This window comes from Pseudochaenichthys georgianus, unplaced genomic scaffold, assembly GCF_902827115.2.
Source record: "Pseudochaenichthys georgianus unplaced genomic scaffold, fPseGeo1.2 scaffold_979_arrow_ctg1, whole genome shotgun sequence".
NCBI lineage: Eukaryota > Metazoa > Chordata > Actinopteri > Perciformes > Channichthyidae > Pseudochaenichthys > Pseudochaenichthys georgianus.
This window is the reverse complement of record NW_027263501.1, coordinates 1-53467: the sequence shown is the minus strand read 5'-3', so window position 1 is coordinate 53467 and position 53467 is coordinate 1. Positions and strand designations below refer to the sequence as shown.

General features: G+C 43.1%; 1 protein-coding gene across 1 annotated transcript; it reads right to left on the bottom strand.

Annotated features, from left to right (window-relative positions):
• Positions 1 to 20081: 20081 nt before the first annotated feature.
• Positions 20082 to 41501, bottom strand: LOC117444884 (zinc finger and BTB domain-containing protein 46-like; the record flags this gene model as incomplete). The annotated part of the gene is made up of 3 exons (XM_034080266.2): positions 41119 to 41501; positions 20583 to 20806; positions 20082 to 20420 (listed from the first exon to the last, which is right to left on the bottom strand). Coding segments are annotated over exons 2-3 (525 nt in total), but the record flags the coding sequence as incomplete, so codon positions are not given.
• Positions 41502 to 53467: the final 11966 nt, after the last annotated feature.

The window sequence follows — 53467 nt, the reverse complement described above, 5'->3', positions numbered from 1 at the left end:
TGAAAAAAAAAAATTGAAAAAAAAAAAAAAAAAAATAGCGGGAGGGGAAGAGGCTCTCCGTGCGCGGCGCAGGGGGCTATGACAGCGGACGGAGAGCCTCTTCCCCTCCCGCTCCCCCAGCCTCACCTACTGATTTTAATTTCACCATATATCAAGCCCGATCGATTTCACAATGTCAGCGCACCTCTGCTTTCGTTCAGTCCGAGTTGTTTGACACGCTCCCAAAGTCCCCGCCCCCTTTCTTTGCAGCGAGCAACCATAGGGCAGGCATTTCATAAAGGGGCTCCTTATGAAAAGACTAGCAAACGGTGGAAAGACATAACTGACGCTGTGTTGTTTTGTTTTTCCCTTCAGTTATGCTAAAGTCTTTTATTACACTTCAAGTCTACTCTAAAGTTTACATTTTAATTGTTTGGCACTGACTTTTCCTCATTGATGTTTTATGTTTTATTTAGTTATATTTTACCCTCCTTTTCATGTTTATTGATGTTCACTGCTCACTTGTTCATTCAGGGTTTCATTTCTGAAATAAAACCAGCTTGAAATGCTATTTTGGTCTGTTACTCCTTTTTGTTTTAGTTTCTGTTACCTTGTAGGTGCTTGTACTGTTAAGTAACTTGAAAAATAACCATAATAACCAACATGAAAAAATATCGTGATATATATCGTCTATCGTGATACTGCCTGAAAATATCGTGATAACATATTTTTCAATATCGCCCACCCCTAATTGTATATTACAGATCTGCCGTAGTTCTTTATTTATAGAGCCCTGATGAGAAGAACTTTGGAAAAACTGAGAAAATGCCGCCGAAACTGAATACTTGACGTGGATCATAAATATATCAACAATTAAACAACATCTTCAATTTCTCTTCACACAATACGTCTCCTTGCAGTATCAACACTAATTTGGCTGACTTTTACATTTGATCTAATTCACAGATAGGTTATATTTACACCATAACGGTGCACAGCTGATAGAAAAGGACTGTAGTTTTTAAAGATATTACTGATTTTCTTTGAATGTAAGAATGTAAATACTGAGTCTGAAATAGTATAGCAATATGCTGTAAAATTATGTGAAAGCATGAATAAAACGTGTCCGACACTAATAATAGAAAGTTATGATGGCTGTGTGTACCTTGTGTGCACCGCCTAGTGGTTAAAGCACGTTATTGAATTATTGTTTTTATGTGTTATAATATAACACATAAAAACAATAATGTACTCTTAATATTTTTTTCATCAAATATTATTTTAATATTTGAATAAAAATATGAAGAGTACATACTTTCATAGGGGGAAAGTAGAAGGTCTGTGATAGAAATATAGAATATAAAAAATCAAGAAGATACTATAAGTGATCTCTACAATAAAACAGTTTAGTGCAGGATGTACAAAGATATTAATAGGAGGATGTGCAAAACAGAAACACGAATTAACCTTTATTTAAACATTAAATAACAGATTAAGGTCTTCTTTTAAATAAGAAAAAAACTTTGGGGGTATCTATCTACAGATAAATATTAAGCCTGACAATGTACTTAACGTCTAGAATATTGCTTTCCTGCAATGTTAACTATGTTGAAGCACTTATTTTAACTGATATTATACATATGAATTATACTCTTATGTGTAGAATAAGAAATGTGCAGAATATGACAGTTTAATGGTGGAGGTACACACATATTGATAGATGTCTTGTAATGCACTGTTGAGGGACCTGTGATCCAAGTTTTTCATTCATTGCATAACTACACCGTAGTTGTGTATATGATATGTCAATAAACCTTTGAAAATCTTGAAAGGGATGTGCAAAATAGCCATAATATACAGTCTTTAATTAACTATTAGTAGAGAATAACGAGTAATGAATATACTTTATTACTCGTTTCCATTCATGTCAATTGCAGATACATGTTTAGTCTTCTCAAGCACCAACTATCAAATATCTCTCCTGATTGTTGGCACTTGACAATCACCTTACCTGAATTTTGCGAAACACAATAGCCAGCATGTGTAGTTCTGGGGGGGCGTTCGATTCCAGTTTTGGATAGTCTGGCGTGGTTTCGTTCCATTTCACACAGCTGTTTGACGCTCTGCGTAACCTTACGGGGACTGTAGTCCTAAACGATAGCTGGGGATTATGGGTAGTGTAGTGTCTTCGGCCATCCTAAACTCAGAAATGTTGACAATCGCAATGATGCTCGAAATGTCCCTTATAGGCCTACGTCTGTTTCCGGTTATTTTTATTTTGAAATTCAGTTGCTGACGGACGCCAAAAAAGCCCGAGATTATGGAATTAAACCAATAAATAAAAGCAAGGATAAATGTGTGTTATTGGTGAGTAAATAACAGTGTGTTATTTTGAAAAGAATAACGAATTAGAAGGAAAAAAATATTTAAAATACAGATTTCCGTATTCTGAGGCTCTGAGCCCCATTTATTTTCCTCACAGACGGCAACAAAAGTCCGAAATTATACAATTTAAAATAAAAGCAATAATTGTGGCTTGATATTGAGTAAGAACATGTTTTTATGAACCACACAGCTTCCGGTCTCCCACGACCCGACCGGAGAAAAAGACGTGCTGCAGGCAGTAGAAATACATTGCTTTTAAAATCGTGCTGTGCAACACGAAAAAAAGGGGCAAATCGTGTTGGTGAACACGAATCAATAGATTAAAAATCGTGTTGGTGAACACGAAATGCCGTGAGACTGGGTTGAGATACCATGGTGTGGACCCCGCAGATTTGGCCCGCAGCTGCTGCCTCGTGGATATTTAGTTTGTTAGGGCTGCTAAGAAGATGGCCACACTCTGTAGCAGGCTAGTCGGACTAGTCAGTCATTATGGCTCTCCCAGCTTCTCTTGTCTGTATGGGTGGTAATCCCCCCTGTCCCCCCTGGCACTTCCTTCTCAGGATTGTAAGCAATTTCATTTAATACAATTATTGAAGGGAGCTAAAAGTTTCTCAAGTAAGAGAGCCTGAAAACTGTTGTTAAGCATTAGCTCAGGTGCTAACAGTCATATACAAATTCACAGTGTATTACAAATGTAAAACCTGTTTCAAAATTGTCTAAAAAACATTTCTGTTTTGTAAAACAGTTTATTTAGAAGAGGTCAATAAACCTTTATGCTTTCTATGATCATTTATTTTGTCAATATCACACAATACATCATCTCAGCAGTTACGTTCACGCTGTTAGCTTTGATGACCCATGATAAAATTGCTTTTTTATTCTCTTTCAGTTGTCTGCAACAGAAACATATAAAGTGAGTTCTGCTGTATTTAAAATAGGATACACAAATAGCAGGATGTGACAGTCTGCTGTATCTTTCTTGGCAGTGATGTACAGTTTTATTGCATTCTTCAAAAAAGGACAGCAATAAGAACAGATTTATAAAGGTTCTTTTTTTTCAAGTGTTCTGGTGTGGATGGAGATCTCTCTAAAAAGAACATGAAAAAAATACAACGTTCTGTTTTCAAAATTAGCCGCCTTGGTGTGGACGTATGAGTGAACAAGGGAATGAGTGAAGGAAGGTAGGGAGAGAGGGAGCGGGTGAGTGTGTGGGGGATGGAGGATTGCAGGGCTCAAGGTAATCTGGGGAGTTAATGCAGCTTAGAGGGACTGAGAGGAGTGGGAGGTAGAGAGAGAGAGGGAGAGAGAGAGAGAGGGGAAGGGAGAGAGGAAGAGAGGGGGAGTGATGGCGGAGGGAGAGAGCGCATACAAATAATAGGGTCAACAGGGAAAGAGAAATAAATGAAGATGTATCAGAAACAAAAGCCGAAGCAACTGAGGGGGGAGAACGAGAGAAAGAGAGTACAGGGAGTGTAAAAGCTGGCGAGATAACAGAGTGAAGGGGAGAGAGTGTGCGGAGTGAGATAAAGAGTGGGCTAATGAAAGGTAGGGTGAGGCTGAGCGAGTTGGCGGGTAGAAGGGAAGTCGACAGAGAGAGAGAGCGGGGGAGAAGTCTGTATGGGGAAAGAATGCTGGGTGGGGAAGGAAGGCAGACACGCAGGGCTTTGTGTTAAAAGCAAAAGAGAGAGCGATGGAGAGATTGAGAGAGAGAGAAAGTGGTTATGTCTTCGCTTGGGGAGGAACCGGTGAGCGGGCAAGAGCCCAAAAGCTCGGTCCAGCACCGTCCAGGGTCATGTTTGAAGGGTGAGGCGGGAGAGAGCAGTTGAGAGGAGGGATAATGGAAAGCGACAATACTTTGGGTGGGGATGCTGTGCAGAGACTGAGGGTGAACACTCTGACTAACCAGCTCAGAAGCTCAGGGCCACTAACTAGCCATAATAACTTCTTAACTCCTGATAATGAATTTAACAGCCGAACAAATTTGGCGAAGTCAATACGTTTCCATCTTGTTCATCTGGAGAGGATTGCAAAAATGAATAATAGAAAATGTATGACCGTAGGCTACGGACTGTTTGCGCCTTCAGATCTGCCGACTGCACATGTTGAACATACTGTAGGCTATCAGTACAAAGACATCAAATGTAAGATGTACACAACAGTGTGTGCATCTGCTGTCTGTGGCTGTGTTTCTTTTTGAGCTGTATCAGGGACTTAAACAGAGCTCTGCTTTTTAAAAAGCGTTTTTTCTAAAAGACTGCCAGTTCAGTGTATCATGTTAAAGGTGGGGTAGGTAATTTTGGAGAAACCAGCTCGCCTCGAGTGCGCTAGAATTTGAAAATACTCAGCCGAAAAAAATCTGCCACTTCCTTACAGAGCCCCTCCTCCAACACACACAAACGCGCACATGACCAATGAGGGCACGAGATAAGTTTATGCACAGATGGAAGGCTGACAGGCAGGTAGGCCATCCAGTTACTTTAGTTGGCCAGGCTAAAATGATTGGTCGTGCTTTTTACAGCGCTACGGCTTCCAGAGATGACATTTTTATGGATTTTTTGTCAAAGCACTTAAGATATTCATTGCTATCGGGATGTTAAGAGCAAAAAGTGTATCTCGAGCCGGTTTCTCAAACTTACCTACCCCACCTTTAAGGAGTCTACACATATGCGCAGCATCTCTATTTTCCATCTAGGGACTGTGGTTGCATGTTATATCTGCCTCTCTCTCCCTTTATTTCCTGTGTGAAGTTATGCGGTGTGCTATAAAACAAAATGCAAAACAAAATATATAAGTAACAATATAGTGTAACTGTTTTCTCCTGCTCCTTGTTCATTAATAATTTAAAATAAACCTATTAGCATTGTTTCATGCATGTTATGATTTTCTACAAATCTTTACACATTTTCCCAAAATATTAGTGTCACACTAAAATAATAAAATAGATCTGTGCACTAGCAGTCAGAACAATTCACAATGTGTATGTAGTATACTGTTGGTGAAGACGGCACTAGCCCATTCTTTCACCCTGTTTTACGGAAATAACACTATCAGGTTGGATTGTTTGACAAGTTTGCTGCCTGACAAATGCACAAAAAAGACACCACATGAAGACGTACGATCAAACACTCCAGTCGCAACAGGCAAGCCGAGAGCAGATGACCAGCACAAGGGTTTTCTCAAAACACAGTCAATGTCACTGTGCTCCGTCCACAGAGGGACCCTCCACAGAGAGGGGAGCCGGGGGTGTGACGTGTTCCCTGCAGAGCACTAGTGTGTGGGGTCGTGCTGCCCAGTGAACAGAGAGCACAAGAGCTATTGCCCCTCTCCTCTCTCTATGCTCATCTCTCCCATCTTATGATATTAAGACTGTGCCTCTCTGTGCTTGTATCCTTGGCAACCTGCCTCCAACAATGGAGAGAGCTCTGGCCTCAGCATGGGAGGAGGACGGTGCCATAGAGAGGGAAACCAAGGATGAGGGAGATAGAGGGAGATGGAAAACTGGCAGAGAGGCTGTGCAGAAAGGGAGAGTTAGTTAGGGAAGGAGGTCGCAATGTTTGTCTCTCACAGACGGGCAACTGAAGTTACACGGAGGAAGGAAGTGAGACAAATGAGACGTGGATGAGAGGGCACAACCTGTGAAAGCAACATACTTTGTGTTAGTGGATAAGCGGAGATCTGTGTCACTCTTGAGCTGATAAAACTTGGATGGATCTCAAGACCAAGTAAGGTCAGATCTGGACCTTGAATCACACGTTACCTCAGCAGTCGTTGTTTGACGCGGTTCTGAATCCAAAGTTGGAAAATGACTTCCATTTTATGGGTTTAATTTCCATGTCCTGACTTTATTAAAAAAGAAATAGAGACATGCAGTACTAACACTTTTTTGTATTAAAAGGATGACTTTGGAGTGATTTGTCTGTAATAACTCAAATTTACAAGGGAGTTAACACTTTTCTGTAAATTGGAATCATGTGAGATTAGGAATAAAACATTCCCTCAGCATGTTCCCCCATAAACGATGCTAGAGTATAACAAGTAAGAACAGGAGAAATGACACTGTGTGGACGAAGGGAAAAACCAGAGCGAGGGCCGCATGCACATAGAGGACTGTGTTCATCTTCTCTTCCCCCACTGCAGCCGAGCTGAGCCATTGAGATTAATTGCTTATGATCAAATCAGCAGAAGCAGTGCAAATTAAAGAGCGGGCCTCGTTCGTCCCCCACACCCTCCCTCACCTCCACAGCACAAACCCCCTCTCTCCTCCACCGAGCCAGACCCAGTGGACACTGCGTGTGACGAGCCCCGGCGCTTATTCAAAGCTACAAACGTGTCATTTCCTCTTTCCCCCGGAGAGGAATATAAAGCTCGGAAAGGGTTTGAAATGGAGCACGGGGTCAGTCAAATAGGCAGGCGTGTGCACACACATACAGCCCCCACAGCTTCAAATGGGCACAGGAAGTCAGTGTCCTCAGCAAAACTACTGAGATCTCACCCCGCTTCTCAAAACTGCTCCTCTCCCTGCTTCGCTGTCCCTCTCTGGCTCTCTCATTAACAAGCCATTAGAGAGAAGGGCAGCGCAGGACCACATGACCCCTTCCTAACCCCTGTTACACACCCCTGAAAGGGAGGGAGAAAGAGAATGAGGGAGGGAGGGAAGGAAGGAGAGAAAGGGGTAAAAGATATAAAACAGTCAGATAGCAAAAGGGGAGGCAGTGAAAACAGAGGGTGAAAGGCAGAGATGGCGGAAAGGGAAAGAGCATTATGTAAAAGTTCAAACAATGAGCAAATAATGAAAAGCAGTCAAAGATCAAACAAAATAACCCCCACAGGAACAGAAATGTTGATGGTTTTGAAGCAAAAACAATGGATTCATTTGAATGTTTGAATGCAGTTTATTTATAATATATATATAATATGTATCGTAGTGATGGCAGACCAAGACCGTTGTTAAAAATGATAGATTTTGAGCACTACAATAAGGAGACAATAACATATGTTACTGCACTGGCAGGTCTTTGCTTTACTTGCTCTAATGAAACATTTTACGACACACTACGAGATGATTAGACATGCTGTCTGCAACATGCTCAGTGGAAGGGTAGAGAGGACGAATACATGGTAGATAGAGGAGGTATGTATGAGTCAGAGTGGAGGAGAGAGGTAGAGAGGCGGGTGATAAGTATGCAGTGACTTTAGGAGAAGGGGATAATTTGGGAGTGGAGGGGAAGACGGCTAGGCTGCTTCCTTAGTCGGACACAGGAATGCAGAGCGGGCGGATCCCAGTGTGTGTGTGTGTGCTTCTATGTGTGTTTATGCCAGACAGGAATCCCTAACCCCCACAGACTGCGGCTCCACTTATCAAGGCTGAATAGAGGGGGTATGGAGGTGGAGAGGGGTGTAAGTGTCTTGCGCTATCAAATCCACCTCTGACCTCCATCGCTCCCTTTCTCCTATCCTGTACAACACACATCTATGCCCAGAGACACACACTTAGCCTTGAAGCTGGATGACTCTGAGGCCAGAGTAAGTATGGGAAGGCCAAACAGTCCCAACCACAAAAAGAAAGAAAAGCTGCGACAATTACACAACATACACTCTGTCTTTATCTATCTCACGCTTCTAGAACTCTGAAACCTCTTTTACTTTTCTCTTCATCTGTCACCTTGAGGCAGTGAAGTATTCTCTTGTTCACCATCAATTCACACCCTGAAAACAGTTTAGTTTCTTTCCCTCAGGTCACATGTGGTCTCAAACAGGAGAATAAGTGTTGATAAATACGCGGGAGGTTCTACCTGGAACTAACACAATGTCGGCTTATAAGAAACTGACTTACGAGGAAGAGGGGTGGGGGCTGAGGAGAGAGATAAGGAGAGTAGAAAGGAGATCAAATGGATTGCATGGAGTTTGCATGCTGCTGCTGGTGTATGAGGGTAGCGAAGAGGAAAGGGTTGCAAAGAGGTAGGGGGAGGAAGGTGAACAATAAGGAGTACAGGAAGGCAGGTTGATATGGGGCAAAGGGGTTGGCTGAGGTGTGGGGCGCAAAGAGAACAAAGGAGAGCTTGGCCTCTTTCTGTAAAAGTAACATCATGTGTGTAATGACAATAAGCAGAGGATATTGAAAGCCAAAGTACTGATTTCACGCCTATTCATTCAAATGAAGCCTCTTATTGAGTTATTTTTTGTATTTGTCTTTTTGAAAACGTGAAATATCTTCCTTGTGTAAAGCTAAATGTGTATACTTCACCTGCTGCTTTACAAACTTAAAAATAATGGGTTTTTAACAAACTTAAACAAAGAAAAGCATAACAAATTGGCAAAGTCAATACATGTTTTTATCAGCATTGCATTCTTCATTATAAATGTAATTATAATTTCTTTTTCTTTGACTTCATTGTCCTCATATTGGCCTCTCTCTGTACTTTTGGGGCCTATATAAACTTAGCAATAATCATCACTGATAAATGATCCCAATCCAAGTTGATAAGGCAAACTAGTAAGCAGTTATTTACACATCCAGCAAATACAAGCAACTTCAAGAAATGGAAGTTGTGTCGCAGGTAAACAAGGCGAGTGCCAATATTGACTCTATCTGTAGCTGTTTTTGCCTCTACTTACTCCTGAGAAAAATGTCTGGCTTGTTACGTGCTAAATTCTCCACTATGTTCAGCAGCTCATCGCGAAATGTGTCTTCAGCTTAGTGCTGAGATGGAGTGTATTGGGTTTTTATGTTTATTAGGAGACTAACATGAACGTGAACCAAAACATCCAAGACCAGAATAACAAGGTGAAAGACACTAAACATATCAACAGAGCTGAGGGACATTTCTGATTGTCACTATGAGCCACATCTTTTCTTTTTACTCGTTTCATTTTTTAAAGGTTGTGTGAGAAGGTTTGCTATTGTTATAAGCAATGTCTGAACGAATGACATTGACAATTCTTCTCTCATAGTCTGCCCCTTGACTGGCCTCAGTCTGTACAGCAGGGGACCTTCAGTGGAACATCTTGTTTGATAAAGGGAGGTGACACCGAAAATAATATCAATAACACACAACAATATGACATTATTTTTTCATACTGTACCATTCTTTTCTATACAACCTCTGTGAATTGTATGACATACTGCTAATTCCTGTTGTAGAGCTCGATTTTTATTTTTTTCACAAGGTAAAAGTAAAATGAAGGAAATGTCAAACACAACCAGGAAGTTACATTTTTACAAACAAACAGAAGCGTACAGATCCTACTGATGAGAAGGAAGCATGATCACCCACAGCCCTTCCGTCATTTGAAGCCCCTATACTCAATGTGAAACCACACACACGCGCGCACGCACGCACGCACACACACACACACACACACACACACACACACACACACACACACACACACACACACACACACACACACACACACACACACACACACACACACACACACACACACACACACACACACACACACACACACACACACACACACACACACACACACACACACACACACACACACACACACACACGTTGTACATACTGTACGCAGTGGCTGTAGCTCCAGTGAACAAGATGAGTAAAAACAGAAGTGACAGTGTGAATTGACGGGATGGGAAGTATGGTCCAAACGGACAGAGGGAAGGATGGATAGAGGAGAGAAGGAGAGGACAAATAGTTGTGAAGGACAGATAGTTTCTTCATCGCATCTATAACTATCAAACGCACACACACATACACACACACTTGTATGTGCACAGCTCGAGCCATAATTGTCGCCTGCAGTGATTTTGGCCTCTCCCTCCGAGTGTCTCATTGCTGTTGGCCAACTCTTCTGTGTCTTTAACACTTTCTTTTTTCCTTTTTTCAAAAGGATAGGGTGGGGGTGGGGGTGGGGGTGGGGGGGGGGGGGGTTGTCACAAGAGAAAGAATGAGGGATGAAGGAGAAAGAGAGGTCTAAAGGAAGGAGGTGTGGAGGGGTATGATGGCGGAAAAAGGGGAATGAGGGGAAGGAGGGGAAAGGAGAGAATGAATGTGTAAGAGGAAGGGAGACTTTGCCCTCCAGCGGAACACTCCCACGATTGTGTGTACACGTGCGTGTGTGTGTGTGTGTGTGTGTGTGTGTGTGTGTGTGTGTGTGTGTGTGTGTGTGTGTGTGTGTGTGTGTGTGTGTGTGTGTGTGTGTGTGTGTGTGTGTGTGTGTGTGTGCAGGTTTGTGTGTTTGTGTGCGAGCTGCACCTCGGCCAAACCGACACACCCACAGGCTGTAGACCTCTATATCCTGTTCGGGTTGTCCGTTTGTCCAAACATCATGCGCAGGCACCCCCCTCCCTCTCTCCCCTCCTTCTCTACTTCGCTCCCCCTTTCTAACTGGTCTGACGGGGGGAGAGGCCGCAGAGGGAGTGGGTACGGTAAATAGAACAAAGCCACCTTTCTAAAATAAACATACTGGGAAAGAGGAACTTCAGGTTGACTGAGAAAGAGAAAGAAAGACAGCACAGATCCAGTCATGGGCTTACTGTAAAGCACTTTCTTAAGGTTAAACTCGCAAAAAAGGTTCCTGCTTCTGCTTCCTCCTGTCAGTCAGTCTGCCACTGTATATCATATGTCTCCCTCTCTTTCTCTCCCTCTCAAACACACACACAAACACACTACTAGTCTTAATATCCCGGCTGCTTGCGCTCGAATGTTGGGTACAGTGTGACACATAAGCCACAGTGCTCACTGCTGCCAAGCTCATGGCTACAGGGCCCATTACTGGCTATCAGATCACTAGAGGAGAGGAGCGAGGCATCCTTCTCACAACATATCTCCATCTTATATCTCCAAGCGAGGAGTCTTGTCACGGACCTCATCGAAGAGGAGGACTGGTTCATATAAGGCTCCGTTTTTTTTCAGATATAAAAAAATCTGATTGATTTCAAAGTATTTGCACAAGTTTGTTGGCTCAAAATCACCCAAAAGTAGTGTGTACTTGCTGCAAGAGGCTACTTTTTACCATGATTACAAGGATAGAAACTAATAGCTTAGACCAGAAGTTTCAAACTGCGAGAGGGGGGTGCGAAAGGCAAATAAGGTGATTGCCCAATTGCTCTAATTAGCTTCAAAACTCATAACACTTCTCTTCTCGTTCAAATCTGCACACACCAACATGACACACATATTTCTAAATAAAGTGTGACTTACACTTTATGAGGATGTCAATAAATAACAGAGCTGAGTTGTAAAGTGTGTGTGTGTTTTTTGTACAAAGTTAACCACAACCATTAATGTAGCTGTGTATAGACATTATGGAATTTGAAGTGTGTGTTTTGATGTGTGGAGTTTAAGCTCTGGGGTACTGCTCTGAATGTTCAACCACAGAAACTCACTCTCCTCTGCGTTTTGCCAACAGGACATCCTGTCAGGATGCATTCTGGGTAGACCCTTGCGATTAATGCCAATGAGTGTGTGTAAAGATAGAGTTTAACCATCTAAATGTAGGATTTATAGGGATATGCAATGTTATGAATGCATGTGCTGGGTATAGGTTAGTGGGTGAGTGAGGACAGTGTGTGTGTGTGTGTGTGTGTGTGTGTGTGTGTGTGTGTGTGTGTGTGTGTGTGTGTGTGTGTGTGTGTGTGTGTGTGTGTGTGTGTGTGTGTGTGTGTGTGTGTGTGTGTGTGTGTGTGTGTGTGTGTGTGTGTGTGTGTGTGTGCCATTGTTGACTAAAACACATGGGCCCAACCCATGTGAGCGGGATGGCTAATCTTTAACCCTGCACACACGCATCCACCAATGCATGCATTTACCAACACACACACCACCTCTTCTCCGCCCAGCAATCCTTCTCCGGCCTGTTTCAGGGGCAGGAGGTGGAGAGGTGGGGGGTGTTGGCGTTTTGGAAAAAAGCCACAACCAGGAGTGGGGAGGGGGCAGCTTCCTGTCCAAAATGGCTCTCTTAAAGCCAACCAAATTATAAATAGAGCAGGTGTCAGCATTGAGAACTGAGCGAGAGATAGTGCAGCGAGAGAAAAAGACAGACAGCAAAAGTGTGAAAAATTGTGTGAATGTGTGTGTGTGTCTGATGGCGTGTATGAGAAGGGGCTTTTTAGCTGGTGGACTGCCCATAATGTCCAGCAGGATGTGAGGTCATATGACAAAGATGGCTGGTGGGCGTTGAGAAATGATTGGTTACCACGGTGATAATGGAACTTTGATTTTTATTTAGTGGGGAGCGATCGTGAGGCTGACAGCAGGGAGGAAGGAAGGAGATAGAGTGGAAATAACCACATTTTGACTAACGTTCGACCATTCAACACCAACCCCTCTGTGTAAAATACAAAGGACAGATGAGAGGGAAATTAGAGTGTGTATGTAGGTGTTTTAACAGGGCACAAAAAGGGGGAGGAGAGGATGGAGGGAGTGGGGGAAACTGAGGGAGGTGGGGTGAGCAGGCCACAAAAGTCAATAGGGTGGGAGGAAAGGGCTAAAATCATCTGTACAGGCAGAGGACAAAGAAGCAGACCAAACAGGGGGTGGGGGAGTGCGAGCGAGACGCAGAGAGGCCCGGGAGTACAAAGACAGTAAGAGACAGAACTGATAATAGACTGACTCTGGAAAAAGTGAGAAAGACGAACCGGGAGCCACACAAAAAAAAGAAAAGAGAAAGAGATAGACAGAAAGGAGAAAATACAGGGGGGAGAGGCCCCAAGACGATGGGTTATCTGAACCATAGTGTGCCAAGCCCCAATCCATGAAGAAAGGGGTTAAAAATTAAGTCCACACAGCCTAAAATATTAAATCTATTTTGGTTTTTAATGAAGGAGGAGTGAATTAGGTAGGAAATATGAGAGTAGATTATTAAGCCGAGAGCGAGAAGAAGTTGGAAAAAGGTGTGTGTGGGGTGAGGGGGTTGAAATCTGTTCACGGTGTTTTAAATATTAAACCTATTTCAAGTTTAATGAAGTGCAAATACTATGGGGAGAGTCTTAACTGGAATACAGAGAGGAAGGGGGCGAAAGGGGGATCCGATTCATTATTTCAAGTGTTCACCTTTAGACTGCAGAGACTTGGGGAGACAAGAGCAGGGAAGGAGAGAAAAAAAAGGAGAGGAAGTTTATGCGGAAGTGCAAACTAGAGGGCAGTTCTGAGAGCTCCTGTCTGCGGGGCCCCAGGTGAGTCGAGGCTCCGGAGCTCCAGAGGATGAAGGTCTAAACTCAAACAAGCCGAAACATGTAGCACAAGCTGCAGCGCTCCCGAACTTGCAAAAATACGGCGGAAAAAGGTTACACGGAAAAATGATTTCACTTTTTTTTTTGTCTCTGTGGGCATGTGTATGTGTGTCATTGTGCGTAAGCGTGTGTGTATTAGTGGTTGAGGAGGGGAACTCTGGGGCCGCTGCGAGGAGAGGAAGAGAGTCAGATAAAGATGTTAGATATCAAAAAAGATTCTCTATGTAATCAATGTGCAACAGCTAGAGGGAAATGGAAACAACAACCCACGTGTGATTGAACTGTTCATGTCTACATAATCAGATGCTCTAAGCTGTGTGTGTGTGTGTGTGTGTGTGTGTGTGTGTGTGTGTGTGTGTGTGTGTGTGTGTGTGTGTGTGTGTGTGTGTGGTGTGTGTGTGTGTGTGTGTGTGTGTGTGTGTGTGTGTGTGTGTGTGTGTGTGTGTGTGTGTGTGTGTGTGTGTGTGTGTGCATCATAACGGCCATGTACTGAATTGCCAAAATCCCCCAAGCTGCCACTAAAGGTCACCATGTGTGTGTGCGTGTGTTTTTTTAATACCAGCAAAGACAAAACTAAAGTATTTCCAGGGCTGTTATTATGTGGGATAAAGATCAAGTTGGTGTCTGCCCCAAGTATAAAGAAGGAGGAAAGAAATCAATGGTTAACTGTTGTTTTACCAGCTCAGGCTTCTTCTCAATCTAAAAGTGAAGTTATATAGTGGCAGGATATAGTATATTTTATCATGGATGCAACTACCAATATATATATATATATATATATATATATATATATATATATATAACACTTTAAAATGATAAAGTGTAGTATAGCTGTAGTTTGTGTTATTAATTCAGAATATACAGCAGATCAGATAGCATGTTCAATTTGGGATGATTTCTTTCAATTTACTGTTTTGTTAATGACAAGTCAACACCACTAAAGCAAAGAATATTCAATTTACAATCAAACAAACAGAAAAAAGCTGCTCATCCTCAAATGTATGCATCTGAAACTGTTGTTTGACATTTTTGCTTGATACATGATTGATTGATTATCAAAATAATGTTATTTTGTGTTATAAGCTAATTGATTATTTAAGTCAGGGTTTCAGCACTAGATTTAATTACTAGAAAAGAGGCTCACGTGAGGCATACAAAAAGTATATACTAAATCGTTTTTGCAAAAGCTTCATGCTTGATTTTTAAAACACTCAGTCTTTGATTTGCAGATGCTTTTTAATCCAGGTCTGTAAGAAGCAGCGGGGGGCAAACTAAAAATAATTCCAGGTAATTATAGGTTTACCACATAAGCAGGCATGCGAAGTAGAGACTATTTAAAACTCCCCTCATCAAAAATTGTCACATTTAATATATTATTGCGTAGAAAAATATGCACACATGATCAGATCACTGAAATGCAAGTGAAGCTGATTTTCATGTAAGATTTCAAATATTTGTGGCAGCAGACAAGGTGAGCGTTAGAAAGGGGGAGATCAACATTAGCGCGCGTGAGAGAGAAAAGGGAAGTCGAGTGCTTAGTGGCCTCAATAATGACATCAAGTGAACACAGCAGATGTTTGCAAAGGAAGGGGATCTAAAGAAAACAAATCCTAATTCTTGCAGCTGTGTATGTCAACACTGGCAAACTGCATTTTCATACATACGCTTTGAAAGGGCTCCGCACATTACATTACATGGAACACAAGAACATGCTGACTGCAGTAGGGTTTGAACTTGTGACCATCTGATCCCGAGACCAAGGATCTAACCACTGCGCACACGCCTGCGCACAAATGCACTGAGCGTTCACAGCTATACTGTATATTGTCCCTATATTAAAGAGTAATCCAGAGAAATCCTCAGTCAAGCAGCCCTCGTGTTGTATGTAGTATAAGCGTTACTAGTAGCAGAGCATACGCCGATCACAGACGAATGAGAGAGAGAGATAGTTTGTGTCTAAGCACTTCTCATCAATAAATAATGAAGCAATTAAGCTAATTCCAGACTAAAGCCCTTTCTCCTTTAAACCTTCCATATCACTTCATGGAAACCAACAACGTGTCTTCATGGAACCCAAATGTATTTTCCAAAAAACCGACCCTAATCTTATTAGAACGAATAACCCTAAACTGTTGAAATACAGCTTAACAAAAAAGGACTCGTACTGCTAAAAAGGATCAATTCATTAATCAATAACAGAGCTTCTCACAACAGACATCTAGAAATGTCATAGCAGGAAATGCATAGCTGTATTTAATGATTTTATAATGGTAGCATTCTATTCATGTGTATCACATTCAGGGTGCTGATATTGTGCCTACTGTATTACTGTCAAGGTTTACTTGAGGGACAACATCGTTGTTGTGATTAATCAAATCTTTGCTTTTTCCTGCCGTGACAAGTTGAAATAGTCTATTACTTGTTCGACAGAAAATGTAATGACAATTGGAATGGTCAATAAAAGTAATTTATAAAGATTGATGTGGTCTACATTGATATTATTTTATATCATTAATAATAATAACATTAATAAAATTGTATTTGGAGGTGCCTTTCACTGCGCCCAAGGACACCTTACGATTCATACAATACTCTAAAAGGTTACAAACATAATTGACACCTGTATGCTTATATTGTATGCTTCATCAAAACTACGCGCTGTAAGCCTGTCATTTAGAGGAATAATCCACCTATCACAGTGAAGATTTATTTTTAAGTTAATATTATTATATATATAGACATTTTTATTGATTGGGATAAACCCCTTGAGATGCACCATCTCGTTTTCAAGGGGGTCCCGACAACAGCAACAACTTACAGACATACATAAACAAAAAGACAAAATGCAAAACATGACACACAAGACAAACCACATACAGTCTGTTAAGTACAATTCAAGCAATGCATACAATCATTACAATTTGAGACAGTCAAGCAAATCAGTTTCAACAATATCAGTTTCATTAATAACAAGAACAGAGCAGTTGAAAGTGAGATGATAATGCATGTTTAAACATACCCAATGATGCAAAAGATCTAATGGCAGCAGGTAAAGTATTCCAGTCTGTTGGGGCTTTGAACATGAACGCTCTTCTGCCAATCCATTTTTTTGCAGAGGGGACAGAGAAATAAATCTGAACAGAATGTCTAACTTGATGATTTGGTGAGTAGGGTACAAAATACTGCTTTAAATAAGGGGGATAGTTAAGATAAATGCATTTAAATATCAGCTGAAGCCAATGCGTGTGTCTTCTTACATTTAAAGAAGGCCATTCAAGTTGGTTATACATTGTGCAGTGATGTGTACGAAAAGGACAACCAAGAACAAATCTGCATAGTCTGTTGTAGGCTATGTTGAGTGGAGCAAGATCTGATTTATTATTTAATATGTAAGCAAGGGTTTTTCTTATTGGATAGCAAGTTGTTTCTATGTCTTATGTGATACATCTTTAGCGTATACCTTGAACCCGCTTTAATGCTGTCATTGTTGTAATTAAAAACTTTAAATAGAATCGTACATCACTTTATAATTCCTTGGCGTTTCCATATGCCTGTACATCTGTTTCGGATCTTCTAATGCAGGTGACAAAATCCGGACTTAAAGGGACTTAAGACTTAAGTAGACAAACTCTCATAAATCCACAGGGATCCAGGGTATTTTTTACCCTGACTTAAATAACCCACAAACGTCCTCACTTGGAAGGATTTATATTGTAAGAATATATATGTGCATCACATTGACAGGAGTAGAAGAGACTCCCACAACCAAACCATCACAACACCCCCGATCCAACAATGGCCTCACTAAACCTGTTCAGCAATCCCCCAGACCTTCGCTAAACACACAGAAACCACCTCCTGCAAACTGACTCGACACACAATATGAAACCTATCCTGACTGTCATACACTGCCATTCTTAAACTTCGGGTAAGCCCACTGGTAACATGATACTGCTAAATGGCAGACCCAAATAGTTAATAACCTCAAGGTACAAAGACTCTTGATTTGTCACCCATTGTGAGTATGGTCTTGAAACCTAGTTGAAAGGCAGATACATGGTTGTCTTTTGGCTAACACCAGGTGACGCTACACCAGTAGCAACACTAGACTTCCTCTAACCTTTAGGTGATAAAACATTTGTCTGGTAATGGCTGCCTCGTCACCACAGCCAGAATACAACTCTTTCTTTTACCACACCAAGAAACTGTCCAAAAGCCTTAATAGTGCCATTTACTGTGTGTGTGTGTGTGTGGGTGTGTGTGTGTGTGGTGTGTGTGTGTGTGTGTGTGTGTGTGTGGTGTGTGTGTGTGTGTGTGTGTGTGTGTGTGTGTGTTGTGTGTGTGTGTGTGTGTGTGTGTGTGTGTGTGTGTGTGTGTGTGTGTGTGTGTGTGTACTCGCCTCGTAATAATGTGTGACTGAAGGTTACAAAATCTGGGTTTAGGACACTTACAGTTAAGCAGACAAACCCTTTAAAGCCCATACGGATGCTAAGATTTGGCTCTGTTTTTCTTGTCCCTCTCCTCAACCCTCTTATCCACCATTCTCGTTTCCTTTTCCCTCCTTTTGCCCTTTCCAGAAGGTCCTTCCCTAAACCCCAGGGAGAGGGGGAGGAGCCTCGGATGGCGAGGAGGAGCTGGTAATCCGTGCAGTGACCCAGGTCAATTCAATTATCCTGTTTTCTTTCGCTGGCTCGTGTGCCCATTTCACAGCCAACTCCCTTAATGCGCCCAGGATTAGCTTCTCTTACTTTTAATGATCTACCTATCGACGCCTTGGGCCCCGCACAATGTGCACACACACACACACCCACACACACACACACACACACACACACACACACACACACACACACACACACACCAACACTTTCATAGACACGCGACCACAATCACACACATAGTCAAATGTTTTTCAACATTAGTTGTTGGTGTAAAGGAGTTCACTAAACAATTCTGCAAGGCTGAGGAACAAGAGACACTTTCTCAAATAAATGTGTGGTGTGTGTGTTTGTGAATGCATTGTCCTGTTTATGTGGAAGTGTGTATCACATACACTGCAGTAAGAGGAGTTTGTATTTACCGCTCTGCCTTTGACCAAGGCTTCACCTCACACCGCCAAGATTTAAGATAAGCATCTTAGGACTGACACGTTAGGTTGTAGAACCTGGCTAATCTCAACCCAGAGGGGAACATAGGTCATTGTATACCATTAAACTGTAAGGATTGCTAACAAGCATTGCAATATCCTCTCAGGATTCAAAGCCTTGTTCATGTCCTGTAAAGTGTCTTGCGCACTGCTTAACTTTGTTATAACAAAAGTCGACAGAGAAGTTTGATTGCACCTGCTGCCCATCTGGTTGGAAAGTGTTAGAAAGAGAAGCACAAATACGATTTCACTATAGTTACGTTTTTTAAACAACACACTCACTTAATTATCTCGCCCAATCGTATTATCTCACCAGTCATTAACTCATTATTTAATAAGATAACGAGTAGAGGCCAACAAGGAAACTGCATCAACTCTCGGAAACTCTTAAACCTCAAAGTCATCAACTGAGAGCCACAAAGTGTTTTCCAAGACATAAGTGCAGGTCAGCTTTCTTTTGGCCTGCATCCATCCTTCCATTTTTAAGAGCCAGTAACAGTCAATTCCACCTGCTTTGGTGACAGTAAACTAATAACCTAACCAACAAATCCATTATAAGAACATTATTTGGATCTGAAAAAGCATGGTTTACTCTCACATATCATGTGAGTGCGTTTTGTGTATATCAGTTAAAACAGTGTATGGAGCAGGTTGGTGTCAGCCTTACCTGGGATTTCCTGTCCGTATGTAGTTCCCATCCGGCACAGCCCAGCATGGAGGGCAGGGTGCAGACCCAGGCCTACTGTCACCGTTCCCTCTCCCTGTCCCCGCTCTCTGTCCCAGTGTCCTCTCAGCCTGCTGCTTAATATGCCTGACAGTGTCCTTGGTTCTTCCATGTTCTTACCTTGCGCCCTTGACCCTGAAGAGGGGTTGCCAGGACCCCTCTCCAGCTCCTCCCATGCAGCCCCCTACAGCCCCCACGACCCACATCCCCCCTGGCTCTGAGCGGGAGCCCCTCTAGGACGTGTCCCGGGGATTGTGAGGAGGAGGCTGGGGACAGCCTGTTCCTCTTTGCACGGTGACATGAGCCCTGTAGTCGTCCCTGTGGCACAGGCGGGTTGGGAGTCCTGGGCAGGCTTCCTCCTGGCTCTCATGGGCTCACTTAAGGGGGTCCTATTGGTCCTCCTTCGCCATACGTGCTGCCTCCCTCGCTGGCAGCTGCGATGCTGAGAGGTCCCCAGAAGAGTTGGCCGGACTGGTGCGGCGCACGAGCCAAGGGGAGGTGCTGCGACCAGACATGATGGAGGCCAGGGCTTCAGAAGCCATGCCCACGATTCCTCCTCCTCCACCTCCTCCTCCTCCTCCTCCTCCTCCTCCTCCTCCTCCTCCTCCTCCTCCTGCTCCTCCTCCTCCTCCTCCTCCTCCTCCTCCTCCTCCTCCTCCTCCTCCTCCTCCTCCTCCTCCTCCTCCTCCTCCTCCACCTATGCCGGCAGCAGCCACAGCTCCCATCTCAAAGTCGGTCAGTTCATCGGCCATCTCAGAGCGGATGCTGATGTCCAGCGCCGCCTTGATGAAGCTGTGGCAGGCCTGGACGATGTCCGTCATCTGCAGGTAGCTGGCGGCTGACATGACCTCGATCACGTTCTTACTGGTGAGGGCGAGGTGCGCAGAGTACATGAAGTCCAGTATGGCTTTGAAGCCTGTCGCAGTGACAATGTCCAGGTGAGTGACAGTAGTCTGGAGGTGAGGGTCTGCCCCTTTTTTAACCTGAAGGGTGAGAAAGATTATTATTAACAGTCTTGTTTATTTTCATACGGTAAATGCACCTTTGTTATTGCTTTTTAAAACACACAGAATGATCGGAGAGAAAAACAAGGACTAACACATTCCCTCGGACCCGTTCTTCCCCCAGGTGTGGCAGTCCCTTACCTGGCAGTAAAGAGTCTGAAGTAGCGTGAGGAGGCCAGAAGGGACGTTCTTATGGGCCTTGAAAATCTTTCCCTCCACAATGACACAGGCGTCGCAGAGGATGCCATGCTGCCTCTGCTCATTGAGCTCTCTGAGGCGCTGACGGTAGTGAGGGAGATCTCCATGTCCTCCTTTTCTGTTGTTCATCTGTGTCGCTGAACAAAAGCCTCTCCTCAAAACGTCTGCTGGGAAACCAAACAAAGACAGGCAATAGGTTTTACTTCAAGCTGTAATATCAAAACATATAGTATAGTGTGCCATCAATTGTGCAGCATGGACATTTGAGTGTACAGAAGCAGAAAGATATAGTACAGGGGAAATGACTTCAAAGCCACTTTTCTGGCAACATATTCAGGTATTTCTCTGTTAAGTCCATATACATGGATGATGGCTCTAGCTATATTAAAACCCCTTGCTTGGAATGTCGGATTCATTTTCACGTAAGGGGGAACAAATAAGTAAATTTAGCTGAACCTCTCCTTTCAAGGCGCGCCAGGGTAAGGATATCTCAGTAATGACTGGGACATAAAAAACAATGACATCAATAGAGACCACATCTCAAATGCTGTAGTTTGATGTCTAAAAACAGCCCAGTAACAAATAGTCAAAAATCTCTGTGTTAAACCGTGTCTGACAGGTCCATCGGTGTGTGAGTGTGTGTGTGGGTTAGCTCATTAAAATCGTCAGTTAAAAAGCGTGACACTTTCACAAAACAGTTGAGAGGGAGAAAAACACCTCATTTAGTACAAACCACTTTACCATTACATTTATCAATAAACAGCCTCAGTTCCTTGTTTTTTTCTTCTTCATCCTTCTCTCAACTGTGAATATTTAATCATCTGTCTAGTTGAGACGGAAAGTCTCTCTGTTAAACCTCTGTTTCTGATCTTTCACAGTTCAGTCTGGGTTGTGAACACAACGGGTTTTTTCTGAAAACTACACAGAAAAGATCCTTAAATCAAGGACAATTTGTGGACCTGCTCAACGTCAGTGAATGAAGATACAACTTTTCAGTATTCATTGACAGGATTGACAGGATTTTTTTGCAGCTTACAATAAAAGCTCAAGATTAGAATGTTCACCCGAAAAAGATTTGACTAGCTTTTGGTCCCACTTGATCTCTAACATATGGTTGGATTCATATTTCCTGATATGTTCTGCTGTCTTCAGGTTAGATGACTTCTAATGTAATATTGAGCTAACTCAATAGAAGGAATGCAGGTAAAGGCCACATAGAAAGGATAGCAGAAGGAAAAAAAAGCCGACCTTAACATTGTTCCGTGTTGAACCATTCAACTAAGTGGCAGAAAAACAAAGATCAACCTCATAAGTCCTTGCAAACACCAACACTCACAGAGGGTGAAGAAGAACACACAAACACACACAAACACACAGTCAGGCAGTTCATTAGCCAGAGCATTAGCAGCCGCCGCTCCCGCTCTCATCTTGGTGAGGGCTAAATCGTGGGACGCAGAGTGTTACCAAACGCAGCAGCTGATTTGTTTTGGGAACGCCACAGCTGTCAGCTCTCATGGGCCATTCTGAGAGATGACAGCTCGGGTTGGCCAAGGTGACAGCAGCGTTTGCTCGGGGGCCGGGCACACTTCAGGTCATGTTTAGCAAAGCTCTGCTCAACCTGATGGCTTGTAAGATCAGATAAATCCACAGTGTCTCCCACGTCCACTGGGACAAACACACCTCCCATGAACAGCAGTGGACGGGCTGTAGTGATGGATGGAGTGACGGTGACAACTGCTGAAGCCTCTCTTTCTCCAAAAAAAAAGATAACATCCCAAAACTGTCTTCAATTGTATTAATGCACGGCTCTCTCACAACTTTTCACTTTGACTGGCATTTATTTAAGTCAAGGAAATCAAAAATAGTGTGGAGAAAAAAACTTGGCCGAGAATGAAGAATAACAGTGTCCCTCGGAGTTTGGAAAGGCAGTTTTGAAGCAAAAGTTTTCTCCTTCAGCTCACATCTATTGGCAGTCCAACCTTGAGTTATTCTTTTCTTCTGTATTGCTCTCATGGAGGTATTGAGAGTCTTCACCTCTCACCTTTGCAGAGAAACCGAGGGTTTTTAAAGACACAGCGACTCCTCTCTTTGCTCTTCTTCTCTCAGGGCCACTGGCACATTAAATTGAATAGTCCCGCTATACAAGATTGGCTCTGACTGTTTGAATCACAAACACGACAGAAAAAAGTCATTTATTCACTGAGAGAAATACCTCAATACCTTTTCTACCTACCTAGCTAAAGGATATCTGTCTCAGAGATGTTTGCCTTCCCTCCAATATACTGTAATGGAGGGGATTGCAATTAAAAGTGTGTTGCTCACTTCATTGAAAAACAGTGCCCCAATTACTCAAGATAATCCACACTGTCAGTATGTTGGGGGGAGAAAGTAGATCAGCTCTATTGTATTGGGTCTCAAAATCATAAATCAAACCACAAAGATCTGCATAACAAGATCACACTCTAGGAAACTAAGAAAATATATATTTGAAATCCTTTTATACAGTAAAACATTCAGGATTTTGGCAGGTTTAAGGAAATCTAGCAACCAAGTATGTGGGACTAGGAGAATTACGTTCTCAGCAAATGTGCGACTATGAATGTGATGTTGAATGTGGGTCTCTGATTGCAACCAAAACCATGTTAAATGGTGCCTCAAATGCAACAAAAACAATGGTCAGTGAAGGGTAGCACAGCAGCAAAGGACTAGGAGGAAGAGAGGGAGAGGTCTTATCAGATGTATTGCTTCAACAGACTCAGAGACATACTGAGTCAGTAGTTAGGAGAGAGGTGGACCTCTAAACTCTTCGCTTGGCAAATTGGCTTGTTGGCAGTCAAAGACCCCTTTTCCAGATGAACCAATCCCAACCGCTTCTATTACAATAATTATAATAATAATAATACATTTAATTTCAAATCGCTTTTTCAGGTGCTCAAAGACGCTTTACAGTGGTTTGATAAAACATGATAAAATAGAATTAAAAAAAAGAAAATAATAAATATTAAAACAGCACACAACATAATTCACAAATTAAAAAGCCAGTCTGAAGAGGTGTGTTTTGGTCAGTGTTTTGAAAGTGGGGGTACAATAGGCACATAAACACCCAGAAAAGCCACTCCAGTGTTCATTATTTATTTTCTCTGAGGACCTACTCCATCTTACCCCTCAAGCCTTGACCATCAATAAGGCCAAAACTGGATACTTTCCCCCCCCCCCCCCTACTTGGCACGATAGAGGAAGGTAAGATAAAATGAACTTGTCGAACAAACAGGTAAAGAGAGAGAGGCAGAGACATGTGTGTCTCATCCAAAGCATTAGCAGCCTCACCAAGGCTACAGACACTAAGCTTGCTTTCAGGATGTCACAGAGCAGAAAAAAAAAGCTTTATCATCCCTCTATGAAATGTCACCATGAAAAAAAAACAAGGGAAAAGTCATCAGCAGGCAGGTTGACAGTCTGAGAGCACTTATTTTGTGGTCAGAGACGATTGTTTCAGTAAAGCATGCAACCGGAACTCCAAGTCCCTGTCACCCTTCTGAAGCCAAATCAAAAGTGACTGTCCTCCTTAACCCCCCTTCCTTTCCCTCACACAAAATCAAGAGCCCCGATCCCCCCCCATAAAAACACACACACACACACACACACACACACACACACACACACACACACACACACACACACACACACACACACACACACACACACCACACACACACACACACACACACACACACACACACACATATACCCTGCCCCTAAATACACAAGCACATGCAAGAATCAAAAAAACACACATTGACACGCTTAACAGAGCCGTCACGGCCATCACACCCCGGTTTGTCCTGGTCACATCAAGGCAAGTCACTTTAGGCCCCGGCCAGACGACTAAAGAGAAGAGACGTGTGATGGAGTGAGAAGAATGGGGCTTCCTCCTTCTTGTGTTTCTCTTAATTCAGCCTGTCCCATCCGAGCCACTTTCAATGCCTCCTTGACCGCATGGGACCGAGGGGAGACGTGTGCAAGGTCCTTTTGGATCAGAGGCAGAGATACTTTGTTTGCACGAGGGTGTTTTCACATTCAGAGCTTTCACAGCAGGCTCATGCTGTGATTTTTAAGGGTATTGATACATCACACCACATCAGGGTCTTAAAAACACACAAAACATCTTCAAATCAGTGTGATAATATATGAAACAGAGTTTATTAAATAAAACTCGAAGCAAACTTGTCTGCTTTCTTATTATCATTCTTGCAGGCACAAGGTCTGCAGATTTCTTTATGTGTGTTGGCACTATCGAAGCAGTTTCGTTATACCATCAGTTGTACTTATTTAAGATTAAGGGGTTTCCAATTGGTCAGGGAATATTTTTATTTAGTGGCCGGTGTGCTGCTTGTAAAATTGCCACCCTCAGCTAATCACGCTACATTCAATTGTGTACCTCTGCTCAACGAATGTAACAGTTCTGCTCATTATTTGATAAAACGACTTTGGATGGACGAGAATGTCAAACTCGAGTTCACAGAGGCAGTAGTAAAATAAATAAATTCCTATAAATAAATGAAGACAAAAGCAGACTGAGAAAATTGAAAAGATACATTTGATGTGCTGACTGAACTTGTTTTTGTAAATGCAAAAATTACTAAAGCAAACATGTATTTTTGGTCATTTAAAATATAATTGTCAAAAGTGATAGCTCTAGTAAGACAATTGATAATTATCTCATATAATTTATCTCAGCTCCACATCGGTTTTCAGCCTCATTTTTGGGTATATAGGCAGCTAATTCACTGCTTTGAACCTCTCCTACTGCCATCTCATTAGCATTATTTCTATAAGCAGAAGCTATATTCAGCAAACTTCATAAATGACTGTATGCTCTGTCCAGCACCAAATGCAAGGCAGACATGGTCAACCATCTATCAACCATAACATAATGGAGTTTTACGCTCCTAAAGTGTTGGTTTTCATCAAAACAGAGTTTAGAGAGTGGTGTATACAGGTGACTGGAAACGTATATGGTAGATGTTCACATAAGTAACTTCGGCTAACTCATAAACTTCTCCATACTGACACAGTGCAGCAATACATCTCCAATATTATGTTGGATCACACTATCAGTACATATCATTTCTACTTTTAAAGATACTCTATTTGCAGTGAATTCCCTCCTTTTCACATCTCTACTTTTATCTTGGCATTGTCGTTTTAAATCAGCAGGGAGGATGCAGTAAAAACTGGCCTGAGATTGAAAAAATTAATAATTGTGAAGAAGAAGAAGGAGGATATCATGTCAGGATTCAGTCGCCAAGAATTGGCATTTATGTTGTCAACTATCCCAGCCTCAGTTACAAAAAAAGCAACACGTTTCTATTGCAGACTTGCACCAGAACACGACCATATCATGGTGGGCAGTTTCTGAAAAAAAGTTGTCAGGTCTGCACAAAAGGGTTTATGTGTAAAGCTTTAAAAAAACAAAAGTGAATAAATGACTTTAGCCTCAAGAACAAAGATGTGAAAGAGATCTTTTACATGATATGACACAACATTTAAAAATTCTTAAAAAGGTACAGGAAGAAAGCAACATTTTCCAATAAAATGAAAAAAAATGACAGCATGCATAAGGGGAATTAAAATGATATCCGGCTGGACAATGGAGGCACTGTTCTCCGAACACATGACAGTATGATTAAAAACAGCCATTACTTCCCAGAGTAAAAATATATTAGTTCTTCCATTTAAAGAAAATATAAAAGTTGTATTAGACTGCGAAGGTTTACTGCTACTTTCTTTAAATCCACAATAAAATCATGAATGTGTGATTAATGTTACCAATGTTAGCTGAACATTTGCAAATGCGAGACCCATTAAAGGTCATTACGAACACTGGATGAGGTTACACATAGAGGGAGCAAATGAAAAGAGAAAAAGGTAAATAGCCAAAGAATAAAGAACAGTGAAAAACAGAGAGAAAAGAGAAATGCAGAAAACATCAACTGAAGATAGAAAGATGGGGAGACAGGAAGAGAGGGGAGAATGACTCAGGCAGCCAATATTTTTAAACAGCTTTGCTTCCACTCAACTGGGCATCAAGGCCATTATCCCGGGGTTAATCCCCAATCCGACGGAGCTAGGGCAGCCTTCCGGACAAGCCAGGGTGGCAGCCCATCAACAAGGCAGGCACGGACAGAAATAACACACACACGCACACTCGCACGCAGGCATGCAAGCTGCAATTAGAAAAACAAATACATCAAAGCCATTAGCTGTGAATGGCTCATTCTTAGCGGCCTTTATTTTCTGTTGGAAATACGGTTCTGTTCATGTTTGCCTCTCGTTTTTTCTTCTGTAGACCTCCCTGCATGTGTTCCTGTCTTCAGTGTGTCATGTTTCTTTTATCCCACACCTTCCATCTGTCCACCTTTATTCTCTCCACCTTCCCCATCATGCCACATTTTGCACCTCTATTTTGCTCTCCCTTTCTCCGTCCGCTCTCTGTTTCTTTGGCAGGCGCCCAAAACTCAAGGTGGAGGTAGAGATTGACTCATAGAAGGATAGCCATGTCATGTGGAGAGGGACCAAAGAGGATCCAGGAGGCTTAGGGAGACTTAGCGTTACTCCCTCCGTAAATCGCTCTCTTACAAACTCAGTCCCCTCCGACATCCACCGCCCTTAAACAATACCTGGACCCTCCACCTTACACCTGAAGACCTTTTTTTGTGCATGTTCACATTCAGTGTACCTGCCAAAAGATCTGCCTCTTTAAGCCTCCCGTCGGCTTAGGACCCTTAGGACACTTAGGTGCACAATTCCACAGCTCCGGGCTGTCTCCGACACCTGGTCCCATTACCTTTGGCCACGCAGGTGTTAAGCCTGGTGTCGTCTTATGGAAATCCAGGCATAGTAAGGACGGACAGGGATCATCCTAGAGTGACCTGAAACAAAGTGTGACTCTAAGAAGTGACTCTTTAACCTGACTAACTTCACCTTGAGTTACTCAACAAACCTTTAAGCTTTGGCTAGTTGACATTCATATTCAAATCGAGTGAGATAAGTCATATCAGCCCTACCTATCTCTGTTTGTCCTTTTTCTATGTCTCCCTTCTTTACAGTTGTGCATGTGTGTCTGTATGTGAGTGTAGTTTCTGGGCTATCTTTCTCTCTAGGCCCCTAAGCCTGCTATGTCTCCCATGGTAACTCCCTGACTGACGACCCGGGGCTTAGCCTAAATTCTCTCTCTATTAAAAGCTGTGAAATGCAAATAATGAAACATCTCATTACCACTGTTGGAGAACCCAAAATGAAAGGAGGGGGAGATTGGGAGAAGGGGCGGATGAGGAGGACTGTAAAGACAACGGAGATGCAAGAAAAAGAGGGCTGTACAGGAGGAGGGAGAAACAGGAGTGAGAGCCGGAAATAAAGGAGTGGAACAAGGAAAGGATGGGAGAATAAGAAGGATGTGAAAGTCAGAAATAAGGGAGGAGAGGAGAGAAGAGGTGAAGGCACGGGAACAGATAGCTAAACAGTGAGTCTTTTGTTCGATATGTGTTGCCTCTAACACAGAGGGTAGCCAGGATTTTCCACCTATGCAAAACAAGGGTGGATCCCTGAATGAACTGAGGCTGTGGAGAAGTCATTTAAATGTCAAAACAACTTCCAATTTATCTACTAAAACTAAACTTTAAGGTAAAAAGATCATACACTGAACAAAAATATAAATGCAACACTTTTGTTTATGCTCCTATTTTTCATGAGATGAACTCAAAGATCTAAAACATTTTCTATATACACAAAATAATCATTTCTCTCAAATATTGTTCACAAATCTGAAAAAATCTGTGATAGTGAGCACTTCTCCTTTGCCGAGATAATCCATCCCACCTCACAGGTATCAAGATGCTGATTAGACAGCATGATTATTGCACAGGTGTGCCTTAGGCTGGCCACAATAAAAGGCCACTCTGAAACGTGCAGTTTTGCTTTATTGGGGGGGTCTGGGGGGGTCCGAAAAACAGTCAGTATCTGGTGTGACCACCATTTGCCTCACGCAGTGCAAACACATCTCCTTCGCATAGAGTTGATCAGGTTGTTGATTGTGGCCTGTGGAATGTTGGTCCACTCCTCTTCAATGGCTGTGCGAAGTTGCTGGATATTGGCAGGAACTGGAACACGCTGTCCGTATACGCCGATCCAGAGCATCCCAAACATGCTCAATGGGTGACATGTCCGGTGAGTATGCTGGCCATGCAAGAACTGGGATGTTTTCAGCCTCCAGGAATTGTGTACAGATCCTTGCAACATGGGGGCCGTGCATTATCATGCTGCAACATGAGGTGATGGTCGTGGATGAATGGCACAACAATGGGGCCTCAGGATCTCGTCACGGTATCTCTGTGCATTCACAATGCCATCAATAAAATGCACCTGTATTCGTCGTCCATAACATACGCCTGTCCATACCATAACCCCACCACCACCATGGGCCACTCGATTCACAACATTGACATCAGAAAACCGCTCACCCACATGCAGATGAGCTTCCCTGAGACGGTTTCTGACAGTTTGTGCAGAAATTCTTTGGTTATGCAAACCGATTGTTGCAGCAGCTGTCCGAGTGGCTGGTCTCAGACGATCTTGGAGGTGAACATGCTGGATGTGGAGGTCCTGGGCTGGTGTGGTTACACGCGGTCTGCGGTTGTGAGGCCGGTTGGATGTACTGCCAAATTCTCTGAAAACGCCTTTGGAGACGGCTTATGGTAGAGAAATGAACATTCAATTCACGGGCAACAGCTCTGGTGGACATTCCTGCTGTCAGCATGCCAATTGCACGCTCCCTCAAAACTTGCGACATCTGTGGCATTGTGCTGTGTGATAAAACTGAACATTTTAGAGTGGCCTTTTATTGTGGCCAGCCTAAGGCACACCTGTGCAATAATCATGCTGTCTAATCAGCATCTTGATATGCACACCTGTGAGGTGGGATGGATTATCTCGGCAAAGGAGAAGTGCTCACTATCACAGATTTGTTCAGATTTGTGAACAATATTTGAGAGAAATGGTTATTTTGTGTATATAGAAAATGTTTTAGATCTTTGAGTTCATCTCATGAAAAATGGGAGCAAAAACAAAAGTGTTGCATTTATATTTTTGTTCAGTGTAGTTGAACAGGATATTTGTTTGGAGTTGTTTTCTATCAGCTCTATCATTAAATCACCAAACAGACTTAATAAGAAATTGCAATACTGTACTCTAGTCTAGTCAGATAATGATTTAGGTTTAGGTATAATTCAAAGACAGGAAGGGGCTACTTCTTTGAAAAACCTATCAGTGTGGAACAGGGAAGTGAAATAACCTGCAGGGAGTGTCTGTGGTGTTGCAGCTCGGAGCTGGTAGGGGAAAATGGTAGGGGGGGATCCCATATCACAACGACAACTTCAATGTTGGGGTATCTTGGTATAAAACCAAGTTTCATCACTGCATCAGACTTATGATGTTCTCATCTACAACCTCTGACTTCAGGGGAGGGGGAGTTTTGAGGGAGGACATTGTCAGTTTCTGACTTCTGGGAACTTTTTGTGGTTTTTTTGGTCATAAATAAATCATGTATTTTTCTTTTGCTTTCCTCCCCCAGAGTTAGTAGTGAAAAAACTAATCAATACTCTTCGTGTTTTAAACCAAAGCCAATATTATAAAATGTTTAACCTGAGGAAAATATTAACATATCATTTAATTTTCAGAGTCATACTGGGCAATTAAAGATGATCAGTCTGACAAACAGGCTAAAAAGAAGCCTTGAGTTATATCAGTGTAGTTGTTTGAAAGGGAAAGGAAGACATGTGCTAATACTATTTCCAAAACTGTGAACATTAACAGATGACAGACAGAGCAGCCATTTGTAATAGTTGAAAATCTCATCTGAGAACCAAGGGCAATTATTATTCTGCTGCTAGAGGCTCCACTCTTCTAGAAAGGTTTTCCACAACATTTTAAAACCTGGCTGCAGGGATGTTGGCTCGCAGTCAGTGTTCCTGTTCATACCAAAAGTGTTCGATGGGATTTAGTGTGAAGGCCAGTAAAGTTCTCCAAACTTGAAAAAAACATTTCTTTGACATGTTAGAATGGAAAAGGGCTTTCTCAAAATAGGTGGAACATTGGAAGCCTATTTTATCAAAAATATCAAAGCAAGCTGAAGACATCCCATGACTGGAACTAAACAACCAAACCCTTACATATATCAGCCCAGTAATTGGAGTGTAATTGAGTTTTTCAAAAACAATGCTGTGTAACAGAAACGCTATAATTCACATTTTGATGACCTTTAGGTGAGCCTACTTTTGATTTCCACTCTGTGTGATCATGTGACCACTCATTGATAAACTACAAAAATTAATCAACAGAATTTTCTTTTAATTTACCCCTACTGCATCTTACTCACTTTAACCCACAATTGCTTTTTGTCTTCCAGTTTCATTTCTTTTTTTCATTTAATCTCAGTTTAGTTTGAAAGAAACAACCAAATAGCTTTGTGGCTAAAGTGATGATGACAGTATACGTCTATAGAGCAGCTCGCAACTTCCATTTACCACCAACCCTGATCTCTGTCTCTGCCAACGAGCCTTTCAAAGTGTGTATATATATGTGTGTGTGTGTGTGTGTGTGTGTGTGTGTGTGTGTGTGTGTGTGTGTGTGTGTGTGTGTGTGTGTGTGTGTGTGTGTGTGTGTGTGTGTCTGCATCTTGTTGTCCAGACCCTTTCATAGGTCTTAAAACAAAACCTGTCACAGCGAAAAAGGAAGCTGTCACGGCCGAGCTAGACGCGAATGTACATGACTGTAGCTCACAGAACCCAGGCGGCCTGTTCCCGAGCTGTTAGAGCCACCAGCTACAAAGGTCTCACACTATAACACACACACACACACACACACACACACACACACACACACACACACACACACACACACACACACACACACACACACACACACACACACACACATATATTGTATAACAATTGATAATCAGTATAAAGGAAATGAAATAAAGAGCTACCATGAGGAAGAAAATGTCAAGAGTGAACATATGGTACAACACTACCAGCCCTAAAGGAACTTAAAGCTAATTGTTGTTTGTTCAAATGTGTGGTTTTTCAATGTGCAAGTGAATGACTGAATGATGGTGACTCATTGCTGGTGGTCGGTAGCTATCTGTTGCCGAGGCGGGTGTCCAGAGAGTGTGTCTGTGTGTGTAAGAGTTACGTGGTGTGACTGTAGCTCTGTCAAACGGCAAACAGAGGAATCTTTCTCAAATCCACACTGGGCCGCAGCTTACAATGAGCTCACGCAAAGAGGGGAGCAATGAATCTGCGTCTTACGTGTGTACTCACAAGGACAACAGGCACACCCTCCATCCCCTCTGAGCAAATATTAAAAGAGACTTCACTCCCAGCTAATCTCATTCACAAAGACTCCTGAGCACACATAAACAAGAAAAACACATCATTTAACTGTATTAACCTAGTCCATTACATGCAATGTTCCCTTATAACTTACCATCGCTCCACAGCCTCCCGGACAACAACTGAACAGCACATTGATTTACATATAGATAGAGAAGTGTTTATAAAAACACATTTGTATATAATAGCCCGAGGCTGTGTTGTCACTCATCAGGCTGATCAAAAAGCAGCTTCTATACAACACTGATGAATCTTGGAGCGCTTTAGAGAATCTGTCCTTCAACAGTGGGAAAAAAGGAGGTGAGATAAAGGGAGAGAAATCAAGGGGAGAGGAGAGGAGCATCTAAATATAGAGACTCACATTTTGGAGTCAGAAAAGAGACAGTGAAGGGTAAGAAGGAGGGTGGGAGACGGGAGATGCAAGAGGGAAATGAAAAGTGAAGAGAGATGGGGAACAAATAAGAAAGCAATATAAGAAAAGTAGTGATGAAGAAAACAAAAGAAGAATGGAAGACAGATGGGGCGTCAGTGTAGCTCGAGATCGATGGTTGCAGAGCCTCAGCGGGCTCCTCTACTCTACTGTAGCATTGCTAACTGGACTACTGGAGAACATGGAGGACACTTCATTTTGTCTGCGAGACTTAAGAGTTCAATATGCCGCACAGTGTATCATCACAGACGTTCATCAATACGTAGCATCGATACTGAGGGTCTGCCCCTTCAGCGATCTTTTTAACAGTTCCAACACAGACCGGCTTGCGGTCTTGTGCTGAGTAAACTCTAATAGTGATCAGTGAAGACGCAAAATCATTGAAGTTCTTTGTCTTCCTTGTGTGTGCCATGATTGGCTCTTCAGGGAGGAATAGCAGCAAGGAAACTGATGAAAAACAAACAGCAGATTGCAAGTAAAGTTTCAGGAGGAGTTTCCTTTGTTTAAGTGTAATTGATGGAACTCTTCTATGGACTTTTGCATGGTGTGGCTTGAGGCTATACCACGTCCACTGTGATTGACGAAGAACGACCAGACAAATGCCTCACCTGGATCCTCTTTTCTGTCCTGTCCTCTCCTGTCATCCTTTCTACCTCCTTCTTATCTGTCAGTCTATCCACTCAGAGCACGTCTGCTCCAATGTGGTTTGACGTTTGACTGTCACCTGTTGACTAACATGAAAACCAATGGCTCGCAGGCTTTTGCTTCTTTTCCCCAACGACAGACATGGAAAGAACTCTAAATTTAAGTACAGTATCAGACTTAAGGGAAACAAAGAGAGAGAGGTATAGACAATAGGTCCACTGTGCAAACTCCCATGCTCTTGCTCACCATCGCTAAGGACAACACCCACCTTGGAAACCTAGTTTTGAAGAAGTCACACATTCCCACATCGTGAGGCAGTGCCAGTATCAGGTGTCCATCCAAACCACCAACCACTGACAATCAACCGCCACCCCCTTCGTGACACACCAGTGCACACACGAAAACAACGAGAGAAGGGGGGTGGCACAGAAGACAGGAGGAAGAGAGGAAGGGGTGCGGGGGTGAGAAAGAGAGAGTAAAAAAGAAGAGGACAAGAGATAGAGCCAGCCAGAGACAAAGGCAGACAGAATGACAATGGATGAAAAGAGGAAGAGTGGGGGAAAAATTAAATAGACAGGACGAGATGAGGTGAAAAGCACATTGCCAGCTCACCGTGTGCATTCACAGGGCGACAAGAGAACACAAAGACAGTAACAATGAGGATGTGTGCATGCATCGGTGATGTATGTGTGGATGCAACATTGGAAGTCGCTTCAACAAGGCCGTTGGAAAAATTTGCCCCTTACCACTGAAAAGGGGATGTGAACCTACTCACTTCTGTTCACATTTGGATTGGCTTCACCTCTATTGTTAATAAAAGGGAACTGACTTAGGGGAGCTCATGAAGTGTCCAGAAGCAATGATAACCCTCCATTTTAATCACTGATTATAAAGTTACACTTTTTCAGTGCTGAAAAAGGAATACAAATCATCCAAGTTCTTCTCACATTCTAACCTAAAGCAAGAAGTTATCTTAACAACAATTGTTTCCGTTTCAGCAGAAAACTGGAAAACACGTTCAATGGTTGCTAACTGTTGGATTGAGGGGATGTATAAATATGAGCTAGGGTCAGGGGGAAGGATACAAATGAGAAAGAGAACAGGGAGAGGGTAGAAATGAGAAAAGGAGTAGAGGAAGGGTAAAAATGAGAAATGGAGTAGGGGAGGCCACAGGAGGCACCTGGCCCACTTACAGCAGAGGAGGGGGTGGAGGAGGAGGAGAGGAGGAGGAGGAGGATAGTTTGGAGATTAAGGAGTGGGAGGGAAAAGGAAAAGGAGAAGGTGGATGAGGAGGAATAGCAGAGAGAGGAGGAGGAGGAGGAGGAGGAGGAGGAGGAGGAGGAGGAGGAGGAGGAGGAGGAGGAGGAGGACGGAAAAGGTGAGGAGAAAATAAAAGGATGTGAGATGAGGAGGCAAGAAATAAACGAAGAGTTGAAATAATGGGAAGGGGGAGGAGGGCAGAGGGGGAGGTGAGATCAGGAGAGACAGAGAGGAGGTGGGGGCTGGAGAAGAAGAAGAAGAGGTGGCCTTGTGATGCGGAGAATGGAGGTGGTGTGTGCGTACGCTGGATGAATGTGTGCGTGTGTCTTTGTGTGGGTGTCTGAAATTATGACGAAAAACTAACACCTCACCCAAAGTATGAATAACCGACCACAACGGGCCAATGAAGGTTCAATCTTCTTCTCCCAGCACATTGGAACAGCCTGCCTATACCACTAATATCCCACTAATACCACCCACAGTCCTCGCTCCACCTCACATCAATGAATATTTCATGTCCTGATGGCACTTTTAAAGCAAAAACTAATTAGCAAATCCAAGTTGATCTGGCATTAGTCATATCAGGCCAATTAAAAGCCCAGTCCTACTGTACATGTTAATGGCAGCGAAGTGGAATAATTGTATGTTGAGCAGGGGAGAGAATGTTAAACAGGCCTTGTTAGCAGCACTTTAGCACTCTAGCCAGAGTCCATGGCTGGATTACAAAACTCTACAAAGCAGGATAATGTTCGTCAGAAACACACACAGAGGCACACACGCGTTTGAAAGCGCCAAATTAAAACTCTATCCATTAATTAGAGTGTTGCCATCAATTCCATGGAGGTCAGGTCTGATGCTTGTAGCTAAAGAAGATAAATATTTCCAGGGAAAATGATGGTTTTATGCTTTGGTAATAATATTAAACAGGGATCCAAATATTGGCAGAAGCTCACAGGTCAGATGTTAGGCAGTATCGGTGGGAGAAAACCATTTTCTTCTCTACACACTGTTTCTGCGGTCAGCTCCAGTCATCAGAAGGTTATGGAGACAGTCTTTGTGTGGTTTTGAGTACAGAAAGGTGTTGGTTCGTATTTGAGTCTTTCCAACCTTCCCTCTGGTTGTTTTTTTAACGCAGGAGTTTAGATTGAGACAGACAGCCCCGATACACACAGACTAAACTGTGCTGCACACAAAAGGGACAGAATAACAAGGGCTAGAACTCTTGCAGAGTGAATGTCTGTTTCATCAAACCCCCTCCCCATTTTCTCCCCTTAACGTTCTCTCTTTTCCTTCCTCTCTCTCTGCCTCCCTTGTCTCCCTCTCTCACCTGAGCTTTGATATGGAAATCTCTCACCAGCCACAGCCCGAGGCTAGTTGACTGTTTCTAAAGATGTATTTGCTCAAAGCCGCTCAATTTCTCATCAAATACTCACACTGTGTGTATAAAAGACAAACTCTATCACTCGGAAAAAAACAACTAACAACCGCATTCAAATACAAGGCTTTCAGCTGTCGGTTCACTGCAAAGACATTTTTTACCAACCAAAACCTTCATTTCATTATTAGCTTATGAAATGGGTCTACAAATATAGTGATCCTTCTGCAAAGTGTACAGCTGATATGACTAAATATTTGGTAAATACTTTGTGTGTGTATCTTTGTCTCTGTGTGTGTAGATAGTTCTTTCCCCCTTGTTTACCAGTCCTACTCAGCTAGATAATTATACTGCAATACGATGCCCAACCTGCACATCGGAGACATATAAAGTGACACGTGGAAACCATTAAAGAACAAAAGAAAAAGTGTAAGATTTTCAAAAGTAGTTAAATAATTTAGGGTACATTGGAAAGCCTGTTTAAGAAGACAACATATTTTGTCCGTTTCTGGTGAAAGAATGAAAATCATGAAAACAATAACCGGTCCCTTGTCAGTTCATTAGTGGAGTCATATCAGTGGTTTATAATGAGGAAATTAGAATCACTAGGTCACAGCAGGTCAATGTGATCTTTCAAAGAGTTGTGAACAGTGAGAAAACACATTTGTTTAGCTTTCTAACATAACGTTGTATACATTATAAACATTTGACACGTTTCAGTCAGGATATCTTTAAACATAAGGTGAGTTTTAGTTTGGAGGCATTTCAAAATTCAAAGCATTATACATACCACTATAAGAAAGTCACATTAATGCAAATTATACTTTGCAAAAAATATAGTCTGGAGATAATATATACTTTTTCTATCCTTTACATTTTCCTTTCATTTTGAGAAAGCTAATTGAAATGCATTAACCTGACGTGTGAAATTACTGCCATCCTCACTTTAATTGTTGCAATATTTGTTATGACAGCATCTGGAAAAGTGAAAATCCACAGTAAATAAAAGCAACAATTAGGAGTACACATAAAGAGGATTCTATTTCAAGGCTGGACCGACGCTGGACATTGATGCAATTGGTAAATGCTGTTAGAAAATGTTGTAAATTCCAGAAAAGAAATTCATGACGCTGATAGCATTGTGTGATCACGAGGCTCTGGTTGGAGTGAGTTGATATGCTCTGCATTCCTAAATAAAAGAAACACACACCCTGATAAAAACACACAAACTGAAAACCATCTTCTCTTTTCTCAGGAATGTGTGATCCAAAAAGGTGTTTTGCAATATCAACAACTCCTAAGAAAGATTCTGACAACCTGCCGTTTTCACTGAACAAATACCCTCTTTGCATTTATTTTTTAGCAACAATCAAAGTATAAATACGCTTCTGGACTTTCAATTCTTGCTTGTAGATTATACAAATTAGAGGTAAAGCTGAGAATTACCTCCTAATTTAAAATTCATAGACAAAAGAACAAAAGGAAAGAACAAGAGAGCTTATTGCTTTCATTGACATTCTGCTTTGCGTGCAGGTGCATGCCCCCCACACACACACACACACACACACACACACACACACACACACACACACACACACACACACACACACACACACACACACACACACACACACACACACACACACACACACACACACACACACACACACACACACACACACACACACACACACACACACACACACACACACACACACACAGCTATGAAATATTAACACCTACCTGAAAAGACAAGTGGGGTGTTGGAGAGTATTTCTGTGTGGTGAGCGTGTGTGTGTGTGTGTGTGTATTTTGAGGTGGGAATATCTTAAACTCACCTGTTCTATCTGCTGGGGGGAGGATGAGCTTGTCAGATAGGTGGATAGGGAAGACAGCTGTTACACACAAACTCTCCCACACAACCACACACACACCCCCCACAGCATCCGTGTAACCCCACGGGGATTAGGAACACCTGTATTCAGCACTGCACAATGAGCTATAGAGGCAGTTAAGCTAAAAAGCCTTGGGAGTTATTAGGGGATGGGGGAGGGAGCTGCTTTGGATACGGGGGTTAATGTTTGCAAAACTGTCTTGATTCCAAATGAGACGTGAGAATGATAATATTCACAGTGTGACAAATGGAAGACAGAGTTGTCAGAAAACTCAGGAGAGCCTTGGCGTGTCATGTACGATGTGTACACGCGAGTGTAAATGGTTCATTTTGCAGTGTGTTAGCCAAACAGGTGTTCCCATTAACAAGTGAGCTCCGAGGGGGGATCAGGAAGAGAAAACTGGCAGAGAGAGATAGAGACAGAGATGAATGGAGTACAAGGTGGCTAACAGGGAACAAATGAGTGCTTAGGGATCATTTGCCCTCTTTTTGTCTATATCTAGGGAATGCACACCAGATTTAAACTTACTGCTCAGTTTATTGTCAGGTTGTCTATAAAAACATTTACTCTTGTGAGGGGGTAGCACACTATCCTCAGGGTTTGCGTAACTTAAACAGACTAACCTGCTACCACACAGTTCAGGAGTACCACCTACATACCAGCAGGCTTACACACACGCAAACAGTGAAGAGGCAAGTGTCACAAGCTCCAAACCTGACTCCCACCCAAACCAAGCCCCTCGTCTCATATTCTCACCCTCTTTTTACACCCTGACACACCCTCACCATGCACAACAATCCAAGTGAGTGACAACTCCACCACTTTCAACAAACAGCACATCAGCTTTAAACCAAGAAAAACCTAAAAAATATAGATTCAACTCACCTATAATGTTTAATCAACTTTAAAAAGGTCCATTCATGAGAGATAACACAAGAGGGAAAGCGCTTCAAATCCTCCTTTGCAATCCCACAAGCACACGAGCAGCTAATATTTTTTCCATCTTTCGGCCGATCTCGCCTACACTACTCCTCCACTCTTCCTTGTAGCTGCTGTCTTGGTCTGTATTATATTTTCCCCGTGGAACACACAGATGGAGAAGGTGCAGACACACACAAAGATACACACATGCACACACTGATGTCCACTGCTCTTGTAATGGAAACACTACACAGATCTACCTCGGGGGAAGAAACCTCAGTGGTTGAGCAGGGGGCAAACACACAGACACAAAGCATTCTGGGAGATGTTCCGAGCCTCGATGCCAAGGTCTAGTAATGCCATTATAGTTGAGGATTGTTAAGATTTAAAACAAAAGATAAGCTACCTCCTGTTCGATAGTTACAAAATGAGCACGGATGAACATGCATGCGACACGAGCTTACAGTAATTTAATTACTGAATAAAGACTTTGGAGGGTTTAACATATCAAGCACCAACCCTTAACTCCACAGCAGGGAGGACAAAACAAGCAGACAAATCCATGAGGTTTAAGACAATTTGGAAAAAATCACTAGATTGTCTCTTAATCCCACAGATCCAGTTAGCCACTGTCAAACAGAGTAAAATGCTTGGATCTAACTGGCTGTACTGTTTCAACTCAAACTGAGAGTGTGAACTTAAAAGTAAAACATGGCTGGCTGGCACTTTTAAGTTCCTCAAACTAGGATAAAATAAAAACACAGAGACTATTCTGGAGAGGCAGAGGATCTCCTACTAAATGTGTAGTGGTATAATTTGCCTAAAGTTAGCAGAACGACTGAGTTTCTTAGTGTGTTTTCAGTGGATGTACATTTACTATTATCTACTCAACAACAACGCTTTGCATTTCCCAACAAGTGTAATAATTAAAGTAAACAATAAAAAAGGAATCTGTGGGTTAATCTAAGCTGGTTTTATAAACAAAGTTGGGAAACCTTAGTGCAGAGATGATGATTAGCTGAGCTCTGTGTTACTTTGACAGATTATTGTGTTGGAGACTCAGCTGGCAGCAGGCAGCGCTGGAGCAGCACGACTCACTGTTTACACATACAGAGCGTGGATGAAGTGGGGCTGTTCCCCTTTCTCACATGGTAAGCATGGTAGAAAATGGAGGAAGACGGAACTGACCGGTTTGAGAGGGCAGACATAGACAGCAGACACACACAGAGCAGGAGACAGACAGGGAAGCAGCGAGAGAGAGAGAGACGCTTTCAGCTCCAGTCGCCAACAAACACTTGACGCCACACTTTAACTCTCCACACGGATCAGATAATTATCAGCGGTAGCTCAACAATTAGAAAAGATACACCGACAGGCAGCATCATCTGCAAACAAAATCCCCCCTCATCTTGTCTTGTCTGATACTCTGGGGCTGGGTGTTGACGCAGCAGAAATGTCCAGCTGGAGAAATCCCCCTTTTGGAGGTTAATCGAGGGGAGAAGGAGGAGGGTTTAAGCCCTTGTCTTCCAGCCTCTGAGCGCTTTCATTTTGAATCCCCTCCAGACGGCTGCACGGAGCATCACCCTTTATTTTGTGTGCCATCATGGTATCTGTGCACGACAATTTCCCCCGCAGCCGATGTAGGCGATAGGTTGTCACGCTGTTCAAAACTTTGCAAATTTCCCCAGGATCGGCTGTTTTCATTCAACTCGATCAGCTGACAGAAAGCCAAACAGAGGATCACGTATGTTCTACAAGTGTTGCATATTACTGTATATCTAAGCGTGCGGGATATTTCTTAAAAGTACAAAGAATACATATGTGCAGGAGGTGTATGAAATGTATTTAAATAATATTTGCGTAATTGGGTTATCCCTTTAGTTAATTGCATGTCTTTTAATTTACATTTTAGAGCAGTTTGCCAACATAAACACAAGTCCAGACAAATGAAAGTAATCATCAATAGCGTTTTCCCATTGAAAATCACCTGCCTGTGTTCTCTGATAGTGTGTGAAATGTACAATGTGCGAATCAACGACTGACAGCGTCTCCAAATATCAACACGCGCAACAGACAGCTGGCGATCACGTATGGAACAGGTAGGCGTACTTTCAGACTGTCGCCTGCTCACTCGCCCGGCTATTTAGCTGTCAGAAATACACTCATGCCGTGGCGAACATGATGCCAATGGACTGGAATAAAAGAAATCAGCGGAAACATAAAGACAGGCCTTCATATACAGTAGCTTTTCCGACGGCCAACTGTAACAGCGCAACGATTTCGAGGAGTTTCATTGTGTCATGTCTCCAACCTGTGCGCCTACCAACTATCAGCTGTAGACGCGATGGCTCCGAGGCACTAAACTAATTGTTGACATGATATAAACGCATGGAAATCCTGCTATACCCGCCACCGTCTCAATGAAACCTGTTAGCAGAGGATCGGGGCTCAGTGCTGGTAAAAAAAAAGGGAGCTACAACTGATATAAGGAAGTCAGACATACCTGTTACCCCATGGGGTCTGGGGTGGACGCGGTGTCGGTCCTTCCGAGTCCAATCTGGTGTGACAGCCTGGGAGAAGAAATGAGGGGATGTCCAAAGCACTAGGTACTGTCCTTCCTCTCCTCTGTATGCTTTCTTTAAGTGTTATTCCCCCTGTTTTCTCCCACTCCCCGCTCTTCTTCCTCCACCAGCCCCTTTTTTCTCTTTCTCTCTTTCCCTCCCTTGCTTTTCCGTGTATTGGTATCAGGAGCCTCCCCCTCCTCCTCCTTCTCCTCTGTGCATTTCTATGTCTCTTTCTCACCGTCTCTCTCTATCTCACTCTCCCCCTACACTCACTCTCCTCTCTCTCTCTCTCTGTCCCCGTATCTCCTCTCTCTCTCTCTCTCTCTCTCTCTCTCTCTCTCTCTCTCTCTCTCTGGGCAGAGTCAGGAAATGAGACAACGTGAACACACACACCGCGAGTATCCATCTGATCTAAGGCGAGTCCCACTCCTATAAGACTGCCTCAGGCAAATTATGTCATAAATAAAACACGACATAATAATACTAAGACGACTTAGTATTACCATCATTATTATTATTATTATTATTATTATTATTATTATTATTATTAGTAGTATTATTAGTATTATTAGTATTATTAGTATCATTATTATAGTGTGGGCTAAGATGTGAGCAGGGAGTTGTCATGAGTCTCGTGTGGTTCATGGGGCTTCTAGTTTGTACGTCTGTTGCCATAGGGCTCAGTAAGGACCCCAGGCTTACTGTAATTTACCCCCTCTTGTGGCACAAACAAGAAAACACCAGTCAGTCACCGTATAAAAAAACAACACTGACATTTACAGTTTGACACTGTTTGGCTGGAAAACACCGCTCTGAGCCATGTGATGTTCTACATGCAGGCCGGTTTTTGGTAAAAAAGTCTGACCTCTGACCTCTCCCCTTCACACATGATGGATTTTTCTCATTACACTTTGTACGTAATAGGGGAAGTTATGAGGGGGCAAACCTTTTTGAATGCTTGTAATGGACTATAGAGAGATGTGGGAAGCAGTTTCATAAACAGCTAGAAATAGCTAAGTAATGATGCAAGGGAAGAATTTAAATAAATTAATGTAGCCAAATACTCAAAGGTAAAAGAAGTACTCAGAACCTTTACATTTGTTAATGTACCAATAAAACAACATACAAATACTACCTGTTAAGTGAACTTGCAGTAGCCAGAATACAACTCAATTGTTTTTGATGTATAGGCCTATCAGCAAAATATTTTAAAAAGTTTAAAAAGTTTAAAAAAAAGAAATGTTGCAGAAAATAGCCCTGGTTATGGCTCTATTATCTTTTACATGTTATCAGATGTCAGTATGGTTTCCTCAATTGGAATACAGCATTTAAGAGTTGTAGATTGGATGTGTGTTTGTAATTCCTTACATTAAGTTAGATAGTTTAGTGCAAAAGATAATGTATTAATTGTCTGACAAATAGCTTAACTAGTAACTGTAGTGTTCAGAAAAATGAAGTGGAATAAAAAGTACAATATTTTCTGAAGTACAGTATTTGAGTAAATGTACTTTTCACCAATGAAAGCGCTGTATGTAACACGTACAAGGCATTTGACTCTGATTAAAATAACTGGCAGTACAGTATTAGGGCTGCTTATATATTTTTTAAATGATTAAGTTAAATTTAGTATTGTTGGCAGGAGTGTGATTGTTCAATTGTGTGTAAATGTCCGTAGTAATGCGGAACCGTGGAGGGGCTTGTTTCTCTGGAAATAATGTGCTGTAATCAGGAATCCCTTTAGGTTTGAGGAAGTGGGAAAAGTTTAAGGGGAAGAGAGCTGGTGGCAAAGCATAATGTGTAGTGTGCGTGTGTGTGTGTGTGTGTGTGTGTGTGTGTGTGTGTGTGTGTGTGTGTGTGTGTGTGTGTGTGTGTGTGTGTGTGTGTGTGTGTGTGTGTGTGTGTGTGTGTGTGTGTGTGTGTGTGTGTGTGTGTGTGTGTGTGTGTGTGTGTGTGTGTGTGTGTGTGTGTGTGTGTGTGTGTGTGTGTGTGTGTGTGTGTGTGTGTGTGGAAAGTGATGCGCAGCAGGGGGTAGAGCCGTGCCTCCATCAGTCTGGGTGGCTGGCTGCCAAGGGCTGGATAAGGGAGAATGTCAGGCCATGTGGATTAAGGCTGTAGTTCTGTAATGCCCAGGCACATATCGCTCTCTCCCTCAAAATTCCCCAAACACAATCCCTGCCTGAAACAAGCTGCTTTACTCAGAGCCGGTTCCCTCGCCAACGAGGCCTTGCAATCCGCCTGACACGACAAGCATGACCCTGGCCCACCGCTGCACCACCTCCTCAACATCAGCCTCCTGTCTCTCTCCCCCTTTCCCTCTCCCTCCTCCTCTGTCCGCTCTTCGGTGGGTTTAGGCATCATTAGGCCACTTACACATGTATTAATTCCTAGGAACACTCATCACAACAATCCACTCAGGAGGGAGAGTAGTGGTGTGAGGGGGCAAGCAAGAATTCTGTACGACGGTGGTTTGTTTGTGTGTGTGTGTGTGTGTGTGTGTGTGTGTGTGTGTGTGTGTGTGTGTGTGTGTGTGTGTGTGTGTGTGTGTGTGTGTGTGTGTGTGTGTGTGTGTGTGTGTGTGTGTGTGTGTGTGTGTGTGTGTGTGAGAAGAGACACACATCTTTGCTCAGAGCAGAAGTGAGACCAGATCCCTTCGTTACGACTTGCGTTTGAATAGCGACAAACTATGAGCTAACGCAATTTTGGAAAACTTTTTGAAGTTGAGTATTAATTTGCTCTCCCAGCGTGCCCCCCTGCTGAGGAATGCAGCGGCGTAATTGGTCACATCAAATTAAACAGCAAAAAATCTACAACTGTCGTAAAAATAGCACTTTCAAAGCCACATCCAATACCCTTCACTATCAATTTACCAAGGGGAACAGCTGTGTGCTGCCTCTGCCATCCTAGCCCTGCTTGTATAGAAAGCAGAGCCTGCAGCTGGAAAAGCACTATCTCTACCAGGTGCAGGCAGGGGATGGGGGAAGGCTTTACAAAGGAATATTTGGCACAAGGTGTGAGACAACAATATGTGTGAAGGTGCAGCTTAGTGATACTCAAATCAGTATTGGGAAACGACAAGGCTTTTATAAAGGGTCCACCCACAGAGGGAAAGAGCAAATGAAGAGTATGGGAACCAAGAGGTAGGAAGGAAGAGAAGACGGAAAGAATTGAGGGGCAAGAGGTAAGGAAGGAAGGATGGCATTAATAAAAAGTGGAAAGGAATCCAAAGAATGAGCTGATTTCTTAAGAAAAGTGATAATGAATGAATTGCAATGAAGAATGATACAAGGAGAAGCAGAATGAATCGAGGTTATTGCATTTAAAGGATGTATAATCATCTGGAGGATACAGAGAATGTGTTTGTGCCCGCTGCCCACACGTTTTGCTCCTGTGTGAATGCGACATGCAGGGGAGGGGGGGGGGGGGTGTTCACAGCACTGCCTGTCCTTGTATCACCCATAGGACTTCCTTCCCTCCCTACAGGGGCCTTTGTGGATATTGTATGTATATGATGGAAAGATGCCGCTGGACGAGGATGCAGATAGCGCTGGTCCTCCCTCAAGTCTCTGTGTTTTTTGATAAGGACGACTCCTGGCTGACCTCACTCTGTCCATCTGCGTCTCTGGAGAAAACACATGTATTTTCCCCATTTCAGGAATAATCTTCCTCCCAAATGAAAAATAGGCAGACTCAAATTCAGGCTTTTCATACGCTGCATTTCTGAGGTTTCGGCCCCTGTCTGCTTCGCTCTAACCCTCCTAGCCACTTTACTTCATGGGAATTCAGATCTTTCCTTGTTTTTCATATCTTACCTCCCGCTCGCTGTGTTATGAATCCTACATTAAACTGCCCTTGCTGTCTCTTCATCTCACTATCTCCGTCTCTCTTTCTGCATGTCTACCCTCTTGATCCCTTCCTCCACTGTCCTACCCCCCCTCCAAATCTCATTTACTTCATTGGAAGTAGTAGGAGAACGAGAGAGGGAGATAGAGGAGTACAATACGACCTTCTCTTCCCCGAAGCAAGAACATCTTCTTATTGTGGAGGTCACCGTCTCAGTGCAGCCCCACGCTCTGAACACTACTCTGCTTGTTTTAATGATGCACATAGAGGAGGGAGAGGGAGGGAAAGAAAGAGAAGGAGAGAGTGAGAGAGAGACACGAAAGGGGGAGTGGATGGAGATGAGAGGATTAGGCTATTTTTTTCCACCAACTCTGTTCACCCCCACCCCCTCTCCTACCTTCCCTCCCCCTCTTCTGCTCAGAAAGTGCACCTCTCTTTCCACATCCATCTTGAAAGGTTCTTCTAAGCTGTCTAACCTCTCTGCAATATTATATATTATTGCCTGCCTCAACCCACACTGAAACCTCGGTTGCTATGCTACAATAATATGACCTCTCATCTCTTCTCCTTCACTACATTTCCTTTTTCATTGCTTCCTCTCGTTTCAGCAGGGAGGCAGGGGAAGGGGTTAACAGCATCCCCCGTTCAGTTCCCCCCCACCAGGCCTCTCTGTCTCTTTAACGACCTTCTTGGGCTCAGTGCTGCTGTTAGATTTGACCCCGCTGACCGGTTGGGGTCACGACCCCATTCCGCACCACAACAAATTATTTCTGACCCTCACAGGGCTAGGATATAATGTGTGCTAGTTACAATCTAGCTATGAACTTATGTATCTATCTATGTATCTATCCATCTACAATATGTATCTATCTGTCTACTGTATCCATCTATCTATCCATCCATTCATCCTTCTATCTATCTACTTTTGATAGAGGAAGAATCCAAATAATGTATTTAAAGCTGATAACATTTACTTCATAATACAACGTATCAAATAACACGATCAGTAATAAACCTACAGAGAGTTATCAGTTGAGTTTAGCTCCTCTCCCCTGTACACAGCTTTATAGTTATTCATTGTTCAGCCATCCAGCTCACAGCTTTATTGTTTTGGTTCCCTCTCACTTACACATACATAGCATATTTTTCGGCCTCAGTAGGCAGCTGTTAAAACCTGATCAGTACCAAAGCTCAAACAAACAAGTTAGAGACCAGAGATAGTGAATATAGTGGAGTTGAACAAAAATAGAGCCAGATATTTCCTTCAGTAGTGGGTAGACACCAACAACAGTAGTAGTAAATAAGCAACTATTGGTAATACTAATAGGTTCAAAATACTCAAAATGTTATATTATGTCAATGTGTTTACAAGTTGCTTCACATGTTGTTGTCCTTCATTGACAATGTCCCTACAGAAATGTATGGAACAAAGCACAAAGTAGAATGTGCTCATTATCCAGAATAGCCCCGATCTCCCTTTAAAAATATATATCTTAAAGGTCCCATGTCATACTTTTCTGGTTATTACCCGTCCCCTTGTGTTATGAAGGTTTTTATGCATGTAAACGGTCTGCAGAGTCAAAAACCCTCAAAGTACACCCTGTAGGGTGTACTTTGAGGGTTTGAGGGTTTTCTCTAACACAGAAAAGACCTCCCCAAAACGCCTCGTTGGAGATTTCTCATTTACTTCCTGGGCACTCTGACGTGGGGATACCCAGAGGCCACACCCTCTGCCAGCCTTTCACGAAACAAAGCTTCCCAATCCTTTCAGCGGTTCATGCCGGATATGTACAGCGTAGGGCACTGAAGAACGATGCTGTTCCTACTTTGTTTGGACCAGCGGGAGATTCGGGTACACAACCTGTAAGTATTCATTGGTGTTTGTGTATTTATGATGTTTAAAACAAACAAGGTATCTACCACGACTGTTTCAATGGGTAAACGTTTTTCGAGCTACTAGTTTGGGATCGCGGAGAAATGCTCTCCGCAGACCCATTCTCACAGCGTTATAAACCTTTTTCTTACTCAATATCAAGCCACACTTATTGTTTTTACTTTGGCTGTGAGTGTTTGTGTGTGCTCAGGATGAATTTAGCTTGTTCTCGCTGTATCGCCGAGAGGCTCGTTCGCTCCTCGCAGCATCTCGCAGCAGATCGCAGCAACGAGCCTCTCAACGAGCCTCTCAACGTCCCGACCAATCAGAGAACACTGGGCTCACAGGGAGGGGGGGGGGGCAGGAGCTCCAACAAGCCGTTTAGGACAGAGAGTGAATACACATACTGTACAGAGATGCTGTATGAGAAACCAATGTGAGTTTGAAAAATGGCACAGTATAAATCTATTTTAGTATACCTCAACAATGTAATTATGATCAGTAGAAATGGCCATGACATGGGACCTTTAATTAACAACACTTGTTGAATTATTATATTGAGTAAAAAGTGCACTTTACTTCATATTCTACTCCATTGTAGTACATGAGTAAATATAATCAGTTACCTTCTCCCACGGATACCTCCCTGAATCCGTTCTACCTGCAAAAGATAATTGAAATAAGATGGCGAGATAGAGATATAGAAAGATATGGGCTGATATGAACTGCTGGTTCTGAGACTCTCTACCCAACGCAAAGTCAAAATTCCCTGTTACATCATCTCCAATCCCTTCCTCCTCATCCTCATCCTCCTCCTCCTTGTTCTCTCCCTCTGCCATCCTCCTCTTTCTCTCTTATCTCTGCTGGCCTCGTCTCTTGGGGGTCGTTCGTTTTTGTCATAATCACCTTGGAGATTGGGGACCGGTGCCCATGGCAGAGCGGAGCTGAGCGGAGGAGAGGAGGAAAGAGGATGAGAAAAGAGAGAGAGGGTGAGATGAGCAGTGGAGGACAGTCTTGCGGGGGGGATGACGGCTTGTCTGGCTCAGCCCGGGCTAATGTGAGGGGACAGCCTTGGCTTTGCCTTAACCACACTTGTGCCGCCGATGCCAGGCAGAGAGGAGAACACAGAATAGACGGATAAAACGCTCTCCTTTTCGGCGCCCGCCCGCACTGACTGCATATGGAGGCGCGTGGGGCCCCAATGTCACACCCTGTAGGTGTTTAAGCTGCTTACTTACACCAACAAGAGAAGGAGATGAGGCAATAGAAGCCAGGGAGATAGAAAGGGAGAAGGATCTGGAAGAGGGATGAGAGAGGGAGAATGGGAGAGAGTTAGAAGAGGCTGGGGCGGAGGTCACGGTAGAAGGAGGTTGTAATGTGTAAGTATCCCATTTGTCTGTCTTACCACAAAGTAAAGTGATGTTTTATGTGGAGGAACATTCATCACTCATTATGTGTCTGTCATGCATCTCAGCGTGACGATGATACTGCACCGACAACCGGAAGAGTCATTGGGACGATAATGTGATAAGTGTTTTCATCCAGCCTCACCCTGCTGACTCTTTTTTCTGTGAGATAAAACATTTCCCAGATCTTTACACTCTTTCAGAAGGAGAGGCTGACTGGAAAGCCGTGGGATGAAGCAGTCAGTCACCTGGATTGGGAGTTGGGGGTCGATGTGTGTTGTGTGAGTTTGAAAAACATCCTATGATGCTGTCAGGCATATGTGTGTTTTCAGGTCTGTGTTTGTCTCACTGAGGTGTGAGGGGGGTGATGATGAAGCATGTTGGGGGGAGGGGGTCAGCATGGGGGCAGGGTGTGATAAGGGTGGACACAAGAAAGGCTTTTGTTGGGATCTTTTAGGGCTGCTATGTAAGAATAGACACGCACATACAAGGGAAGGGTCAGAAGGTGACCGCTGGACAAAGACGACTCGCGCAGACACACGTTCGACATTGTGCTCTCGCTCTTTTTCACCGTGAGCTGTTGTAACTCGTATTTCTGTCCTCTCAGCAGCCTCCTTGTTGATGCATGCTGGGTAGGTTCTCAGACACTCCCTCCTCAGGTCACTGACTCTGTTTGTCCTAGCCCTCCTTGCCTTCAACCCTTTACCACCCTCCCTCCCCTCCAACTCCTCTCAGACTCTTATCCTCGCCTGACCAGTTCCTCTAATTTGGTTTCTATTTTTTTTTTTCCTGTACCTCATCTCCTCTCCCTTCAGCTATGTGGGGGTAAAGTACAGCCCCTCCCCTTGGCTGTGTTTGTGTTAACTCTGAGGGTATGTGTGTGTATTTGCACAGTGTATGTATGTGTACGTTTGTATGTAAATCCACTCAGGTACTCGATGTATTTATATTTACCCATGTGGTCCTTAGAAATGATGATTTAACACCAGTGGCCTTTGGGAAAACAAGCCCCATATCCGACTCACGGTTAACATGCTGAGAAACGTTGGCTTATGCCATTTCTACACATACTCTCATTCTGTGTCTCTCACACACACACACACACACACACACACACACACACACACACACACACACACACACACACACACACACACACACACACACACACACACACACACACACACACACACACACACACACACACACAGCAAAGGGAGAAATGACTTGAAGATCAGACAAACGTGTTAAATGTGAGCCACAAGTCAGACTGCAGTCAATTTGTTATACATCTGTGGCCGACTGATCAACCGGTGAGTGCAGAGGCGCGGGAAGGTATTTTGAGTGGGGGTGCTGAGGTGCTGGACTCCAGTGAACACTATTACGGGCACTATAGAGCACGCACAAAAGCAATCCCCACACGCAAATACACAGTACACCCGCGACTGTTACAATGAAGGCTCGATAATTATAGGCAGGGGTTAAGTGCTATTTTTTACGAGTGGGGAGCGGACCTCACCTCCTCTAGGGGGGTCCGGGGGGATGCTCCCCAGGGAAGATTTGTTTTAAATATTGAAGTTAAAAGCATCAATCTGGTGCACTTTGAGAGCAACATTAAGAGATCTATGGATACATCTCTCAACACCCAGATGAAACACAACTGTAAGCAGATGTTCTTTTTCTTTATGGATATTTTACAAATCACTCCCCTTTCAAACTGTATTCTTGTTTTACTGCCATATAGTATTTCATAACTGTTTTTCCTTTATTCTCTTATTGTTTTTATAACTATAATGATCATATGAAGGTGTGCCGCGGAAATAATCTTTTGAATAATTTGTGACCAAACCGTTTGAGACCCACTGAGATAACTTAGACTAAAGTTAACTATCTAAACACTCAGAGAGTCCTTTAGCTCACCTGAGCCTCTCAGTCTGAGAGGAGAGGACTCTCCTCCAGCTTGTTGTGGAACAAACAGCTCCGTATGTCCGTTAGTGCAGCTAGCTAACCAGATGCTAACAACACGTTCCCTGCTGCTGGCATCTCTCTCTCTCTCTCTCCTCTTGCTCGCACGCGCGCACACACACACACACACACACACACACACACACACACACACACACACACACACACACACACACACACACACACACACACACAGAGCCGAGCTTGAATGACACAAGCACACTTTTATTTCCATGCAACTCTCTGATTGGTCTGGTGTCTTGCCTCTGTTGCATTCACTGAACACTGGAAATTACAGTCCTGCCGTCCTCTCTAGTGTCTTGATGAGGTTCACGTAAAGCACGGTTAATGTATTATATTATTGAGGTAGAATTGTCCGGGGCTACAGAATTGTAGCCAACAATGTGGAATGTATTGGCTACATATTACACAGATTATGCACAGCGGGAGCAGCAATAACCGTCAAACAATAATTCAGACAGGGGAGCTCCGCACCCCCTGCCCGCCGCTAGGGGGTGCTGCAGCGCCCTCAGCACCCCCCTTCCCGCGCCCATGGGTGTGGTGTGTGTGTGTGTGTGTGTGTGTGTGTGTGTGTGTTGTGTGTGTGTGTGTGTGTGTGTGTGTGTGTGTGTGTGTGTGTGTGTGTGTGTGTGTGTGTGTGTGTGTGTGTGTGTGTGTGTGTGTGTGTGTGTGTGTGTGGCCTAGCATTACTATACTTGTGGGGACCTACATCTGTTTCAACAGTCACGTGTGGGGACTCGCCGCCCTTATGGGGACACATTTGAGGTCCCCATGAGGGGAATCATTAATTTTAGGGTGAAGACTTGGTTAGGTTTAGGATTAGGGTTAGGGTAAGGGTGGTTAAGGGTAAGGGTTAGGGTTAGGCATGTGTTGGTTATGGTTAAGGTTAGGATAAGTCTCCAGGAAATGCATGTAAGTCAATGTAATGTCCCCTGAAGTGATGTATACATGGCGTGTGTGTGTGTGTGCGTGTGTGCGTGTGTGTGTGTGTGTGTGTGTGTGTGTGTGTGTGTGTGTGTGTGTGTGTGTGTGTGTGTGTGTGTGTGTGTGTGTGTGTGTGTGTGTGTGTGTGTGTGTGTGTGTGTGTGTGTGGTGTGTGTGTGTGTGTGTGTGTGAGCTGAAGGTGGAGATAGAAATTGAGCACAGCATGGTGGTAGAGCTTACAGTAAATGGAGACATTTAGGAAAGCAATAGATAGACAGACACAAACACACAGATCAAACAGATTTGAGCATTACAGTACACTGGGGAACAAAAGAAAAAAGAGAGAGTCTGATTCGGAGAGAGAGGGAGGATGTAAGTGAAGGTGAATAGAAACCCCAATCAATACGCCATCCAAGAACAGCTTGAGCAAGCGAAGAAACAGACAAACTGAGATGGAGGGAGAAAGAGAGGAAAAGTGCGTCAAATAATGAGACAAAAGGAGGAGTGTTTGCATGGAGGAGATGGAGAGAAAGTGATAGAACAAGACTGGGGTCAGGAGAGAGAGGACGGAGCATGGACGAGGGAGTCACAAGCCCCCGACCCCTGCTGACCTGTCAGCCAGGAGGGCCCGAGGAGCTCAGGGCAGGAGAGGGGATGGGAAGAGGAAAGGTCTTGGGGGAGGAGAAGATGGTATTGATGTGGCAAAGAGAAGGGGGGTGGGATGTGATGTGTTGATGAGAAGGGGATGTTGATCAGCAAACATCCAAGGGCAGTAACGAAACCTTTTATCTTCTGCTCACACCCAAAGAACATGTGGTATGTCTCTTTAAACCTTCAAATTGAATTCACCTGGATTCTGTAGTCTGTCTCACGCAACTGCTCATGTCCTTAAACAAACTCTATGATATCAATCTGACTGTCATTACGTATCTTGTGCGTATCACAGATTTGGCTGGAAAAGTTGCCTTTCTCCATGGAGAGCACTTAACACCAAACTCCATTTGAATAGAAATAATATATTTATTGTCAAGAATAAAGTGTCCGCCACTTTATAGTCTTGTCTGATTCTCCAGAGAGACTCAAATTCTCCCACAATGCAACATAATATGTGGTGAGTACTGACAATAATAGTCATTAATCAAGAGCCAGCAACCATCACAGTGTTAAGGCTGCATTACTAACCAGCCAAAGCTGACAACTGTCCCAGGGGCCCATCTAGACGGCAAGGGCCCCAAAAACTCCATGCTTGCTGCGTCAACAAGACAGCTGGATTTCATGGTTTGATATCTAATCATGTGGCCCTGTGTTGAAGAGGGTATACTTTTGCCCATCTGGCACAGGGACCAAACAGTACATCTGGATACACAGCATTAAATGACATAGTGTGAGGAACACAGGGTTTATAGTTGTTCCCTCACAGGTTAATCTCCTCCAGAGGCCGTCTTCAAGGAAGACATTTTGAAATGTCACAGTAGGAAAAGCAAAGGTGTACAAAACAGATTTAATAATGGCTGGATTCCATTTAGCTGCTCAGGGTACTGGTGTTGTGCATGCTGGCTTATTTTCACTCTGTCATGGCTTACTGAGACCCCTAAGAGAACAGTCATGGTTAATCTTATTAGTAGCACCCATGCTTTTCTTTATGATAATACAAAATGTCAACAAACACACTGTAATAATCTGATGGAAAATGTAATACCTTGAGGCATGGTTCTGCACCTACAGGTAAGGGACACAATTAATGCATCAACTTTAGAAACTCATTTTGATTGAGAGTGTTTGGGTATATTTGTCCCCGGAACATCTACCATGTTTTTTAAGTAATCCTATCCCACATCTCTAAATGTGCTATTTTTCATTATGATTAACTTGCATCTCAAGGAACATATACATAGTGGCCGAATATCATGAGATACATTAGCCGGATTTCCCTTTAACTCTAGAAATCAGTCAGCAAAATGCCAGAAAGCAGTGGCGTAACCGGGGCCCAGAGCCGGCGAGGGGGCCCCAATGGCATTGACCGGTTCACGAAGTCTTCAAAGTGACCAAGCAACCTAAATGTATTTGTAATTTGTCTATCCAATGACCTTGCTCCCTCTCATGTCATGTGATACCTTGCGTGACGAGCGTACCGTTTAATCAACTTCAAAAGATAGGTACTGTAGCTATAGCAGCAGCAATTTCGGCAGTATTATAACAAATTGAATAGATTGCATTTATAATATACAGCAAACCAAAGCACACAAGCGGCGCTCAAAA